General features: G+C 38.4%; 1 protein-coding gene across 1 annotated transcript; it reads right to left on the reverse strand.

The window, feature by feature from the left end:
• Positions 1-17,374: 17,374 nt before the first annotated feature.
• Positions 17,375-54,017, reverse strand: mettl22 (methyltransferase 22, Kin17 lysine). The gene is made up of 11 exons (XM_059979436.1): positions 53,223-54,017; positions 49,532-49,679; positions 46,233-46,559; positions 41,894-41,934; positions 41,667-41,811; positions 35,664-35,735; positions 31,538-31,591; positions 30,317-30,394; positions 23,849-23,951; positions 21,463-21,631; positions 17,375-18,344 (listed from the first exon to the last, which is right to left on the reverse strand). Exons 2-11 carry the CDS (start codon positions 49,635-49,637, stop codon positions 18,297-18,299), a joined length of 1,143 nt encoding a protein of 380 aa, XP_059835419.1. The 5' UTR covers positions 49,638-49,679; positions 53,223-54,017; the 3' UTR covers positions 17,375-18,296.
• Positions 54,018-64,629: the final 10,612 nt, after the last annotated feature.

Genomic DNA, 64,629 nt, shown 5'->3' on the forward strand with positions numbered 1-64,629 from the left:
GGTGAATACAAAGTGGAAATGAAGTAGATAATCCTGCTGAGAGGGATTCATTGTTGCCACACTCCAGAAGCTATTTGTTGCATCACAAAGAATAAAGATAATCCAAACCGTGCATGCTTTTAAAATGGTTCACCAGCTTTTGGTACTCGCTCTGATAAGTAACTTTATTTATTAATAATTTGCTATTCCAATGATTACTAACTCTGATTAAATTTTTTATGTTAGTTGAAGCATTTATGCAATAAACATTTAATGTTCAAAGAACAAAGTAAATTTATTATCAAAGTACATGTATGTCACCAAATACAACTCTGAGCTTCACCTTCTTGCAGACCTACACAGTAAATCCAAGAAACACAATGGAGTCAATGAACCACCCATTCGATTCTGGTTCCAAAATGGCAGTCCATGACCTCCTCTTGTGCTACAATGAGACCACCCTCAGGATCGAAGAACAGCATCTTACATTCCATCTGGGTAGCCTCCAACCTGATAGCATGAATAGTGTTTTCTCCTTCTGGTAAAAAAAAGTCTTTTCCTCCCCCTCGCCTCCTTCCTGCTCTAGCCTCTTACCTTTTCCCACCTGTCTATCGCCTCCCCCTTCCCTTTCTCCTATGGTCCACTCTCCTCTCCTATCAGACTCCTTCCTCTCCATCTCTTTACCTTTTCTACCCACCCACCTTCATCCATCACCTTCCAGCTATCCCCCTTCCTTTCCTTCCACCTTTTTATCCTGGTGTCTTCTCCCTTCCTTTCCAATTCTGAAGAAGGTCTTGCCCTGAAACCTCAAATGTTTATTCCATAGATGCTACATGACCTGCTGAGTTCCTCCAGCATTTTGTGTGTTCTGCTTTGGATTTCCAGAGTCTACAGAATTTTTCTTCCTTAGAATCAATGAAAGACAGCATCCAACAGGACAACCTACTAATGTGCAAAAGACAACATGCTTTGCAAATACAAAATTAAAAAAATTATTAATAATAATAATGATAATAGGGATTAAAAATCATGATCATGAGATGAAGAGTTCTTAAAAGTGAGTTCATAGGTAGTGGGAACAGTTCAGTGATAGGGTAAATGAAGTTATCTCCACTAGTTCAAGAGCCTGACAGTTGAGGAGTAAAGATTGTTCCTGAACCAGGTGGTGTGGGTCCTGAAGTTCCTGTACTTTCTTCCTGATGGCAGCAGCGAGAAGAGAGCACAGCCTGGATGGTGGATTTCCTTTATGATGGAAGCTGCCTGGGACAGCACTCCTTCACCTTGTTATGAGCTTCAATAAACACTCTTTACCACATGACTTGTAGTTTATTGTGATGATTTAACAAGAAAAAGCTAGTTTCTTGGTTAACAGCTTCAGGGTCGCCAAAACAAGGGGTCAAAAAATTAAATTTAATATAATCAGTAATGATTAAGTTAAGAAGTTTTGGCAGTTTAGGTAAGGCATTTCTCATCCATAGATCTATGCTGGGAGATAAAACCTTTGATTCTCTTGAAAATATTAATAAGGTAGGTTCTAATTAAAACTTGTTTAGGTTCTCAGCATATACTGTATTGCTTCAATGCTGAAATCAAACTTTTTTTATACACCTAATGCATCTGTTCCCATGCAATCCAAAGATTCCCACATTTATAATGCTTCTTTTAGAATACTTAAGCAGTTGTTTTCAAGCTAAGGTTTTGCTTTTAGTAGTGGAATTATTGACAAAGTTGTAAACAACTGTCAATTTGCGCACATGATCCTATTTATAGGAATATGATCATGACTAGCAAAACTGTTCTAGAAATGTTGATTGGGGGAGAAGTTTGACAACACATCTGCTCTTCTTCAGTAAAGTACCACACGATCTCTTCTATCCACCTCAACAGAGCAGTCGAGCTTGAATGCCCCATCTGAAAAGTTACGTTTCTGATAGTGCAGTACAGCATGAACATTGCTGCATCAGCCAATTTCTCTTGTGCACAAATCCAATTAAGGACAGGAATGTGGGATATTAGAGGTCAAGCTGGAGTCTGTCTATGCTCTTCATTCAACACAGATGGGGGGGGCATTCATGGCTGGTTTCAGACCGGGGTTTAGCAGAATTGGTGAGAGATCCATAACCATGAACTGATGAAGCACAAATCCGTGAATCCTCATTTTATTTTTAAGTTGACAAGTTCTAAGATTCCTCTGCTTCCACTCTACTCGTGGTCTTTTGCCTCTCAACGAGCTGGTCCAGAACTTGTTTTATTTAGACATACAGCATGGCAACAGGCTCTTCTAGACCAACAAGCTTGTGCCACCTAATTACACCCATGTGACCAATTAGCCTACTATCCTGCATACTTTGGAAAGCAGGAGGAAATCAGAGTACCTGGAAGAAACCCACGCAGTTGTGGGAGAGCGTACAAGCTCCCTACAGGTAGCAGTGGAAATGAACCATGGTCACTAGTGCTCGAATAGCATTACGTTAATTGCTACACTAGCAGGTAGTCAGCCTCCTTTCAATGGTTTGTGTTAGTGGCACTTCATATGTAACAATAGATGGAAATGTTGAAGATATCTCTAGCTCTGGCCTGGACAGAGTCCGCTACATAAAAGTTCAAGGTCACGAGACATGGAGAATGGTTTCCATCCTTCACTGTGGTTAGATTTGAGACTACAGTAAGCCCACATTTCAGTGGGAATACCCTTGTAAAACACAGATGTCTCACACATTACTCCTCAGTGAGGTTTGTATTGTAGAGCTATGCCCCGAACAAACTAGCTGGATATGGCATTGTGTTGAGAATACTTCTCCTTGCACCTGACAATTAACCCAATACCATGTGCTCTTCTCCTCCCTCTTTTAGCACAATACCCTGATCTACATGTCTTTTATTTATATCTCCAATTATCCAGAAGTAGCAAGACAATGGCGATGAATTAATGTACTCATATTTGTAAGCAGCTGTTTATGCAAAATATTTGAAATCAGGACAAAGTAATTTAGTACCTACTATGCTTTAAGATAAAACTGTGGACTTTAACAACTATTATAATCTCTAGAAAGCAACAACTCTAGAAAGTACAAATTAATTTATAATTAACCTTATGATGATTCATTTTTAGCATGTTCAGCTGTGAGTGGTTAAGAACGAGGCTGCTGAGCTCCAAAATGACTGCAAATCGGCAGTACTTTTTACAATGACTGATAACACAATATACTTGCCCTTCACACTCCTAGTGGACTTTAGTCACATAAAGGCTAACAACCTCATTGTTATGCCACTCACGATTTCTGCCATCATTTGCTTGTGCTATTTTTGAATCAATTTAACAACCAGAACATTTAAAATGCATAGTATAGTGCTAAATATTTTGTCCCTGGGTTTTTGATCTTATAAGAAGTTGTGCATTTTTTAATACCCTGTAAGAATTTTAATACTATTTAAGACTTCTACACCTGGGTTTCTGTATCTCCTTCTGCAGTTGGATCCTCACCTTCCTCATTGGGAGACCACAGTCAGTACGGATTGGTAATAACATCTACTCATTGATAATCAACACGGGCATACCTGAAAGATGTGTGGGTATTCCACTGCTCTACTTCCTATCAGTGTGGCTAAGCATAGCTCAAGTGCCATCATCTAACTCACAGATGACTCCACTGTTATTGAGGTTGTGTCAGATGGTAATGAGGCATACAGGAGTGAGACAATTTGGTTGGCTGAGAGTCGTTGCAACACCAGTCATGCACTTAATGCTAGCAAAACCAGGGAATTGATTGTGGATTTTCGGAAGGGGAAGTCGAGAGAATTTGCACTAGCACTCTGTCTCTGAGCCCAGCACATTGATACAATCATGAAGAAGGCATGCTGGCAGCTTGACAGCATTAGGGGTTTGATGAGAATTGGTATGTCACCAAAGAACATTCTGACTGGTTGCATGATTGTCTGGTATGGACACTCCAATGCACATGAATGAAAGAAAAGAGGCTACAGACAGTTGTAGAAACTGCCAGCTCCATCACAGACAGAACCCTTCCACCATTAAGGACATCATCTTAAGGCAGTGCCTCAGGAAGGTGGCATTCATCATTAAAGGCCCTCACCATCCAGGACATGCCTTCTCCTCATTACTATCCTCATGGAGGAGGTACAGGAGACTGAACCCCCCCCCCCCCACTCAATGATTTACGAACAGCTTCTTCCTGTGATCAGATATCTGAACAGTTCATGACTTTTGCACACAGTGCAGTATTTGTCAATGCAGAGCTGCAGAACAGAGAGCAAGTTGTAAGTCTGGTGGGAGCAAAGGATGCTGGGAATAGTGAAGATGGAGTGCCGTGGGAAGGGTGTGGGACAGGTGGCAGAGAAGCAGTGCCGGGGCAGGGGGGAAGGGTGGTGTGAGCGCAGACATATCCAAACCTGAGACATCAGGCAAGGTCATTTGGTTCCAAACAATTAGTTTACTGATCATTACAGAATGTCTCTCCAGTGCTTCCTGCTCCCTCCCATTTTCCTTCCCCCTTTCCCAACCATTATTCCCTTCTTCTTGCCCCCTTTGCACTCTCAATCTACAATAGAGACCCACATCAGAATTAGGTTTATCATCACTTACATATATATAGCAACAGTACTGTGCAATACAACAGCCTCTTACTTGATGTCAGCAAGACCAGGGAGCTAATTATTTTCTTAAGGAGAGAGAAACCAAAGATCCATGAGCCAGTCCTCATTGGAGGATCAGAGATGGAGAGTGTCAGCATCTTTAAATTCCTTGGTGTTATTATTTTTGGAGGACCTGCTATATTTGCTATATATTGCTGTATTTCTACACTATTCTTGGTTGGTGCAGCTGTAATGAAACCCAATTTTCCTCGGGATCAATAAAGTATGTCTGTCTGTCTGTCTGTCCTGGGCTCAGCACGTAAGTGCAAAAACAAAAAAAACATGGAAGCACCTCTACTTCTTCAGGAGTTTGAGAAGATTCAGCATAACATCTAAAACTTTGACAAACTTCTATAGATGTGTAATGGACAGTATGTTGACTGGCTGTATAAAAACCTGGTATGGGAACACCAATGCCCTTGAACGGAAAAATCCTAGAATAAGTAGTGGATATGGCCCAGTCCATCATGGGTAAAGTCCTCCCTCCCATTGAGCTGCAAGAAAGCAGCAACCATCATCAGGGACCTCCACTACTCAGGACATGCTCTCTTCTCACTACTCCTATCAGGGAGAAGGTTCAGGAACCTCAGGACCACCAGGCTCAGGAACAGTTATTACACCTTTATCATCATGATCTTGAACCAGTGGATAACGTCTCTCAACTTCACATATCCAATCACTGAACTGCTCCCAATACTAATGGACTCACTTTCAAGGACTCTTTATAGGCCAGAAGGGGTAGTGACAAGATTTAGAGTCATAGGTCAGATATGGAAGACGACACTGAAAATCAAATAATAGCTGATGCTGGGAAGTTGAAATGAAATCAAAAAGTCCTTACAATACTCAGTGTGTCAAGCAGCATTTCATGAAGAGAGAAACACAGTTAATGTTTCAGAACAGTGGCCTTTCCAAAACTGGAGGAATGATAAAATAAGAAAAACTATTTATTTGGGGGATGGGGGTGGGGTGGGGGGCAGTAGAGGATGGCGGTGGGATGGAGAGAGGAAAGGGAATCTCTGAGATAGGGTGGAGATCAGCATCATCTGAGTGATACAATTGACATCTAGTTAAAATGTGAATCAGATTGTTCAGACAGAGAATTTAAAAAATGGAAAAACATACTTGAAACATGAGAATCAAAATACAGAACATCTGAAACAAAAGAGGCTTAAGGAGATACCCAGAAAGCCAGTTAGCATCTATGGACAGGTGGGTGACTTTACAGCAGAACCAACCTATTCTGATAAAGTAATGAAAAGCTGGTTATCTGAAACGGTTGAATTTTAAGGGCGGTCACAGTCCTCTAACTTACAATGGGCTTGGTCCATCAGGATGGAAGTCAGAATGGGTGGGATGCAGAATTATGGTGACACGTTCCTGGTTCCCCCTCTGACTGAATGACAGCGTTATGCAAAGTGGTCCTCCACTCTGTTTGGTTTCCTTAATTCACAGATCTCATCACAAACCGTGAATTGAATACACCAATCTGGAAGAAATGCAAAAAATAAAATGCTGCTTCAACTGGAAAGGTTGTCTGGGTGCTGGGCTAAGGGAAAAGATGGAGGTAAAAGGGTAGGTAATGCATTTCCAGTAATTGCCTGGACAAGAGGTGTGGGGAGAGCAAACGGAACAGTTAATCAGGAAATCATGATGGGAAGTAGTCTCATTTAATATTGAAAGGGGAGAGGAAGTGAAGACATATTTGTTTGAAAAAATTGGACGTTATATATGGTAAAGAATTGCAGTGTATTTATATAATCATTTCAGCCCACAACTGTAAATTAAAAGGAAACATACAAAAGCTGCACTACACAACATAATCTGGCTTGCAATACACTTGTCATTTAAGGTAAGAAGCAACCACAACAATTGATTAACATTGTATCTGAGACAAACTGCTGTAAAATGTGAATCTTCTGATTTTGAGCAAGCATTGAAAACATATATCAGTGAAGGACGTACAGTACATCAAAACAACTTCACAGGGAAGCTAATTGAAAGGATAGCAAACTGCTCAAGATGCTTGAATTAGCAAAAACCTTTTCATTTTAGAGAATAGTGCAGCTGAGTTTCAAAATCATTTTTCTAAAGGAGCTCAGATCAAAAGACAAACACTTGAGCAGAGTTGCTTGCTCTAAACCATAAATAGAGAACAATAGTCAGAATTACGAGACAGGCAGAACTCAAAATCATGCTTTTGGTGTGGGGGCAGTTATTTTTACAAAGTAGAGTGCCCTGCCACTTACTGTGGTATAGCTCAAACATTTCATGGACACTTGTTACACAGTGTTTTAGAACTCATCAGATGACATAGTGAATACTGAAATCAATAGAAATATCTGCAACAATTCAAATCATCTTTAGTATAGATTTCTTACTTACTATATTTATCAGGATTCAGCTAAAGGAGTAAACATCTGTAAATCACTGGTTGATAAAGGTGCATTTGCCAACTGGACTTGTGATCAAACTTTCAATAAAATTCACTGTACCTTTATAGTGCAAAACTTCCTAGATAATTCCTTACAATGAGGTAAATACAATATCCTCATGGGAATTATTTTCATACACTTGATCGTCAAATCCAAGTGTTAATACAACTGTATAATTGCAAGTGATTGTAATATTCTATTGAGTTTTGATATAGCATCAGCTCTTCATATTACCAACACCCCACATACAATGCCTTCATCATACTAGATGTGAAGAAAAGGCCAGAGTAGCACTTTACTAATGTAAAATTAACTCTGCCCCAAAGCAATGACATTGTGGTGAACTACATATACCTGTCTGGACATGCCCCCTGCTGACTACTCCTGTGGCTCCTCCCACAGACCCCAGTATAAAGGCGATCGAGGCCTGGGGCCGGCCTCTCAGTCTCCAGGATGTAGTATGGTGGTCACTCACTGCTTGTTCCTTCTTCCAGTCAATAAAAGCTGATATCTCGCCTTACATCTCAGAGTGAGTTATTGATCATGCATCAGACATTAATGAAGCTGAAGCTTCAGCGAAGTAAGATGTTGTTCTGTCTCTATTCATGTGATGTAATCACACAAACGGAAATGGATCACCCTCTTGTGATGTCACAAATATAATATTTGTGAGTGTTTATACCTACCGTATAACTGCACCTACCTCTTAATCTGTGATACGAGGTAATTGCACTTTCATGTCAGTTGCTAATGGAATATATTAAGACAGAAAAATATAACCTGCTGGTGCAACACAGGAGGTCTTACAGCATTTACGGGGCAGGTGCAAGGAATTGTTGACATTTTGTGTGTAGGGTTTCAGCCCACCTTGATATTGTATGGTTAAGATTTGCTTTATTTGTCACGTGTATATTGAATCTCTGATACAGTGAAATGAACCATTTGTGTGAAAGAGTAACAGAACCTGAGGATAGTGCTGGGGACAGTCCACAAGTGTTGCCATGCTTCTGGCACAAACATAGCATGCCCACAACTCACTGGCCCAAGCCACATGTCCGGAATGTGGGAGGAAACCAAGGCACCTGGAGGAAACCTAAGCGGTCATGGAAAGAATGTATGAACATCTTTCATACAGCGGCAGGAATTGAACTACAACTGGTGATCAACGGCTCTGTAAAGCATTGCTACCACGCTATGCTACCACGGCGGATTCTTTCTCCCCCCCCCTCACCTCCCAGAGTCTGCTCCAACTGCTAAGCTTCTCCAGGAGATTGCTTGTTGCTCCAGATTCCAGCATCTGCTCTGAAAAAGCATTTGATAGAGTTGAATGGCCATATTTATTTACTACAATGCAACAATTTAATTTTAGTTCAAAATTTATATCATGGATTAAATTAATATACCATAAACCTTTAGCTTTGGTTTTTACCAATAATCAAAGATCCCCTTTTTTCAGCTATTTCGTGGTACAAGGCAAGGTTGCCCTTTAAGACCTTTACTATTTGACATCGCTTTAGAACCGTTGGCTATAGCTATACGTGAATCACCTAATATTCTGGGTATTACCCGTGGGGAGAGGACGTATAAAGTATCATTATATGCTGATGATTTGTTATTATATATATCTGACCCTGAAAGATCTGTCCCTGCTATTTCGTCTTTGCTTGCTCAATTTAGTAATTTTTCTGGTTATAAATTGAATTTTAACAAGAGTGAACTATTTCCATTAAATATGCAAGTTCCAATTTATAAACATTTACCATATAAAATTGCTACAGATTATTTTACTTACCTAGATATTAAAATTACTAAAAAACATAAAGATTTATTTAAGGTTAACTTTTTACCTTTAATTGATCAAATTAAGCAACGTGCTATTAGGTGGTCTCCACTATCTTTGTCATTGGTTGGTAGAGTTAATGCTATTAAGATGATGATGCTACCTAAATTCTTATACTTATTTCAAGCATTACCAACTTTTATTACTAAAGCTTTTTTTGATACTATTGACTCTAAAATATCTTCTTACTTGTGGCAGAACAAAAATCCTAGATTGGGCAAAAAATATTTACAGAAGCCTAAGAAGGAGGGCGGCTTGGCTTTACCAAACTTAAGATTTTACTATTGAGCAGTTAATATATGGTATTTAATATTCTGGACACAAGAATTGACTATAGCTACTTGCCCACAATGGGTAAATTTGGAATGTAAATCTGTGCAAGATTTTTCACTGATTTCAATCTTAGGATCTTCACTTCCTTTCTCTTTATTCAAATTGAATAAACAGATAACTAATCCTATAGTCAGATATACATTACGAACGGTTTCAATTTTGTAAATTTTTTGGTTTGAATAAATTTATTTTATCATGTCCTATAATATCTAATAATTTTTTCAGCCTTCATCTATGGATCAAGCTTTTCTTTTATGGAAAACAAAAGGTATAACATGTTTTCATGATCTGTTTCTGGATGATAACATTATGTCCTTTGAACAGCTATCTAATAAATATAATTTACCTAAAACCTATTTTTTTTTGATGTTTGCAAGTTAGAAATTTTTTGTATAATGAGTTACAGTCTTTTTCGAAAGAATGTCCATTGGACATTACAGAAAGAATTTTAGTCCTTAATCCTTATCAAAAGGGTTTATAAGATGATCATGAATTTACAGTCAGATGTATCAGAAAAAAATAAGAAGGAATGGCAAGAAGAGTTACATTGTCCTATATCTACTGAGCAATGGGATAAAATTTTATTATTGGTAAATTCGTCCTCTATTTGTGCTAAACATGCCCTAATACAATTTAAGGTTGTACATAGAGCTCATATGTCTAAGGATAAACTGGCTCGATTTTATTCTCATCTTAATTCAACCTGCGATAGATGTCATTCTGATGTTGCTTCATTGACTCATATGTTCTGGTCTTGTTCTTGTTTACAAAATTATTGGAAAGATATTTTCAGTATTATTTCAAGAGTTTTAACCTCATCCTCTTACTGCAATTTTCGGTTTACGGATAATAACCGTTTATCCACTTCTTCTCAACGAATGATTGCATTTGTTACATTAATGGCTAGAAGATCTATTTTATTGAATTGGAAAGAAATTAATCCTCCAACTGTATTTCAGTGGTTTTCTCAAACTATTTCTTGTTTGAGTTTAGAAAAAATTAGAAGTGTGGTTTTTGATCCTTCAGTTAAATTTGAAGAAACTTGGAGACCTTTTATTCAACATTTTCACATGAGTTGAATTGTCTTTTCCTAAACCTTACTTATATTATCCTTAATTATTTGGATGGAGGTTCTGAGTTATTGGCACTACTGTATGTATTTAATATTATTCAATGGCCCATGTTGGTTAGTGTTTTTTTGTTTTTTTCTCTCTTTTTTTTGGGGTTTTTCTTTTTTTTCTCTTTTTATTTCTTTGTTCATTAATGTTCTGAGTTTGAGAGGTTATATATTTTTATTATTATACATCTGAATGTCTATTTAAACTATTAATTATGTACTCTCAAACACTTTGTATTCATGTTTCATTTATGTTTGTTTAAAACTAATAAAAAGATTTAAAAAGAAAAAAAAAGATTCCAGCATCTGCAGATTCATGTCTCCATATTATAAACATTGTTCGCTAAGGTAATCAAGGATTCATAAAAACTAGCAATTGTTAAGGAGAAGAAACTGTTCCAGGAATAAACTATTTGAATGAATACAAATTCAACAAATACAGAATACCAGTAAGATCAAAAGAATGCAGAGAAAATTTACAAGAATGTTGCCGGGATTTGAGTTACAAGAAAAGGTTTAAAAGGTTAACATTTTATTCCCTGGAGCATAAGAGAATGAGGGAAGGTTTGGTAGAGATACACAAAATAATGAAGGAATACAGATAGAGTAAATGCAAACAGGCTATTTCACTGTGGTTGGGTGAGACAAAAACCAGAGGTCATAGGTTAAAGGTGAAAGATAAAATATTTAAGGGGAATATAATTCTCGCCTATGTCCTCTGGTCTATGGTGTAACTTCTTCACTCAGGGAGTGATAAGACTGTGGAATGAGCTGCCAGCGGAAGTGGTGGATGTGCATTTGATTATAACATTGAAGAGTAATTTGGGTACGTACATGGATGGGATTGGTATGGAGTGTTATGGTCCAGGTGCAGGTTTATAGGACGAGACAGAATAGTAGTTTGGCATGAACTAAGTAGGCTGAAAGGCCTGTTTCTGTATGGTACTATTCAGTGACTCTGTCTAGTGTGTTAAACAAACACAATGCCATCAGTCAATCAATCAATATGCATGTGAGAGTAATCAAAGGTCCATGGATTAAAATTACTGCTGATTCTGCAGATTTGCACTCCGTTGATCATTTGCTTTTCATTAACACAAGTGGTTCTACAGATGCTGTATATTCAGAGTAGCACACACAAACTGCTAGAGGAACTCAGCAGGTCAGGCAGCATCTTTGGAAATGAATTAAAAATCGATGCTTCAGGCCGAGACGCTTCTTCAGGACTGGAGAAGAAGGGGTAAAATGCCAGAATAAAAAGGTGGGGGAAAAGGGATAAAGGACTAACCAGGAGGTGATAGGTGAAGCCTGGTGGTGGGAAAGATAAAGGGTTGAAGAAGAAGGAATCTGATAGAAGAGGCGAGTGAACCATGGGAGAAAGGGAAGATTGAGGGGCACTGGGGGAGGTGATAGGCAAGTAAGGAGAACAGGGGGAGAGGGAAGAGGAAGGGAAAAATATTTTCTGGAAGGAGAAATCAGTGTTCACGTCATCAGGTTGTAGGTTACCTGGGCAGAATATGAGCTGTTGCTCCTCCGACCTGCAAAGGGACTGAGAAAAGCGAATAGCATTTTTACAAGAGACAGGATGGGAAGAGGTGGGAGGTTTGGCAGCAAAATGCTTTAGCTTGGTTTGCCCAATTCACACTGTGAGAGATCTCTGCCGACAACACCACATATTTCTATGTGGTAGCATTGCTCAGTAACTCTACGACTGTGAAAGTGGTGAGTCTATTTGAACACCTGCCTAAACACAATAAATACTGATCGCTGAAAACTCAGCTTTTACAGATGTTTGAACTATTGGCATCTGAGTTCACCAAACAGTTAGGCTCCTTGCCTGGCTTCAGTGATGCTAAGCCATTGGAGCTATGGATGACATGCTGCTTTTCCTGGGAAATCACCATCCTTGTTTTATTGTTAAAGGACTTTGCATGCAGCAAATGCCTGATCAAGTTTGCCCAGTTCTTTCTAATGCAGCCGTGAAGGACTATAGGGAGCTTGCTAAAATGCCTGATAGTCTACACTCAGCTAAGCAGTGGTGCATCATTCTTCCTCCTTTCTCTATCTTAATAAGGCGGGACAGCAAGGCCCCCAACAGAAGGTCGGCCACAACTGCGGAACAGACAATGCTGGGTCTGTGTTTTTACAACACTCACTTCGGTACCAATGATATAACCGCCTTGCAGCTTCGACAGTGCTAACACATCAGGATATCAGAGGTTTGTGAGCACCCTGGGTTCTAGCTGCTAGGGTCATCAAATGCTCATGACAGCTCTTTTTGGGGCGACACTTCCTGTTACACACGTGTTTGAGCATGCTGCCAAAATCGGTTATTGAAACAAAGGCAAAGAGTGATGAAACCTCACTAGAGGCCTCCAGTGGCAGCAGGATCAGACTTACAGGACACAACGGGTGATGCTTTGCTTCAGTGGGTGATGTTATACATGGGACTTCGTCCTGGCTAAAGTGGCTACACCTCTGCTCGGTTCAGATTTCCTGTGCGCCCAAAGACCATTAATCGATGTTAGGAACTGCCTGCTTTTGGATATCAAGGACTTTGGGTCGTTACCCTACTCCCCCAGTAAGCACATGCCCAACAGCATGAGAGTTTACTCAACTGCTGGGCGAATTCCCAGACACCACCAAGCCCACATTCTCCACAACAGCCACAAAATATGGGGTCAAGCACTATGTTCATGCTCACTGCTGTAATCAGGACCCAGAAAATCTAGCAATTGCAAAGGCTGAGTCTGCCAACATGTAAAGACTTGGCATTGTATACCTATTGAAGAGCCCCTGGGCTTTGCCCCTCCATAACGTCCTTAAGTCTGAAGGTGGTTGGTGCCAATGTGGCTGTTACCAACACCTTAATGAGGCCACCACCCCCAAATGGTACTCAGTCCCACACACACCCAAGATTTTTCTGCACACTTAGACAGAAACTTAAATTTTCCAAAGTTGTTCTACTTAGGGGCTACCATCAGGTGCCTGTGTGCTCAATGGACATTTCCAAAATGGCTGTGATAACTCCATTTGGCCTCTGAGTTTCTGTGCATGCCATTTGGGACTTTCCAATGGTTGATGGATTCTGCATTAAAAGACTTGGATTGTCTTTTTTGTTTACCTGGATGACATACTTGTCATTAGTGCATCTAAATCCGAACACGTATCAGAATCAGAATCCGGTTTATTATCACCGGCATGTGACATGAAAGTTGTTAACTTAGCAGCAACAGTTCAATGCAATACATAATATAGATGAGAAAAAAAAATAAAATTAAAAAAAAAAGAAACAAGTATATCAATTACAGTCTATGTATTTTGAATAGATTTTAAAAAACATGCAAAAATAGAAATGCTGTATATTAAAAAAAAACATCTCTGCACACTTTTCAAGCACTTAAGCCAATACATGTTAACTATTTACCCTTCTAAATGCCAGCTTGGGTTGTCAACCATAGAGTTTCTAGGCCATTGCATCTCTGCAGAAGATACCTCCCATCAAAAGTAACCACTATTATGGATTTCCCATCACCCAGCATAAGTTTTTAGGCTTGGTGAATTTCTATCACTTCATTCCTGTGAGCTGCTGAACATATGCTTCCCCTGTATAGTCTGCTAAAAGGCAAAACTTGACTGCTCAATGGACATGGCCTAGACGTTTGATGATACCAGACAAGCTCTTTTCAACACGACCCTAATGGCACACTTGCTCCCCAATGCACCGATAGCCTTTACTACTGGCACTTCAGAGTACGGTGTGGGTGCTGTGCATGAAGTTGGTTGGAGGTTTGTGGTAGATGCTCACCTTCTTCAGTCTGCAGCTTCGTCCCCCCCAAAGAACATACAGCATGTTTGACCGTGAGCTTCTTGGTCTCTATCTGGCTGTCCGCCATTTTCATTTTCTTCTTGAGGTTCACCATTTCACAGCGTTAGTTGACCACACACAATAGCCAAAATATCAGACCCTTGGTCTGCATAGCAGCAATACCACCTGGCCTATTTATCAGAATTCACGACTGATATGTCAGGGGGAAAAATAATGCCATGGCTGACTGCCTCTCATGGCCAGCCATTGAGCCATACACATAGGGGTTGACTATGCTGGCATGGGAGCCAACCAAACTACTGACCCAGAGGTCCAGACTTACCGAACAGCAGTCATGGACCTGTGTTGGGCTGACATTTAGTTTGGAGAAACTGGGTTTTCCTCTCCTGTGCAGTCTCAATTGGTCCCCCTTGTCCCATAGCACCTGCAAACTGGAGACAGACTGTTTACGACTCCATAAATGACCTCACGCATCTGGGCTGGAAGCCTTCAAAGAAACTGGTTGCACTATAGTTTGTGTAGCATGGCCTTAGAAAGGATACGTGTGATTAGACTGCAGCCTTTGTAGAGTGCCAGTGGGCAAAAATTAATTAACATGTCCAGGAACCATTTGCACCTTTTGAGGTCCCCATGTGTCAGTTTGACCATGTCAATGTGGATGTTGCTGGTCCTCTAACCTCCCTCCTTTGCACCTCCTTACCATGGTGGACCGTACCACCAGGTGGCCAGAGGTTGTCCCTCTAGCATAAACAATGACCGCAGACGTGGGTCAAACATTCATCAGCACCCGGGCTACTCGGTTTGGCATGCCATCTGATAGTTCCTCTGACAGTGGCCTCCAATTCATATCAGACCTCTGGGCTCTGATGCCCTCACAGCAGTCTTTAAGGAGTGGTGAAACTGCTAGCATAGGCCAATGGACTGTGAGAGATATGCCGTGGTGTGATGTAGCCTAACACTAGGAAAGATTCATGTGAATGTTAAGAAAAATCATTTGTATTAATCAAACTGAACGGAAGTCATGGAAAGCAAACCTTTTAGAGGCTTCAACACATGAGTATCACTAGTTAGGCTTATTTCTGAACAACCTTAAAGTGAACAACTTATAGCAAAAGCTTGTGAAGCAGGTGATCAACATCTACAAAACCAAGGAAGCTAATGTAGAGAAACACAAAAAATTGAGATTACAGTCTGAGGATATAGCTTTGATGAAATGTGTTGACTATCAACACTAGCAAGTAAATCCATATGACTGACAGCCATTTGAACTAACTGCTACAAAAGGATTCCATGACCATAGTGTTGCACAGTTCTCAAAGCATCATGCAATGCACTCAAATCTGTTGGTCAATCAAAAATGAAAAATTTCAATAGTGGAATAAAGACTGAGTAGACTAGAATGATCCTTTAATTAACAAAAGGATTATTCTAGTGGATACTGGCAGTAGAGTTAACTTTGCCCTATGTATCCTCTTTAAGAAAATGTACAGTTCTGAGCATGCCCAGTATCTTGATATTGTAATTTAAAAAGTAGCCATCGTTCTATTTAGTGCAACTGTGAGTTTGACTAATTAGTCACATACATTTCAGACATACCAGCTGCTGTTTACAATGAGCATTAGTGACTGCACACCGTGACTCAAGTTTTTGCAAGATGGTTAGAGGGATCTGATACGGGGGATCCTTGAGAATGAACCCGAAAAACATTAATTTGTCTAATATATATATTCATAAATGTCTAGTGTTGCAGTGTTAGACTTTGGCCACATGTATCGCCTACTGCTGTGGCCAAGAAGTTCCACTTTAGTCTCATCCAACCACAAGACCTTCTTCCACATCTTCACAGTATCTTATAAGTGACGTTTTGCAAAATCTTTACAGGCAAGGATATGCTTTTTTTTAGTGGTATGTGTGACATAAATCTAATAGTACACATCAGCCAGGTAACACCATCCCTACAGTAAAGTACGGTGGAGGTAGTATCATTCCATAGGCATGCTTTTCAGCAGCAGGGACTGGAAATCTGATCAGGATTGATGGGAAGATGAATATTGATAAATATTGAGAACCTGGATAAAAAACTTGCTAGCCTCTGTCAGAAAGCTTAAACTGGGAAGGAAATTCATCTTTCTGCAGGACAACGATCCAAAGCACACTGCCAAAGTAACCATAGAGTGGCTTCAAGTGAAGAAAATTGATGACCTTGAGTGGTCAAGTCAGTCTTGACTCTAACCCAATCAAAGATTTCTGGCAACATCAAATTTGGTGACCACTGCTGCTCCCATACAAACCTGGCACACCATGAGCAATTTTGCAAGGAGTGGGCAAATCTTGCTCTATCACGTTCTGAAAAGCTAATAGAGACTTATCCAAAAAAGACTACGGGCTGTAATAGCTGCAAGAATTGGTTCAACCAAGTAATGAGCAAAGGGGGACTAATACTTTTCAACTGTTGACATTTCAGGTTTTGAATTTTTAGTTTATCATGCTTTACAATGTTTCCTGTTATTTGAACTTGTGATTCACAGATAAAAATTCTTAGTAAATTGATCAAAATCCATGGTTGTCATACTTATTAATGTAAACAAAGGGTTAAGGGCTTAATATTGTTTCAAGGCACTGTATCATAATCCCTACACCCATTTTCAAAGTGGTAACGTTTTGGTTAAATTTAAAGTGCAATTTCAACAGATAACACCAATTCTAACAGTGTAATTGTTCTGACTAAAATGATTTCTGCTCCAGTAATTCAGTGAAATCAAGGAAAAACAACATATTGAACATAGAACAGTGCAGCACAGGAACTGGCTTTCTCCCATGATATCTATGCAAAAAAATGATGCCAAGTTAAACTACATACTTCCATCTACCTGCACATGATCCAGATACCTCCATTTACAGCATGTTCATGAGTGTGTCTAAATGCCTATTAAATGTCACTACTGTATCTGCTTCTATTAGCTCATCCTCAACCTCCAGCACCACGCCTCACACGTCTTTAAACTTTCCCCTGCTCACCTTAAAACTATGCCCTTTGACATTTTTACTTGGAAAAATGATTCAACCCACTCTACATATGCATTCCATAATTTAATAAACTTCTGTCAGATCTCCGCTCAGTCTCCAATGCTTCAGAGAGGAAAATATGACAGAAAACAGACAAATATAACAGAACCAAACTGTTGCTTTTAATCCTTTATTACCAAAATAGATTCATAAATATATCTGTATAAAGTACAGACCAGTTTCACAATAAATTACACTTAGCTTGCAAACAATAGTAAAATGCTTAACTGCAGCTGAAGTAGTACATTGAGGTTTTGGAGAGGGTGGAGATAAAATTTTCTAGAAATATACCAAAGGTGAGAAATGATAGCTATATGAGTTGACTGGAGAAACAAGGGTTATTTTCTTCAGAGCAGAGAAAGGAGTTAAACAAGAATTGTATATAAACTTGAAACAGCACCATAGGTAAAATTCAGCAATGAAGGAATAAAGAAACAGCTCCTTCAAAGTGATCAGAAAGGCACAAATGGGTTTAAAGGCTGCCTTCTGTGGAATAAGATTCTAAGATTACTCTGAATCAATATGATAACTTACTAGCAATTGAAATTCATTTCGTCTGATAAAATCATTTATTACTTTTTAGGGAACATACTTCTATTTAGGTTTGTATATTTTAGGCTGGGAACTGAGAATTTACTATTGAAACATTATTTTAATGTCACTCTTTTGTCATATTATTAAATTTTAGAAACAGCATTTATCTTATACTAACAAAATAACTTAAATTATTAGGGAAAAATTGTATGTAATGCTTTGTACTTTTAAATTATAAAGTTCTTACTATTATTTTAATGAGGTATTGACTTATTCATTGCAAAATTCACTGAGTATTTAATTCAAAGACAATGCAATTCAAACAAAAACTTGATAGTATATGCTATAATTCATATGCTGCAGTTATAAATATAATATTGAATAATGTAAACAAGTTACAGTGGCTTACTATTTAAAATTAACTTCATTTCTTTCTTCTGTTAAAGTGTTAACAAAACAACAGCAATAAGCAGCACTGAATGCAGGCATTTTCAAATTAGTATAGCCTCTTCACTGCTGTGTGCTGCTAAGTGGTTCAACAATTATTTTCCACAATTCCTGTAAGAAGAAAAAACACAAAAAGTTATTTCTCTATTGTAATGAAAATAAAAATAAAGCTTTTAAACTAAACCAATGAAAGAATTAATAGTGTTAAATTCCATTAAGAATAAGCAATATTATTTTCTTGCAAGCAATGAATAATAATATGAACGTACTGAGTGCTCTAAATATATATTGAAGCACTGATAATATACTACCACCAGGTGGCAATCATAATTCAGCAAGTAATGAGAGTTACGTTTGTTAGCTGTTATCTTGTTAGTTGTTATCTTAGCTGTTGAATACAATTTCAAACGTGGCCATTCTTCGTTATACACATTTATTTTGTTGGTTCTTAGTGGAGTCATTATCATTCTTACCCTGGTGACAATGCCATGCCATAAATTAGATTATTTTTTCCTTCAGTTGGTGCATTCATAGAAAATGAAAACTATGAAAACTATCTTCCACTCCCTGTACAACTTATATCCAGTTTTATAGAAACACAGTAACAGGAGATAAGCAGGAAATCAGATGCTTGCGTGCATTGGACTTTCTGCTTTACCACTGGGTTTACTATTGAGTGCAATGGTGAACACAAAATACTGAAGACAGATATTTGCTTATTTTACATTAATATCTGTAATTAATTTATTACTTTAAATGTTTAGCAACTTTAATAAATTTTAAACAAAATTATGCAAATCTATATACATTATTTTTATATGTCTTAATCAGAGATTTTAAATCACTTCAAGGGTTTTTAACAGTGGTGAACTATCAAGGTACTGTAGAGGCAGGGTCTTAGATTAAATCACCAGAAGTCCATCATTATTTGCTACATGGTTCACTTCATCAGGCACCTCTCACATACAAATAGGTGCTCAGGTAGCCTTCCACAGCTCTTCAGTGTTGGGCTGCATTCATAGAAAAGTGGGCTCAGTATATTCGATCAAATTTTTGAAAATAGCGAACTAGATTTATGATTAATTAAAAAAAACTTACAAAGAATTTTCTAATATTTAAATTTGTTTCCATTGAACATGCAGATGAGTTCACTAACATTCAGTCCTCTAGTGGACTGATGGTCACATTTCAAATTACAACGTTTAAAGTTCAAAACGGTGAATTTATTATCAAGATTATGTATATGTTACTATATACTACCTTGAAATTTATCTTCTTGCAGGCATTGACAAGAAGAAAAGAAATACAACAGAATTTATGAAAAATTATATACAACTAGTTACAATTAAGATATAATTCTCTTAAACTGGACGATGTGACCATACATTCAGACCTATCCACTCCATATGTCATTTAACTTCTCTTTGTTCAATTACTTGTTTATTTATTTTTTAAAATATATTATTTGACTTTCAATATTGGTGTGATATGATATTTCATTCATGAATAACTACTTCGTTTGTTGCTCAGATAATTTTAAATTTACAGGTATGTCTTTTAATTATATATTTGTTTAGCTGATTAAAAAACTTTGTTGTATGCACGTCCCAATTAGCAACATTGACTGCACTTAAAACACAATTGATTATGAAACATTTTGATATAGCTAATATATATCACAACATGGAGGGCTGAAGGGCCCGTACAGTGCTGTAATGTTCTATGATTCTATGTATAATATCAGCACTTGTTTTCCCATCTACTAGAAGAGCTCCCATTCTGGTTAACTTTATCAGTAAACTTAAGTTTTAGCATTTTTAATATCTCAGCTCTTTCAGTCTACTTTGTTTTAGTTAAAAGGGGTTCCAGTTTAGATACAGAGAAACTATATTCTTTGATTGGGACTTTCAAAGAACGTGGTCTAAATTTAAGGCCAGTCTTTCAGGAATTTCATTATGAAACATCTCTAAATGCAAAGGGTAACAGATGGCTGTAATTATCACAAATGGTAGTTTAGGCTGAGATAATTGTTAAACTTAAATTAGAGATCAACAGTTTTTAAGCAAATATAATAAAGGATGAGGGAAAGGGTCCAAGATCAGCTAAGACCTCAAATAAATGATGGGATAAGCTAAAAGAACTAAATACCATCTTTGTGTAACTATGTAGCCTGCAGGTGAAGTTCTATGCCATTTATGTATAAGTAACATACCATGAGTGCATTTTATCAGTCCATTTTATTTTGATAGAAATCTTGACAATTCTGTCATTCATTCTTTGCAATTACACACGTGATCTTTTGCAGCCCTACCCCATGAAAAATATGATTGTACCCATGAAAAATATGATAAAAAACATTATTTTTATTTATTTTGTTTTGCTAACATTCTCAAATGTTCACTTTCATTCTTTTAAAGCTCTTATTGTTTTCCTGTATCCCTTGCAGTGTTGCTAACTTCTTTGTCATCTTTCTTGTAAATGCTAAATTCATCATTTTGTTTGGTCTATATCTCAGTTTGCAATATTAGATCCTTTTTTTCCACCCCCAATAAAAATACAAATTTCAGAAAATACTCAGTATGATAGTAAACATTTTTACTGAACAGTCAAAAGCACAGCACAGGAACACGCCGATTGTAATGTCCGTCCAAACTAATCTCATTTGCCTGCAAATGGTCCGTATCCCTGTACTCTCTGCCTGCTCACATACTTGTTTAAATGCTTTTTAAAAACATTGCTATTGCATCTGTATCCACTATTTCCCCAGGCAACTTGTTCCAGGTCTCTACTGTCCTGTGTAAAAATAGAGTCAACAATCTTTACGTTAACACTTTCCCATTGCTGTAGATAATGCCTATATTTTCAACATTTTGTTTTTATTTCAGTTTAGGTAACTTGGTTGACACGGAAAAGTTTTCTGAAGGGTCTGTTTCCAACATATGTTGGACTTTGTGTTTAACTTTTTAAAAAAGCATTTCCTGGAACTTGTTTGACAATTTAATATTCATAGCTGTATTATGACACTATGTGTTATATTTTTTTCCATTTTATTTCTGCAAGATACCTTTTACTCTCACAATATTTTTTGAAGTTTACCCTTCAGAGTATATTCTGTTTCTAGAGTCCACTAATCCAAAATGGTAGGCTGAAACACATGTTTATATTTCTGAATTATTCACCAACCACTAACTCTTTCCCTTAGGTGTGCTCCAAACTTAAAAGTACTTACCAATTGTTCCACTCGCTCATAAAAAAGAAGTTGCGGAAAAATTAGATTGACCGGTTCTACAGCAAATTTAGTTTTTCCATCACTCAAGTTCTCCAATTCAGCCAAACAGAATCGGAAATGATCATAAGCATCACATGTAACATCCATTTTTCTCAATGTAAAGTTTAGTCTGAAAGAAATTATGATTTTATTTTAATAAATTCTTACACTATTAAGCTACTGTTAATATTTTTACAGGTGTGTTAAAATACATTGAAATGGTGAGAAAATATGTGGAGAATAATTGGTTAATTTCACACTTTAATAAGATATGCATTTGCCTATCCTGTAAGGATGTGATGATCTTAAATCATGTGTCTTCACAGAAGACTGGAATCTCATATCGTGATGGCATATTTGGAAAAACACCTTTATGAACTGGAGGTAATGTTCCGAGTTTAACACACTGCCTGGGAGCACTTTGCTTGCTGCATTCACTGCTCATCATGTGGCTCCTTCTTTATTGAGGAAATCAATCACAGATTGAGAAAATGTTTTATAACCCACCTCGGATGAATTTGCATATATGAACTACCATAGGACCTCTCTATTTCTGGGATTTCCAACATTTCAATTATTTGCCATCTTATGCTGTTTGTGAACAAGGATTCTATGAAGCGCAAATTCAATTGGTCTCATCCACCATTTCAACGCTTAAAGGAAACATTCTTATTTGCAAATTATATTGGCTAATTCTAAATATATTTCAGTTATTTTACAAAAATGTCTATTTAACAGACCAATAAATTCACTGTTAGTATAAGCTCTTAAATGGCTACAGGAATTAATCCAATTGTAACTTGATCATGAAGCTCTTTGAACTGGGAACCTTTCAAAAGAAAATTGAGATTTGCATTCCGTAAAATGTGATATCCTAAAACAACAATAGTGCAAAACATAAAACTGGAAAACTGAAAAAAATTATCAGAAAATTCTGACAACTCTGGAACAGCACTATGATGTAATTATTATGAACATTAATTTGATTTTGGTTTGTCACAATCACAAGTCTTCAAAATACCCAATACTTTAATAATAGTGGTCAAATCTTTGAAGATTTTCTCTCAGTTCTTGTTAAAATTGTTGCAAGCAATTTGGTATTTATGCAATGGCATATTAGGAAATTGAAGCTGGTGGTTGCATTAAAAGCAGTGGATGAAGTTTCATGGCTTCAGCAACTTTGGAACCCCTGACCATTGAATTGCCTGAGTTTTGGCTGTTATTGATAAGCTGCTGCATTTGTCAAAATAATGTTAATGATCTTCTTACCCAAGTCTATTTTGATCACTTTTCTTATTTCTTAAATTTACAAAGACATCAATGACCACTTCACTGATCTGCCACTCTCTAGCAGAGTGGGAGGAAACAAATAGCCTGGATTGATAGAAACTAATCTGTAATCCCCTACCAGCTGTGGCTGATTTACAATTTACAGACCTTTTTGACCCCAGTCAACTTCACTGGTATTCTTTTTTTATACACAAATGGTCCATAGAAGACAGCAATAAATATAAGCAGAAAAATAAGAAAAAGAGTCATAATACCAACAAAAACATAAAGTGATGTCGAAAAGAGAAAAAACCCCATAGAAAAGCAGTGTCAGGTGATATGGGGAGCGAGTATGAAACTGGGCTTAGGTCCAGGGTTCAATCAGCCATTGCCTTATTGAATGGCAGGACAGGCCTGAGGGTTGATGGTAGTACTTCTGATGTTACTCATGTTCTCATTTTGGAGTAAAGGAAATAAAGTAACATAAATGGAAAAAGCTCTGGGCACCAAAGGGCGAAAAGAGGCCACATTTTTCTCAATAGTTCATGACATATGAAGGGTTCCGGCAAAGTTATTTGTTACCTATACATAATCTCCCCTGAACTAAGTGATTCATTAGGTCTTTCTAAGGGTAGATAAGAATAAAGCACATGGCTATTTATGTGGTTAATAAACACATAAATGGCACCACATACAAGCCCTATAGTAAAGTTGTCAAGAGTTTCATATCCAAGTTATAGCACAGGTTCTCCATCATACTGATATGGATCACTTACGGACACTTTTATAACAGCCCAGTCAGTTATTTTGAAAGGTTATCTTAGTTGTTTATATGGCAGTGTTCACAAATGAATTATCCTCAGCAGGAAACCAGTCCCCACCTTGATGTAATAACTTTTTTATGACTTGCATTAATTAAAAAGTCAACTGCCGATCTAGACTAAACTTTAATGCACAATATATAACATTATACATAGGTTTCTGGTGCATTTCCTCTAAGATTTTCACTCCAAACTGCAAAATGTAGATACTGCAGTACCTGCAAGTTGTGTCTTGTAAATTTCTTTTCTGAACTTACCTTTTCTCTACAGAGAGATATAATGTGCTTCGATTTCTCAAATTGCTCAAAATTCTGTAGATTGTCTGAAAAAATGCATCTGTCAAATCATCATCATAGAATACTGTAATACAAGGAGGGAATGAATACAATTACTTAAATGTACATAGTATTTAATGGGATGCTTTACAAACAAACTTAATATTAAAATGAGCCCAAAATGATTCGGCTAATTTGGGATAAAGACACCATGGCAATCTCAAAGAGCACTCAAGTCCAATGGGGAAAAAAGCTCCAATTCAACAATAAGGAATAACAGGAAATTGTTGGAAATCATTTGCTTAGTCTCATCATTAATTCCGGGATGAATTTGGTTGGGATTATTTATTGGATTTATTGTAATTTATGTTCACGTTATTAGAGCTGTAACACACTAGTGAACCAATTGTGGTATAGCTCAAGTTTGGGGTTAACTATTTCAGAATAATAGAAACATTTTCTGATATAAGCCTCAAAGCATATTACTGCTAAAATTGTATACAATGGACAGTACTAATGTTCTTTCTTTGTTAAGTGACTGCTGGCAATATTCAAATGCAAATAATGGTGTTTAGAACTCACAGTCCAAATCTGTGAACAGTTTCTTCTGAAAGCCCAAGGACAGTCAAACTTAGAAATCAGGAAGACATAATGTGAATTGCCTTGCTCTTCCAGAAGCTTTGATGTAATAGTAACTGTGCATCTGTGTTGTATTTTCAAGATTTAAATCCATTAGACAGAGGAAGAAAAAGCTAGGGCAGATGTGTTTCACTTATTTCTCTTTATTTTAGTTTCAGAATATGATTCAGAACCCAATATCTAATTCTGTTATATAATTTTATGAAAGCAACACTGAAAATTGCAGGATATTTGCCTTTTTTTGTAGCATTTACTCAAATATTCAGGTTTTTCTCATACATTATTCCTGATCAGTTACTATAACATGATTCCACTGTGCATAAATTTTCTTTAATAACTCACACTGTGGCACAGTAATAAAATACAAGCTATTTTTATTTTCCTTACTGCTACTGCATATAGCTTATGTCAGTTTGAAGTCTGCAGTGTGTGATCAAGTGACTATGATCCTGATTGCAACAAACAATCTGCTGGAGAAACTCAATAGGTTAAGCAGTACTGTGGGTAAAGGAAATGTTGACATGTCTTGTGTCTCCAAACGTATGGGCTAGAATGGCCATCTTCCTTCCTGATGCATAAATATCTTTAATTGAACTATTCAATATTTTAAATATTTATCATAGTTCCCTTACCAGTGACAATGAATTAAAAATTATTCTTTTCATATATATAAAAAGCTGGTAGCCAATGATAGTCATGCCACTTATGGCTATATTTCTAATAATTTCTAGAATTTTCTATGAATATCCATTTATTCACCACAAGGGTTACATTGCCAATTATTTTCATGATATTATTAAAAATACACTGTACTAAATAATGCAAGGTAAGCAATAAGAAAGACATTTAATTAAATGTAAACTTGGAAAGCGGCTTTATGGGTCAATCATACAAAAGGCCAAATTATATGAAAACTTCCAATACAGTGTAATCAGATAAAAGCAAGATGATAGCATTTGTTCTGATTGTTCTTGCTACAGCTGTTAGTAGGCAATACTGCTTTGACAGTAATACAACCATTTTTGGAATTCAGCATTCCATTTAGCACCCTCCTAAATATACATCATGCAGAAAAGAATCACTTCTGCTACCACTTAAAAGGATTAATCATTATTTTTAGTTCAGATATAGCTGAATTCACTTCCCTATTTCTAAATCATGCAAATGTTTTCTGGACTTATAGAATCATTGCATCATACAGCATAGAAATAGGCTCTTTGGCCCAACTGATTGGTATCACCCAAGATTACCATCCAAGCTGGTCCCATTTGTCAACATTTGGCCTATAACCTTCAAAATCTTTCCAATCCATGTAGCTGTCCAACTGTCTTTTAGAAGATGTCATTTCAACCACTGGATTCCACATTGATGGCACATTTTGTGTAAAAAAAGTTGCACTTTCAATTCCTCTTAAATCTTTCCCCTCTCATCTTAAACTAATGCTATTAGTTCTTGTTATTCCAAATGTGGAAAGAAGCCTGTGTGCATTCAATCTATCTAGGTCCCTTCTGATTTTATACACCTCTATAAGTTCACCTCTCGATCTTCTATGCCCCAAGGATTAAAGTCCTTGACTGTCCAACTTTTCGTTATAACTCAGTCCCTCAAGACCTGGCAGCATCCTTGTTAATCTCTCCTGCACACTTTCCAGTTTAATAACATCTTTCCTATGAGCAACCAGATCTGAACACAGTACACCAAGTACAGCCTCACCAATGACCTGTGCAACTGCACCATGAGCTCCCAGATTTATACTGACTGCCCTGACTTATGAAGCTCAGCATGCCAAAAGCCTTCGATACCAGCCAGCCTACCTGTGACTCCACTTTCAGTGAACAATGTGCATGTTCATCTTCTGTTCTACAACATTCCTCAAGGCCCTGTTGTTCACTGTGAAAGACCTACTTGAATTTGACTATCCAAAATGCAACAGCTCACACTTACCTGAATTAAACTTAATTTGTCATTCCTTAGCCCACTTTATCAGCTGATGAAGACTCCCTGTAATTTTTGATAACATTCTTCATTGTTCACTATAGAACTTATCTAAGTGCAATCTGAAAACTTAATAACTATGCCTTGCATATTCTTACTGAAATCATTGATTCAGATGACAAACAATAATGGGCTCAGCACTGACCCCTGAGGTACACGGGTTGTCAAGAAAGGCAATACTCAGTAATTTATCTGTGTCATCTCTAGCCATGGGCACGGTCCCAGAGGACCAGTAAGTAACTAATGTTGTTCTAATAGTATAGATGGGAAATAAGGATAATCCTGGAAACTATAGACCCAAGTCTCATATCAGTGGCAGGGAAGTTACTGGAGAGGATTCTTAAAGGTAGGATTTATGAGCAAATAGAAAATCATGGTCTAATTAGGACAGTCACCATGACTTTGTGCAAGGCAAATCATCTGTAACTAACTTGATTGAGTTATCAAAGGTGTTTTTAAAGGTAGAACTATGGATGCTGTCAACATGGATTTAAGTAGGGCCATTAACAAGGCCCTCATGGGAGACTCATCTGAAAGATTAAGATCCATGGTGAACTGGCCATTTAGATTGAGAATTGACTTACCTACAAAAGCCAGCAAGTAGTGGTTGATGGAACTTATTCTGGCTGGAGTTCTATGACTAATTGTGTTCCAAAGGGATTGATACTGGAACCTCTGCTGTTTGTGACAAATAACCCGGATGAAAACATAGAGGGGTGAGTTAGTAAATCTACAGACAATACAATTGATGGTGCTGTTGAAAGTGTAGAAGACAGGCAAAGGATATAGTGGGATATAGGTTAGTTGCAGTTACGGGCCAAGAAATGGCAGAAGGATCTACACATTGCCAAATGTTAAGTTTTGCACTTTGGGAGATCAAAGAGCAAAAGCCCTTTAACATTGTTGATGTACAGTGGGATCATAGGGTCTAAGTTCATAGTTCCCTGAAAGTGGCTACAAATGTTGATAGGATGGTAAAGACGGTATAAGGCATGCTTGCTTTTATGAGTTGAGGAACTGAATTCAAGAGTCAGGAAGTTATTTTGCGATTTTATAAAACTCTATGTAGGCAGAATTAGGAGTATTGTATTTGTTTTTGGTTTATAGGAAAGATTTTGAGGCTTCAGACAGGGTGCAGTAGTGGTTTACCAAGATGCCGCCTGTCACGTGACAGAGGGAGAGGCTGGAAAAAGTTTGGTTGTTTTCTTTGGAATATCGTAATAGAGATTTATAAGATTATGAGAGGGATTGATTACAGGATTATGGGAGCTAGTAATTTTTTCCCAGGGTTACAATGTCTAATACCAGAAGGCACGCATTTATGGTAAGAGGGGTTAAGTTCAAAGTAGATGTGAGGGGGAAGTTCTTTATAGATAAATAGTGATGGGTGCCTGGAATGTGCTGCCTGGGATGGTGGTAGAGGCAAATACAAAAGAAATAACAAAGAGAATCTTAGATAGGCACATGAATATGCAGGAAATGTAAAGATATGGAGGAAGATTTTAATTTAATTGGACATTTGATCACTACTGTGTGCCATGTTCATACCCTTTAAGAGATCAACAGTTCCTCTACTGTAAAGTGTACTATCCCCATGACCTCCCCATTTACCTTTCCTAGTTCGGAAGTGTTTCTCCATGGTAAAAACAGAAATATTTATTAGGATATTACCCATCTCCTGCAGCGTCACATAAAGGACTCTCCTTTGGTCATTATAATCTCTTTCTAGTTACTCTTATTTCCTTAATATATTTATAAAATCTTTTTGAATTTTCCTTAAAAGTTTTCCGCCTATGTTATCTTGGTTTAATTTGCAGTGATCTACAAGAAGTTTAAGCAGAGGACCTTAATTCATAAAAGAAGATGGATTGGAAGAAGATGGATTGTGAGGACAGAACAATCTCAGGATTCCAGTGATGGATTGTATCCATTCCTCCACACGGTTATGAGACATTGCTGCATCTGTCCCTTCTGTATATTTGCGTTCATGTTTGATTGTATTCTGCCTTATCCTAACAAACCTTTATACCTTCGTACCTTTATATCAAATAGACTAGGTTACTGCAACACACTTTTTACTGGTCTTCCAAAGCATTCTATTGACAACCTTCAATCCATGCAGAATGCTGCCGCTAGACTTTTAACTAAATCCAGGATGAGGGAGCGTATCACGCCCATCCTAGCTACTCAGCTTTGGCTTCTTGTATCTTTTAGAATTAACTTTAAAGTTCTCTTATTTGTTCTTAAAGCTCTTAATAGTCTGGGACTGGAGTACATTGCAAAATCACTTTTGTTTAATGATCCTGCTCTAGCTCTCGGGTCTTCTTCCGCCAGTCTCTTAAGTTTAAACAATCTTGCTCAAAGAGTATTGGCAGGTCTGTTTTTTTTTAAACTATGCTTCTAAACTGTGGAATCAATAACTATAAGGGATGCGGTTTCAGTTGACACTTTTAAATGCTAGCTCAAAACCTATTAATTTAACTTTGCTTTTAACTGACATCTTTTTCTCTTTCATTTTCCTGTTTGCACTTTATCTGATTGTAAAGCACTTTAAACAACGTTGTCTATATGAAAAATGCTCTGTAAATAAGTTGAAATAAGTTCTTGTTTTCATTATTATTATTATCCTGCATGGGAGAGGTGTGTGACATTGAGTAATAAGGCTATCATGATTGCAGATGACACAGTGTGCAAGCTATGATGACAGTGAGACTTGAGTATTGCTAAGTATGGGAAAGTGATGTGGAGCACGCTAATACTGGGCACGAGTCCTGACTGAAAGTGATCGGTATTGGATGAGTAATGGAATGACCAGAAGTTATTAATGGATGAGTTTACTTGACTAATCCCAGGACATTTGAAGCTATTACCAAACCTTGACACTTGCATCAGATCACTGAACGTCTTGTGACACTATATTCTACATGATTTCTTGAACTTGCTGTACTGCAAATAATGGACTCAGTGGGTCAAAAGGCCAGATCCCATGTTGTTTGATTCTCTGACTCAAGTCTCAGGAGAGGATCCCAACCTTTGCTTCTTCGTTTAGGCTTTTTGTACATCTGAACATTTCTGAACTTGCTTTCTCTTACATAATGTTACTTTTCATTTTTCCAAGTTAGCCTCAGTTGCTAAAATAAGGACAGCCACAATTTGATATGAAGCTAGTTTCAAGCAGTGATAGCTAACTTCATTTGCTAGATATTGGTCTCCTGCTGAAAAACATAGTCAGTACACAAACAATTACAACTGGATGAATGCTGTAATCATTATAATTAGTAAACTGCATTAAATTGGCGTGGTGTACACTACAGGAGCCAGGTAACATGATTATTTTTTGGAGACAGTAAAACTTAGCTCCATAAGCTATTAAAAAAGTACCAACGGAGGGAAAAGTAGTGAAATATGATCATGAAATTTCAGAATGGAAGGCCTAAATTTATTTAACTTAATCAGATACATGATAACTGCTGAAATATTACCATTATGTAAGAAGAATAGTTCTTCAAGAAAGAATATTAAGAGCTCTGGATGATGCATGGCCCTTACTTCCTACAGCATTATTGCCAAAAACAGAAGTCTATTATACTTAGTATATTGACTAATTGCACTCAGAAAGTAGATTGTTTTCTGCATCTTTTAAAGACAGTGAAACTTTAGGTATATGGATAAGGAAATGATCACAAAATAAACCACCATCCATGAGGTGTATTCCAAGGTTTTCAAGAAAGCATTACATTTTAAAAGATAAAAACAGTTCTGCAGTATTTATATTTTAATTCAAAGCATTGTAAATACAGAACAGGACCCTCTTACCATCAGCAGCAAGAAGCACATCAGTCTGATCATACAATTGAGCTATTTCTTCTTCCGACCAACAGTATGGGCTTTTACCTGCAGTTAAAAGATAATTTAAAGCATAGCACATTATTTTAAGAGATTGCATTTGTAACTCCTATTTTAAAAATAAATGATATTTATGATTCTGAATCCAATTTTACTTTGGAAACAGAAACCTAAAATTGAAAGGAAAATCAACAAGAGTTTAACAATTATTACTGGCAACTTTAGTGCATAAATTATTTAACTTTTAATACATAAATTATTTCTAGGATATGTTTAACATAAACAATGGTATTAATTTCATGAACTAGTAACCAAACAAAAAACAGAACAAGTCAAATAGATATCAAGACTGAAAGGTTAGAAATGAACTCCAGGAAGTTAAAAGAATAAAATCCAGTGGCACCATGCAAAAAGAGGAAGATACCTCAACAACAACCTGTGTTTATAAAATGTCATCATGGAAAAAGATCTCAAGGCACGAGTCAAAATTGGACAAACATCCAAAGGGACAATGATCAGGAGATGTTTGGTCAGTAAGGTTGATTCCATGCTATGATGGATTAAAGGAATGTTCAGGAAAGGGCAAGAGTTTTAGGGAAGAATTCAGTGAATGCATCACTTCATTGTAAAGGATACAGCTGTGAATAGTTAAGCAATAATAGAATTAGGACATATGGAATTATAATCAGAATAAGAACTTAGTGGGTGCAGAATTATCAGTCTGAATGTCATTTGGATAAAGAGAAACACGCTCAAGAAAACATAAGGCGTTGGTTAAGAGCTAACAAAGACTGAAGGATTGGATGTGTACACCAGAGGTTAGAACTGGTTGAGATGTATGGAGAATGATTGATGAAAATTATGGTGCTTAGAGATGCAAAATATATACGATTTCAGAATTAGATGAGTTGAAGTAGCAAAAGAGGCAGTTATATTATAGGGCTGGGGAGAATGGGATCTTTGTGCACTGAAAGAAAAGTTAAAAGGAGAAGATGCTAACTGGGGTATAGATGTAAGAGCACAGAAATAGAGTGAAGCAAGTTGACACCTTGAACTCAAATGACGAAGTCAATGAACACTGTTGGGTTTCCCAGTCTGCAGGGAAAAGCTCAGAATATAAATTTTTAATGTAATACAGAGAAATTTTCACTTGTATGGTGATATAAAAATCCAATTAAATAGAATTCTTACCTTTGCAAAATTCACTTTTCAGCCAGTCTAGTTCTTTCACTTTTATTTCACTTCCTATTATATAATACATAGTACAAAATGTCTCAATTAGGAAGTATATAAATAATATACATAATATAAATGATGTCAGAGAAGAGCAAGTTTTTATGCGTAACTCCTCAATTCAGGATCAGCTCCTTCATCTGAACAGTCCATGAACCCATAAGCACTACTTCATTATTCCTTTATAGCATTATTTATCTATTTTTAATTTATAGTAATTTTATGGGTTTGCATTGTGCAGCAAATACAAAAAAAAACTGTGTCATATAGGACAGCGGCAATAAAACATGATCCTGAATCTGAATAACACAAGTGCTATTTGGCAAAAAAAGAAATCAAATCCTTAGAAAGGAGTGACAAAGGATCTGGTGTTGCAGAATGCTTATGGGTAGTTAAGAAACTGCAAGGGTAAAAGACTGTGAATGGAGTTACATACGGGCCTCCGAACAGTAGTCACAATGTGGAGTACAAATACAACAGGAGATAGAAAAGGCATATAATAAGGGAAATGTTATATTGGTCATTTTGGATTTCAAGATGCATGCAGATTTGGAAAATCTGACTGGTGCTGAATCCCAAGAGAAGGAATTTGACAATGTGTACAAGATGGCTTTCTGGAGCAACTTATGGTTGAGCCCACTAAGGCAAAGACAATTCTGAATTGGGTGTTGTGCAATAAACCATATTTGATTAGAGACCCTAAGTTAAAAGAACCCTTAGGGAGAAGTGATCATAACATGATAGAATTCACCCTGCACTTTCAGAGAGAGGAGTAAAATTTAGATGTTTTAGTATTACAGTTGTGTAAGGGTAACTGCAGAGGCATGAGAAAGAAGCTGACCAAAGTTGATTGGAATGGGAACACTAGTAGGGATGACAGTAGAGCAGCATTGGCTGGAGTTTCTGGGTGCAATTTGGAAGACACAGGCCACTAATAATGTGCCACACATAAGCCTGCTGAACTAGAGTCTATGGTTTTACAGGAAAGATAATAGCATGGACAGGAAGATTGGCAGACTGGAAGAAGGCAAACAGTGGGAATAAACAGAGCCTTCTCTGGTTGACTGCTACTCAGTAGTGGTGTTCTGCAGGTGTTGGTTGTTGAATCCACTACTGCTCATGTTATATGTAAATGATCCGGATGAAGGATTTGATGGCTTTGCGGCCACGTTTACAGATGATGCTAAGATAGGTGGAAGGACAGGTAGTGTTGAGGAATCAGAAAGTCTGTAGACTTGCTGAAGTGGCAGATGGAATACAAAGTAAGGAAATATATGGTCCTGCACTTTGGCAGAAGGAATAAAGGCATAAATAATTTTCTAAAAGGAGAATGGATTCAGAAATCAGAGGCGCAAACGGACTTGGGAGTCCTAGTACAGGATTTCCTCAAAGTTATCTTGCAAGTTGAATTGGTAGTAAGGGAGGCATATGCAATATTGACACTCATTTCTAGAGGACCAGAATATAAAGCAAGAATGTAATGCTAAGGCTTTTTAAGACATTGGTCAGACTGCATTTGGAGTAATGTATGCAGTTTTGGGCCCCGTATGTAAGAAAGGTTGTGCTGCCATTATAAGAATGATCCTGGGAATGAAAGGGTTAACGTCTGAGCAGCATTTGTTAGGACTCCTGAGAGAATCATCAGGGTCTCTCTCCCCCACATTCAAGACACACACCAGAAGTGCTGTTTAAGGACCCCTCCCATCTGTTCCACAATCTCATTGATCTCCTACTGTCACACGGAAGGCTCTGCAGTAGAAGAATAAGGTCTGTGAGTCTGGCTAACAGTTTCTTTCCCTCAGGCTGTGAGACTGCTGAACACCCTGCTATCACTCAGTACATTTTATTTATGACAGTGCCAGTAGCAGTAATAGTGTTGTATATTTAACTATATGTCACATTGGTACTTTATGTCAACTTGTGCATCTACAGAATAGCTTTTCATCCGTTAATATAACTGTGTTAATGTTATTTTATGTGCTGCATATGACATATGCACTGCGTTTTGCACCTTGTTTTTCTGGGGAATGTTGTTTCCTTTAGCTTTACACATAGAATAAAGAACAGTACAGCACAGGAACAGGCTCTTCGGCCCACAATATTATGCCAAACCAATTAAATTAGTAGTGAAATGGCTAACTAATCTCATCTGCCTACACAACGTCCACATCCTTCCATTTCCAACACATACATGTACCTATCTAAATGTCTCTTAAAAATCTCTAATGTATCTACTACCACCCCAGGCAGTGCATTCCAGACACCCACCACTCTGTGTAAAAGTCATGCCCCTCACATCTTCTTTCAAATTACCCTCTCACCTTAAATGCATGCCCTCTGGTATTAGACATTTCAACCCTTAGAAAAAGATCGATTTATGCCTCTCATAATCTTATAAATCTCAATGGGTGCCATGATAGCATAGTGGTTAGCCCTACGCATTGGAGTTCCGATTCAGTCCTGACATCCTCTGGAAGAAAGCTTGTACATTCTTCCTGTGCACATGGGTTTCCTCTGGGTGTTCCAGCTTCCCCCCACAGTCCAAAGACGTCCCTATTTGTGGGTTAATTGGTCATTATAAATTGCCCTGTAATAAGGTAGATTTAAAAAGGTGGGTTGTGGGGTAGTACAACTCAAAAGGCCAGAAGGTCCTGTTTCACGCTGTATCTCTATATTTTAAAAATCAGGATCTCTCCTCAGTCCCTGCCACTTGTTATAGATCTACCTGACTTCCTGTCAGTTCACCGGCAGGTGGTAAGAGTGGGCTCCCTCACCTCTGCCCCTTAACACAGGTGCCCCTCAAGTCTGTGTCCTAAGTCCCCTCCTTTACTCTCTGTATACCCATGACTGTGTGACCAGCCATAGCTCCAGTTTGCTAATTAAAATCACTGATGATACTACATTGATTGGTGTAATCTCAAATATTAACGAGGCAGCCTACAAAGAAGTTATCATCATTCTGCATCCTCTCCGAAGTCTCAATATCCTTTTTATAACATGGTAAACAGAACTGTATGCAATACTCCAGATATGGCATAACTATATTTATAAAGCTGTAATATAAATTTCTGAGTTTTGAACTCAATGCCTTAACTAATAAGGCAAACATGCCATATACCTTCATAACCATCCCATCAATCTGTGTAGCCACTTTTGGGGAACTATGAACTTAGACCCAAAGATCTTTCTGCTCTTTAACACTGTAAAGGACCTCGCCTTTAACTGTACCATCTTTCTCTTTGCATTTGACCTACCAAGGTGTACACTTCAAGTGGCCAAGTTAAACCCCATCTGCCATTTCTCTGCCCATATCTGCAATTTATCTTTATCCTATTCTTCTGCCAGTCTTCTATGCTACCCATAACACCATCAATCTTCGTATCATCTGCAAATCTACTAACTGCCCCCCCATCCACATTTTCATCCAGGTCATTTATAAACATGACAAACAGCAGAGGTCCTAGTACAGACCCTGCTGAACACCACTAATCACAAACCTCCAGGCAGAATAGGTCCCTTTGATTACTACCCTTCCTTTTCTATGGGCAAACCAGTTCTTGATCTAAACTGCCAATTCACCACAGATCCCATATATCTTAATGTGCAAGGTTGAATGACAATAAACTTGAACTTGACCTTGAAGATACAAAGTTAAAAACTACAAATGGCTAGATCACAATTGAGAAGCACAGAAATTATTATAGCTCCTTCACTAATTTAATTATTTTCAGATCTATTTTCTCTAAAACTCCTTTTTACATTCTTCTCCAGTAATTATTCTTATAACATTTTCCACAAAGCTTATGTTATGACAAATATTCAAAAATTGGTACTTTATTAGTATTATACAGCACTTGGACACAACTACAGTATTTGTAAAGTTCTAAAAACTCAGACTGTCTCATTGGCTCAAAATTTCCTTGCAGCAGTCTGCCACCTTCAGAAACAATATTTCAAATTTTCTGTAGCAAGTGAGTTAACACTCTTAGCTTAATTATTAACCATTTAGAAGCAAATCATCACAATATGATCATGTAAAATATATGATTATATTTCTTTCAAAGATTTACTAACCTTAACTTACCTGTTGTCCTATAAATATGTTTGTTTGCAATTATATTTCGTTCGCACATATTCAGCAGATCTTCACCAACATCTGGAAATGTAAAATGTAAATTTAAGTCCATGTGCTTAAGACCATAAGACATAAGAGAATTAAGGCATTCAGCCCGTCAAATCTATACCACCATTCCATCATGGCTGATCCCAAATCCCACTCAAGCCATATGTCTGCCTTCTCGCCATATCCTTTAATGCCTGGACTGATCAGGAAATGATCAACTTCTGCCTTAAATATATGCACGGCTTTGGCCTCCACTGCAATCTGTAGCACAGCATTCCACAGATTTACTACTCTCTGGCTAAAAAAAAATTCCTCCTTACCTGTTCTAAAATGTCACCCCTCAATTTTGAGGATGTGCCCTGTAGTTCTGGACCCTCGCCCCCCCCAATAGGAAACATCCTCTCCACATCCACCCTATCTAGTCCTTTCAACATTCGGTAGGTTTCATTCTTTTAAATTCCAGTGAGTACAGGCCCAAAGTTGCCAAATGCTCCTCATATATTAATCCCTTCATTCTCAGAATCATCCTGGTGAACCTCCTCTGGGCTCTCTCCAATGACAACACATCCTTTCTGAGATATGGGGCCAAAAACCATTGACAATGTTCTAAGTACGGCCTGACTAGTTCTTAGAAAGGTTCACCATTATCTCTTTACTTTTATATTCTATTCCCCTTGGAGAATTTATCTTTAAATTATAATTGTTTAATGCTAAATAAGTATAATTTAAATAAGCATTTGCTGCTTATGGAATGTCAACACAGTCATTGAGTCCAAGCTATTGTGAGGCCTGTACATTAATACTTTGTTTATCTGATGCCAAGAGTGTACTTTCTCTGGGAATTCACCTCACATACCCAAAGGCCAAAGTATTCCAACTGATATATATGTATATATTTAACTGTGCTTCAGCCACTTAAAAGTTTAAACATAATGAGAGAGTTAGCCAGTAAGAATGTACTTTATGACCCTCACATGACTCTAATCCTGTGACTGCAAAAAATAATAAACAATTGCAGCCAAAGATGTGTATTCTACAAATCTGGAAAGGGGCTTTAATCAAAAGTTTTCATTAGCAATCTTACTATTCAGTTAGTAAATGGAACACAACTTTTTGGACCCAAGTTTCCATCTATTCGTGCAGGTGAAATCAGTGCTGCTTTGTTCTACATGGATTCAACTCTTTCATTGTAGACACATTGAAAGAGGAACAGAACAGCAGACATGTTAATGAAACACAGTGGTGGGAGCTCAGCTATAAGCTACACTTCCTCAAGCAGAATGTGTAGAACAGAAACCTTTTCAAGTATAGACTAGTGAACTATGCATGCACAGATCACACTTCAGTAAGGAAGCAGACATCCCTCAGTTCAAGATTGTTTATTGATGAACCACAGTTTCAATGTAACACCTGCAAAGCCTTTACAGTGGCTATTAACTAGTCTTCACTTTTTTTATTGGATATGCTTCCATCCAGCCAGGCATCAGACATAATTAGCAAAGAAGCCATGATGGCTTGAATTGAACAGGACAGGAATAGAAAATTTCAGTTTTCTTCAAATATAATTTCTCCTGCACAACAAACTGAGATTCTTAAGAGTTTGTATGCTTATTGGTTTCTGAAGTGGTTATTTCATCAGTTTACTGCTTTCCTCAGTGGGTATTTTGGAGGAAGCCACAGTTGCACTGACCAAAGAGTTCAAGAAGGATAATGATCATGCAACTAAAGTTTCATCAACAAAGGTAATGTGAATCAGGAATGGAATCCATCACAAGCTCTCCTCAGTGACGTGATTGTTTAACATTAAATCTTAAACAATCAAACTTTTACACAGTGCAACAAAGTAGATAAATAAAATCAGAGTAAAATCCACTGTGAACACAAAATAGCTTGATTCCCATCAAAGAAACAACAAAAACAGTGAATCAGTTGCAGGGTTTTGTTAATCTAGCGAATTCCAGACAATGTTTCTGTACCAAACCCTGTGATCTAAGAACCAAAAGAGATTTGATAAAACTATTTATTGTGTTTAATTGAAACATCATTTTTGAAGTAATACAATAATTTTCCTCTACCATCAACTTAAATATAAAATTTCTCTGAGTATTAAATGAAAAAACAAATCTCAACCAATTTCTGATAAAGTGATTACTTAAATCGTAGTTATAACTAACTAGAACAACAACACTGACTAAATCTAGATATAAAAATACATTTTAAGCATGATTCCATCTCTAGGGTTCTTCAGTCCTTAGCAGCAGCTTTCCCTATGGGGAGAAAACAGAAAGTAAATTATTTGGAACCAGAAAACCAATGGACTATTTCACACTATCTGGTTACTGCAAGAAAAGTAAAAAGAGAAAAGAAACAACTTCAAAAACTGTATTAAGTACTGAACTGAAGCACAAGAAATGCATACCTTGCCTTCCCTGTCAGGTGTCTGTATTTTTTATTTGTACAGTTCAGCAGTTCTTGAGACAGACAAATGTTGAAGAACTCCATCACCTCAGCAAATTAGCAGGAAAATTAGTCATCACAGTTCCTCCAGTTGTTGATCCACCTTATCAGATCCTCATTCACTAATTCTCTTCAGTTCTCTTGGTTTTCTCTTGTAGAATTTAGGTAGAAAGATTCAAGGCACTGAATTATTTTTCAACATGTTTTTAACAACATTATAAAAATTTTATTTCAATGTTATTAATTGAAAGTTGATTTTAGGTAAATTTTAGAAGTTGCTCACCACCTTTCTTCTAGTATATCATATTTATCTGAATTACAGGAGCTGCTTGCAACATTTTATACTTTTGCTGATCACAGATTCCTGATTTATCAAGTATTTCTCCATAACGTTGATAGATCAATGCTCCACAGTCAAGAACAAAAGTGTAATTTATATTTTATTGTCCAATTTCTGCAATTTTTAAGCACATTTTTCCAGGAATCTTGTATAATTCAATTATCACGAGTCTTTGTTCTTCAATATAAATATTCAAAGTTATGTTGCTGTCCAACGATAAATTCAAAGCTACCCATGGCTTTATTTGTTTTAACCACTGACATGCTGTGTTCATGGATCCAACATCAATCCAAGAAGACCATCAGATTTTACTCCTTCAGATGAATATTGCTTATCAATGTTTGTGCTGTCACCATCCCCTTTTTATATTAACCTGAAATGATATACCATTTGTCAGCCAGCTAATTTCTGTCTAAAACAAATTTAAACTCAAACTATTTGTTCTATATCATCTTCATCTTTCTATAAGCTTACTATCACCAAATTAACCTTAAAATACTGTTTCAATTCCTGAATCATTTGTGTTACTTCTAAATTTCAAAATAAGGAAAGCAGCCAAACTTTTAGTTATATCTCTCCATAACAGAGAGTAATAACAGAGAGTGAACAATTCATTTTATTGTCCATGTGTGACCCTTTCCAAGAAAACAATCAAATTAGTGCTGGTCATGTCTTAGGAAAGTTGTCCTTTTTAACTGTATTTCTTTCAGATAGTGGCCAGGTCAAATGAGAACTTGCAAACAATATTTGGAACAGAATGCAGCTCTGGCAGTACCTCCAGACGAACTGGACAGATCAGTATAAAAGGTTAAACAAAGAATGAGAGAAACAATGAAAACATATCGGCTCCATGCATCTTATTGGCCATACAAATCTATAATACTGGTATCAGTCTTAGAAACACAAGTTCCTTTATGCCCTGTGGCACCATTTAACAAGATTATAGCTGATCCTTACAACTTCAATCATATGTCTTAGTTCTACAATCTTTTAAATACCCTGTTTAAATAGCTGAAATTTGAACTGAGAAGAATAGTATTGATTTTCTCACCTTGCATAGAGAAATGATTCCTGACATTACCCTTGGATAATTTAGCTCTAATTTAAAGTTATGCCTCTTTTCTACATTGATAGAAGAAATAGTTTATTTGTATGGACACTTTTAATCCTTTAATCATATTAAAGTATTTGAACTTTATTACCTACCAATCTACTGTACTTGAAGAAATACAACAAGGCAGAAGAGATTAGTTTAACTGGTCATTTGATTACTAAGTTAATTAGTTAATCACAATGTTCTGAGCCAAAGAGCCTGTTCTTGAACTGTACTGTTCGATGTTCTAACCACTTCCCCTCTCCCAGCTATTTATTCTTGAAATTAATGAAAGATTACACGATGGAGAATATTTTCTTAAAATCTTCTTACCTCAACACAAATTATCATCACACTACTGACTTGTGTCATGTGGATGATGGAGAGGCCTTGGTCAGAATGTATGTCTTCCACTGTGGGAAACCTAGTCAGCGAGCCACTGTCCATTTGTGGCCATGGATTTTATATTTCTGGTGCTGCTGAGTTTCAATGACGATTCCCCAAGATGTTGGGGGGTGGGGGTGGGGTGCATGGTGGTTATTGATAATTGTATAATATCATGGGATGTCAAGTATAATAACTAATTTTTATCTTTGGAGATGCTAATTGCTTGCACTTGTGTAGCGCTAACTTATTTGGCCACTTTACCAGTCCATGCCTCAATGTTGTGCAAATCTTGTGTACATGTCCATTTCATTTGCTGAGAATGAAATCAAAATTTGTGCAATCATCAGTGAACCACTCTACTTCAGACTTTATGATGGAAGCATGGTCATTGATGAAGTAACTGAGATAGAGACCTGAGGATTTTTTGCATATACACTCAGTGATCATTTTATTATAATTTGCTTGCTAATGCAGACAGTTAATTAGCCAAACATGTAGCAGCAACTCAATGCACAAAAGCATACATACATGATAAAAGGTTCTGATGTTGTTCAGACCAAACATCAGAATAGGGAAGAAATGTGATCTCAGTGACTTTGACTGCGGAATGACTGTTTGTGCTGGATGGGGTGGTTTGGATATCTCAGAAACTGCTGATCTCCTAGGAATTTTACATACAATAATCTCTGGAGTTTACAGAGAATGGTGTGAAAATAAAAAAAAACATCAATTAAGTGGCTCTTCAGTGGGCAAAAATGCCTTATTAATTAAGAGCAGTCAGAGAGAATGGCTAGACTGGTTCAAGCTGACAGGAAGGCAACAGTAACTCATAGGTTACAATAGAGGTGTGCAGATGAGCATCTCTGAATGCACACATCAAACCTTGCAATGGATGGACTACAGCATCAGGCAACCAAGAGCATGAACTAAGTGATCACTATATTAAGTACAGGAGATACTTCCTGTTATTTTCTCCGTGAGGATGTCATCTAATTACGTCAGGCTGTGGTGCCTGGTATTCTCATCATTCCACTAAGCCTTGCCAATCCTCTCAAGGTCCACCATTGTTGTCAACTATCCTTTCTAGGCATCCAGGCAGCGATTTCATTAACTGCTTCCCATGCAACTCTATTTAGTGATACAGTGCTGAGTAGATCCTTCCAGCCCTTTGAGCCACGCTGTCCAGCAATTCCCGACAAACCTGAGTAAGCTTAACATAACCACAGGGCAATTTACAATAACTGGTTAACGTACCCAGTACATCTTTGGACCGTGAGAGGAAACTGGACCACCTGGAGGAAACACATGTGCACACAGGAAGAATGTACAAGCTTTCCTACAGAGGACACCAGAATTAAGCTCAGAACTCCAATGCCGTGAGCTTTAATAAGTGTCGTGCCAGCCATTACACTACTGTGGCATCCATGCCTCGTACTAATGCCATTATTGGATTTTATATACACAGATTCATCACAACACAATTAAAAATAAATTGCAATGTAGGACAAATTAGAAAACATTTGTTCTCAAACCACTCAACTCACCCCCATGATATGACCATTTTAGGAACAGTAAGTCCTTACGCAGCTATAGTTGGTACAATTTCAAAACTTTCATTAATCATGGGTAACCAATACCAAACAAAAATCAGTGTGAATTAATCATCCAAGCATGCTTTTTGTCTTACCTGTGCAATAAATGGTCTTTGCAACAGTTGCCATGACGATGCTGGTCATGCCTGTGCCTGCTCCTAACTCTAGAACTGTGTGGTCTTTGAATAGGTAGGTATTGTTTAAAATGTAATCAGCTAGAAGGAAAGCACCACGCCACACCTACAGTTGAAAAGATTGCAATCAAAAAATACTTCTTAAAATACATATTTTATTTACATTTTGTAAGATATATGTACAATACCTGCTTTCCAACATCCTCCAGTACAGTACCCATTGTGTGTTCTGCGAAAAAGTAAAATAGATTGTACTTGATAAGGCAAATTTTATGTACTATTCAAGATAAGCAAAACATTTATACTGCTCCTTTAAGGTGAACATAAATCTATAACTAACCTCACGTTACATATGGAGATGTTGCAAGTGACTAAAAACTTGGTCTAAGAAGTCACTTTAAGGAGTGTTTTAAAGCGAGGCAGAAAGGTTTTGAGGCAATTCCAGAGTGAGCTTTTGCAAATGAAAGCATGACAGTAGAACAATTCTAAAGTTCTCAACGATAGGGAATAGTAGCTCAGACTGGCTGGTGGGGTGGAGATACAGCTCTATCAAAGGAGGTGTAAAACGCTTCTTTTCTCTGCTAGCCTGCAGCACCTGCCTAGCCCCCCACCACCCCGATCAGGGTCATGCAAAACTATGGGAGCAAGTGGTAATCGGTCATATAAGCAGTTGGTACATATCGTAAGTCATGGATTACATGACCATAGACTGCAGGCAATCTCTGAAGAGTCAGGCAATCCCAGAAGAATGCAATGGCAAACCACTTCTGAGGAAAAATTTGTCAAGAACAATTATGGTCATAGTTGGAGAAGGAAGACCATGATTGCTTATGTCATATGACATGGCACATAATGATGAGGATGATGACGATATCTCAGAGAATTATATGGTTGAAGGAGATCATGGACATAAGATTATGGTTTTTTACATTATGATTTTTCACCTTATTTCCTATCTGCACTGCACTATGTCTGTAGACGCTGCACTTTATTTTGCATTTTATTACTGTTCTACATTGTACTACCTCAATGCACTTTGTCATCATTCCATTTATATGAACAGTATGCAAGACAAGTACATTCACTGTACATGTTATAATAAAATATAAATTTCAAATCATCCTTAGCAACATGACAGCATTTAGTCCTGTGTCTTCTATCCTCAGCTATATTAACGTCAATTAGCATTTGTGTCCTTCCAAGAGATTTTGGCACCTCCCAAACACAACACATCACCACCTCTATTTCTGAAAAATATACTTCCTACCATTAATCTCACCCACAAAGTGATTCTGTCGTCAGTTTTGTGTCTACCACACTTTAAAAGATCGCCATAGATCTCTGATGTGAATCACTGTATTCTACTTGAAATGACAATAAGTAAAGTCTCCAAGTACACAAAATTATAGGTACTTTTAATGATGCAAACATGAGGAAATCTGTAGATGCTGGAAATTCAAGCAACACACACAAAATGCTGGTGGAACGCAGCAGGCATCTATAGGAAGAAGTACAGTCAACGTTTCAGGCCGAGACCCTTCGTCAGTCCTGAAATATTAGTAAGAATTTTTAAAAATCTGTTTATCAGGCTCTTGTTAATCCCTGCCAGAACCGATGAGGCCCATATAAAGCAAGGAATAACAAGGGTAGGCTTACCATAGTTTATGTTAGTATCAGATACATATACAATGGATGCATTATTCATCAATTGAGCAATTTTGCTCAATAGGGAAATGCATCGCAGAACAGTTAAAGGGGAAATAGCTGCAGATGGATATATTAATATGACAATTTTTTACAAATCTTTTGTTTCAATTCATCACTCTACTCAAAGGTTGACAAATAAATTATGCAGCATTTGGCTACCAGTCATTATCTCTTCCTGATCTGGGCCATCACCTTTTATCGGCACTGTAAACGGTACAATCACGAAGACGGCACACCAACAGTTCTACTTTGTTAGGAATCTGAGGAGATATGTTAAGTCACCAAAGACACTTGCACATTTCTACAGATGTATAGTGGAGAGCATTCTGATTGGTTGCATCACTGCCTCATATGGAGGGTCCAAGAGGCTGCAGAGGGTTGAATACACAACAAAATCCATCATGGCACAATTCTTTTCAGCATCAAAGACATCCTCAAGAATTCCACTTTATTATTCCTTTCTTTGCACTGTTTTTAAATTTTGTAATTTCGAGTAAATTTATGTCTTTACACTGAACTGCTGGCACAAAACAGCAAGTTTCACATCATGTAGGAGTGATGACAAACCTGATTCTGGTTCCCTTTAGTTTGTCAAAATTCATAAGCAATCCTTTAAATTGGCTCAGCTTGAATTGAAATTGCACCAATAATTTACACTGCATGCTTTGACAAGAACTTCTGACTATCCAAAAGAATCATCTCTGATTTAACTCAGGCCTTTTAATTACCCTTAGCAGGTCCCCTGTGACAGGCACACAGCTAACCAGACAAGATACAAATGGCAATAAATAACTGAACCATATACAGTATTCAGATGTACTTCAGTCTACACTTTAATTTTTAAACATATTTGATCCTTTAATTGAACTACCTATGTCACATTTCAGACTTCCTGTCACTACGCCACCTCAACATGCCTACACTAGGATATTATTAATTTCTATGCTTACACATAATTCTCAGCATTAATTGGATATAAAAATTTACAATAGAAAGTGATGACAGTAAGTCCATAAGCATTCAAGTAGAGTCAAATACTGTATATATGCACATTTTGCATTACATAATTGATAAAGAAAAGTAAGTCTGACCCAAATATCCATTCCAAAATAATAACATTACACATTCAGACCAACATAAAGGTAATGAATACACATTGCAAAATAAGTGTTTGATAAAACACAGGAAATTAAAGAGGCGTACATCACTAGACCCTTCAAGCCTGTCCCACTATTTAATATGATCATGCCTGATCTATGTTGATTTCACATTTTTTTCTGTGTCATTTCTCTTAAATCCTCATTATTCTCACACACACTTCATATTCCTCCTGCATATTCGCCAAGCCAACAAAATGAAAACACTGAATTTTCCAATTTCAGGTAAACTACTACTCTCTGTCCCTATTCCCTCTCCTCCTGATCTACCTAGTTCCTCCTACATTCACCCAAGATCCCCATTAATCTGCTTCTTCCACTGGTTTCTCCTTTACCCAATGTCCATTCTACCTCCACATGCCTATTATTTAATTAGATTAGATTCAACTTTATTGTCATTGTGCCGAGCCAAATGAAACACAGTTAGCATCTAACCAGAAATGCAAAGAATAGTTCCATGTTCAATCTTCCTCTCCTATCAGATTCCAGATCTGCAGCCTTTTGCTATCTCCATCTTGTCACCTCCCTCGTGATTTCCACTCTCCCTTCCTTGACCAGACTGTTATCCCTCTTCACCTGGATTCATCCAGCACTTACTCTGCCCCTTCACTTCGCCTTTTTTATACTGGCTAACTCCTTTCTATTCTTCAGTACTGATGAAGGGGCACAATTCAAGACAAACTGTCCATTTCTCTCCACAGTGCTGCTTGACACACTCAGCTCCTCCAACATCATTTTTCTATAACTTCCTATTTTAAAATTCCAACCTCTTTGCAATGAAGGCCAAATTATTTGCCTTCCAAACAATTTGTTGTACCCATCTCCTGTCTTTTGTAACTGATGCAGCAGAACACCTTGAATCTCTATACAATACTTCTCTCTTGCAGACTCTTTATACGTATATAATAATTTGATCTATTATACTTGAGAGCCTGGCTTCATACTTTCCTAAGTCAAATTCCATTTTTGTGATGTTTTCTTCCTTATTAATGATTACTTTAATCATCACACATTATTACTTTTACTTTCTTTTACATAATTTCCAATGTTTTTTCCTGCTCCCTTTCATATCATTACATGGTTTTGTATGGCTTCATTATGAAAGATTTTGTCTTTTTAATACTTTTTAAATTGAAGAAATTGAGATCTATTGCTTCTAAAGTAGAGTTTTAACACTAATTTAAAATATTTTTAAATGTGGTTAATTTTATCATGTGTGTTTATAAAGAAAATCCATGTTCTAGGTTCCTCATTTATTGTGATTTCAATACAGTGGTTTACATTAGATATTTATAATAGTTATCCAAAGTATACTAGATAATTTGCAAACTTTAATGTCATTGCCCCAGAAGGGCTGCAGATTTATCATTCAAATAATTTAACATAATTGTACAATTATAAAAGCAATACTGCAACCAAGTTTAAATAACAAAGCCAAAGGGCAAAGAAACCAGTGAACGGTCTTTCTGCAACAAATATTAATAAGGCTAGCTATTCTACAACAAACACTTTACTCCTGCATTAACTACATAAAAATATATTTTAGCTAGCTTCGCATAAAATACAGGGTCCTCCTGTATTCAAATATAACACAACTAAAAATTCAAATACGTTATTTATCTCATCATGTAATATCCTCATATCATGCAAAATATCGACTTACCTATTCTGATCTCATTGCAAACAGAACAATCTTCCTCATACTCCTCACTGAAAATTTCTTCCCCTTTACTTATTATTGTGGGATATACTATCTCTCGCCATTGATAATTTTCGTCAGAATGAAGAACACCATCAGATCTTCTAATTACATCCAGATCTCCATCATCATCCAGCAGAACATTAGTGTTCTCCATTCTTGTGTCAACTTTCTTCTCACTATCAGCGTTGCTAATTAAATCACTTCTGGTTTCTTCATTGCTCAGGTGTTCCAAATCACCTTTGCTGTAGGTATTAACATTATGTAGGATTTTGAACTTTGACACGAAAACTGCAAATTTTAAAAAAAGGAAGTTAAGAGTACTTTTAGTAATGTTAACAACCAACATTTTACCATTTTAAAAGCAGTAAAATACAACCTTTCAATATCAATATTTTATTTGGATTGCTTGTGAATTGCAAACATTTAAAATGTCTTACACTTTAAGATTTAGAAAATATTTCAATATTATATGAGATTGTAATAGAAATTGAGCACAGTGAATTAGACATACTGTTGTAATATTCAAAGGGCTTCCTATAAATTATAAACATTTTTCTTACTAATCTAGAATTGAAAGCAACATCAGAACAATGTATAATCTCAAACAGTAATCCATTTTGACACATCCTTTTCAGAAGAATAAACTGCATTTCTGTAACTTAGAGAAACATTTTAAGTTTTCGGTCCTGAATTTTCAAATTAACAGATATGAATGTTCAATTTTTATTACAATCACATCACTTGAAAACTTGAAGTGCTGACTGTTAATTCCCCTCCACAGATGTTGCCTGACTTGCTGAGTTCCTCAAGCATTTTGTGTGTGTTGCTCTTGAAAACTTTAGTTAAACTGCCAGACTGAAAGGGGGCACTACAGCAAGTGGGCATCATAGAATGGAAAAGTTTGATTTTTGATAAAGCATCTAATTAGTCTCGCTCTTCTGCTAGTTTTCCATTGCACTTAAAATAAGTCCTTTTTATGTATAACTAACCTTTTATGAATAAATATTCAATTTGCCTCCACCAATCACACAGCTTTCCAAATCATGAAAAACAATCTGGATGATAATATGTTAAACAAGATTAGCAAATTTATGTATGACACCAAGATTTCGGGTGTAGTAGACAGCAAGGAAGGCTATCAAAGCTTGAAATGGGATCTGGAAAAATAGGCTGCAAATTGGCAGATGGGATTTAATGTAAACAAGTGTGAGATGTTGCACATTGGAAGGACAAACCGGGGGGGGGGGGGGGGGGGGATTTACACAGTGAACAGTAGAGCAATGAGGAGTGCAGAAGAATAGAGGGATTAGGGAATACAAATCCATAATCCCTTGGTGTCAAAGGTAGAGGGTGTCATAAAGTAAGCTTTTGGCATATTGGACTTCATAAATCTAAGTATTGAATATAGGAGTTGGGATGTTATGTTGAAGCTGTATAAGACATTGGTGAAGCCAAGTATGGAGTATTGTATGCAGTTCTAGTCACCTACTACAGGAAAAATATCAATAAAATTGGAAGAGTACAGAGAAAATTTACAAGGATGTTGCTGGGACTTGAGGACCTGAGTTATAGGGTAAGGTTGAATTGGTTAGCACTTTATTCTGCGGAGTGTAGGAGAATGAGGGGAGATTTGATAGAGGTATACAAACTTATGAGGGGTATAGATATGGTTAATGCATGCAGCCTTTTTTCCACTGAAGTTGGTTGAGAATTGGGTTAAAATATTTAAGGGGAACATGAAGGACACTTTCTTAACTCAGAGGGTGGTGCAAGCGTGGAACGAGTTGGCTGTGGAAGTGGTGTATGCAAGTTCGACCACAACATTTAAGAGAATTTTGTATAAGCACATTGGATGGAAGGGATATGGAGAGGTGTGGTCCCCAACTCCGAGCCGCAAAGCAAGCAGGGGTGCCGGGGTACAGCAGTAGGCGGAACACACCCAGCACTTCTTTAAGAAAAAAAGCCGTAATTATTAGCTTGCTTATTTCGGATTTTTTCTTAAAGATGTGCTGGGTGCATTCCACCTACTGCTGCACCCCTCTTGTTTTGTGGCCCGGAGATTGGGGACCACTGGCCTAGGTGCAGGTTGATCGGACTATGCAGAACAGTTAAGCACAGACTAGATGGGCCAAAGGGTCTGTTTCTGTACTGTAATATTCTAGGACTTTATGAGAGAGATTTAGTAGGAATGAGGGGAATTGTTTTACCCCATAGGGTGGCAGTATAAGAAATGTGCTGCAAAAGTAGTATTCGGTAAAAGCAGTTGGGCCAAAGGGCCTGTTTCTGCTGTGTGCCTCTACTTCCACTACTGTAACATCAGTTAGCCATATAAAAACACAAGAAAATACGAGCAGAATTAAGCCACTTCATCCCTCAAGCTTATCCTGCCATTTAATATAACCATGGCTGATCTGCTCCAGGCCTCAACTCCATTTGGATTCCAGTTCGACATAATCTGCAATTCCCTAACCTTTCAAATATTTAAATACCTCCTCTTTAAATATATCCAATGACTTACCCTTCACAACCTTTAGAGATTCACTACCCTCTGCGAGAAGAAATTCCTAATTCAGCCTTAAAATGACTATTCCTTTATCTTGTAACAACTGACTTCATTTGTGGCTCGACCACTTGTGAGAATATTCAATATCTACCCAATCATGACCTTTAGATTCTTGTATGGTTAAATATGATCATTTCACACCCTTCTAAACTCATCTTGAATGCTTTTTACATGGAGTAAGGGTCACAGTCACTCCTTACATTCCAAGCCTTAGGTCAATTCCAGTCTACAGATCTCTGTAACATATAAATGGTCTGAATGCTTGCTGCTGCATTAAGGAGGTTACACAAACCCCACATTCAAGTAGTCGATATCTAGCTTTCCTTCAGCTCAATGGGCAGATAGATAGTTGGCACAGGCATTAGATTGAACTGCAGGCTTCCCCAAAGTATAGTTACTACAGATTGCATTCATGTTTTTCATGGAATATCCTGCTAAAAGCACCTGGCTTTGGCCCTGGATGTGAACGTGCCTCATGTGGGCATTATTCTGCACTATCCTATCTTTTTCTGACTCATGCCCAATTTTCATATTTTAGTTTGATGATACTACTTGAGACTCCTTGATTAAGTCCCTCAAGACCCTAGAGAAACAATATACACATGTTGTTTTGTTGTTTCATCTGCCACAGTAAAATCCCACAAGTCAAATGTGAGTGTAATGAAAAATAAGATGTAACATTACTCTCAGACAGTACCTGGTTGTCCATCTCCATTTAGTCTTACCATCAAGTGACTAGAGTTTGGGGTGTATATATGGACATCGGAAAGCACTATGTCACTCCTGAATGTAATTGAATCCATGCATTCCTTATGTCTGATCCAGCATTACAGGATGTCAAATCACTATAAACACAGAAACGTTATAGCAAACTGGTATCTGACAGGATGACAAAACAAAACTGAACAAAACATCCATTCTATATTAAAGGATTTAGTTTTTCTCAAAATTAATCTATAATTGCATTTTAATTTTCAAGCTAATGAGCAATTTAAACAGATTCAGAAGTTATGTTTAAAGGTGTGATAAATATCAGATCAATTCTTAATTACTTGGCATACTAATCAAACAGTCAACTTTGTCATAACTTGTACTTGTGATAAATAAAGCTTTAATAATGAAGTGAAGCATTACAAAGCGGAATTGTTATTTGTAAAACAAATTAAATACAACTTTTCTGTTTTGTACTTTATATCTTGCACTTAAAAAGCAAAATGACTTCATTATTGAAGAAACGACAGAGAAGATGGGGAGCTATCAGCCTCTGAGTCTAACATCATTAGTGGGGAAAATTCTGGAATCTACTATGAAGAATAACACAGAATCCTGAAAAAAATGGGAGGATTAAGCTGAGACAGCATAGATTTATGAAAAGGAACACATTTTAGAATTTTCTAGTTTGTTGAGAATAATTAATAGATCAAATATGGTTGAACTAATTGTGTACTTGAAATTTCAGATTTTAGGTTACATACAGCAGGTTGGCCAATCAAGTTAAGATGCTGGAAAGCAAAAAGCAAAGAGTGAGGATTAATGGATCTTTCTCAGCTCGCAAGGCTGTGACTAATGGGGTACAGAACTTCATTTCCAGCTGCATTGCCTTGAAAAGGTATTCAGCTCCCAACCCTTTGTTCATTTAAATGAGTATTATAACTAGGGATTTTGATCAATTTAACTGAGAATTTTTATTTGTTAATCACATTCTTCTTTTTTCACAGTAGGGCCCAAAAACAGGGAAAATTGTAAAGCAAGAAAAACCAAGAATTCAAAAACTGTAATGTCAGCAATTTATTCATCCTCATGCACCCCCCCCCCCCCCCCACTCAGTACCTAGTTGAACCATGTCTCGTAGCTACTACAGCCAGTAGTCTTATTGGATATGTCACTATTAGCTTTGCACAACGTGATGAAGCATGATTTGTCCATTCCTCTGTGCAAAATTGCTCAAGCTGTGCCAGGTTAGTTAGAGAGCGGCAGTGGATAACAATCTTGAGGTCTTGCCAGGGAAGTTCGATTGGGTTAAGATCAGGACTCTGACTGGGCCACTCAAGGACAATTATTTTCTTAATTTCTCTGTCTTCAGCAGCATTCATCTCTCTTGAATCCTGACCAGATTTCCAGCCATTGCTGCTGAAAAGCATCCCCATAGCATGATGTTACCGCCTTCATACTTTACAGTAGGGATGGTGTACCTGGCTGGCATTCCGATCTACGCCAACAATGCCACTAAAAAAAAAGCATATCCTTGATCGTAAAGACCTTGCAAAGGTACTGTATAGATGTGGAAGAAGGTCTTGTAGTTGGATCAGACTAAAGTAGAACTTCTTCGTCTGAACACTAGGCAATATATGTGGCGTAAATCAAATACTGTGCATCTGCCAGACAACAGCATCCCTACTGTAAAGCATGGTGGAGGTAGCACCATGCACTGGGGATGCCGTTCAACAGTAGGGACTGGAAATCTGATCAGGATTGATGGGAAGATATGAATGCTGCTAAATACAGAGCAATCCTAGGTAAAAACCTGCTATCTTCTGCCAGAAAATGTAAACTAGGGCAGAAGTTCACCTCTCAGCAGGATAATGATCCAAAGCACAGTCCTAGAGCAAACATGGTGTGGCTTCAAATGAAGAAAATTGATGTCCTTAAGTGGCCCAGTCAGAGTCCTGACCTTAATCTGATCAAACATTGCTGCCAAGACCTCAAGATTGCTGTCCACTGCTGTGCCCCAACTAATCTGGCACAGCTTGAGCAATTTTGCAAGGAGGAATGGGCAAATGTTGCTCCACCACATTGGTGAGACTTATCCAAGAAGACTACTGGCTGTAATAGCTGTGAGAGTTGGTTTAACTAAGTACTGAGCGAGGGCGAATAATTTAATTTGCCAACATTTCAGTTTCTGAATTTTTGGTTTTTCATGTTTTACAATTTTCTATGTTTTTGGGGCTCTACTGTGGAAAAAAAGGAGCATGTGATTCACAAATAAAAATTCTGTTAAGTTGATCAAAATCCCTGGTTGTAATACTCATTTATGTGAAAAAAGGGTTGGGGCTGAATACTTTTCCCAAGGCACTGTATTTATTAACTACATCAAAGTGGTTCTGAGGGGATGAAGGGAACAAATATTATATTTCTAAGTTTGCTAATGACAAAATTAAATGGGATTGTGAGGATAAAATAAACAGGCTTCAATGGGATATAGATACACTCAGGGAGCAGACAAGAATAGATGTGAAGGTACCTGCTTGGTACAAAATAACTGATAAAGAGGGTACTTTAAAAAAAGTGATAGATTTGAATAAAGTTAATTGTCCAAAAGCTCTTTCTTGTACACTAAGTCATTGAAAGCTAGCAAAAAAAAAGCATGTTGGCTTTTATAGCAAGAAGATGTGAACACTGAAGTAAAGATATACTGCAATTATAGGGGGCCCTTGTAAGATTATTTGAGTATTGAGTTGTGTTCTGATCTTTTGGTGATTTCTAGCCTTCTTAATTAATTCAGATTTCCACCATTGCTGTGTACTCCCTCTTAGTTCCACCGTACTCTTTTTTTCTTAATTCTGTGTCTAATGCCGACTTCAACTGTACTGGAAAGATGGCACCAAAAGCCTTATACCACTTAGGACACCATTGGGCTTCATCCTCATACAGTGACTGTTCACTTTACAAGTTAAAACACCTCTTTTTCAATTCCCCATTTCTGATGAAGCGTTAACTTTAAACTTCTGTGTCTCCCCGATGTATTGCTAGCTGACCTGTCGCACATTCCCAGGACTTCCTTTTTTTCCCCCAATTTCAAACCATTCCTTCAAGTTCCAGATTTAAGTCCGGTTTGGGACGACACGCCTCGAGCCAGTCAACTCCTTGGATTTCCAGTCTTATCGGCATGGTATAGTGAGTCGTATTTGGGATAAGTCTCTAGTCCGGTCCCGATCCCTTCTGGACTCCACGATTTCAGTCCATCTTTGGAGAACGCAACCCGGGTTCGGTCCTGTCCACAAGTCCAGTTCGCTCTGAGCTTCGGGAACACCTGTTCTGTCCATTCCGGGCCCGGAGATCTCTGGTCCAGTATAGTTCTAAGGTCATGTTACCTCCTGTCACCACAAGGCCCAAACCCGTTCCTCCCCTGTGGCTATTGGTACGACTGTCAATGTTAGGTCAGAATCTAACTGACAGCCGTTATATTGTCGGGAAATGAACATGTGTGTGTTTCACGGGGGAGTCTTCTCCACCCCCTGCTCTTCGCACGACCACCCGGCGCTGTCGCCAAGCCTCGGGGTGATCACCGGTCATCCCCCCCCTCCCCCACCACCCCCCGTGGAAGGCACCGCAAAGAATTCGACAAAGCTCCAACCCGACACCTCGCAAGGGCCAAGTCCGTGCCTCACCGCTCCTCACGGACGCCAAGACCAGCGGTCCCGTTCCTCCGTCTGTCCCGTCTGTCTGCGGCTTCCTCCCTGCAACCGGCGCCGCGCACTAGAGTTCCGAGTCACCGCACAAACACACAAACAGAGGCGTGGATTGCCGTTCCGGTTTAGGTATCAGAGTCGAGGATGACCTTTTTCCAGTATCGTTTTAAAACGTGCCAGTCAGCGCCCATGTAAGACTCGTAAGCTGGTATCGGTGGGGCAGGAGGTACTTGACGAACCAGATGGGCAGCTGAGAAGAAATTCAAGGTTCTCAATGTCACTCCTAATGATATTTTATCTTGCTGAATATTGTGATTCAGGCACTGCTACAAGTCAGTGGAGATGTTTAAAGACAAGAGATTCAGCAGGTCCTGGAAATCCAGAGCAACACACACACACAAAATGCTGGAGGAACTCAGCAGATAAGGCATCATGTGTGGGAATGAATAAACAGTTGACATTTAGGGCTGACACCCTTCATCAGGAATCAGTGGAAATGTTGCTGTTTTCCTGATGGCCTTAAGAAATCCTCAAATTCCTGCATTTGTCCAAGATTTGCAACCTCTTACTGTGATGGAGTTGAGAACTGAGAGAATGTTTCCAGAATTTGGTGTCTGACATGCAGCAGAACCCATTGAGTGTAACTAGGGCCTTAGTGCCAGGGTTATTGGTGGAGCTGAGGGCACTGACATTGGCTTGTTTATCTTGCCTGAAGAAATTGTAGACACAGATGCATCTCCTAGGTGCTTTGAGATATCTGCTATGTTAAGCCATGATTCAGAAGTAAAGAGGAAAGCAGTGGGCAGTAGCTATGAGCTTGTTTTGTATGAGGTATTGCTTGTTAACTATTCTTTGACTCAGAAATTTAAAGGTTATGCTTCGGCACTGAAAGCAATGACAAATTTCATTTTTATTGTTTGTCCTCGCTGAGAGGTGGTTCTTCAGTATGATGGTACAGCCGCGTTTTACCTCATATATCTGACAAAATTTTGCACAACCTTTTAAATATCCTCTTAAACTTTGTTTTGTGTAGATCCCTTACTCTATATATGCACCTGAATTTCCTTATCTCTGAAACCATTCGTTTGGGAAATTTTCTTTTATCTACTGAGATCTAGGAGATAAGTAGAGGTAGAATATGGCAGAACTGTATAGATGATTAATTGGGCTACAGATAGAATATTATGTACAGGTCTGTAACCTCTTTTGTGGTTAGAGTGTATTAGTTTGTTTCCTTTGGGGAAAGCTTAAGCAAGTTTTAATTGAGCTGCATAAAACTTGGATGGAATGGATAGGAAAGACCCACTTTCCTTGGCAGTGAGACCAAAAATCAATATACATAAATTTAGAGCAACTATGAGTTGAGAGATCTGTGAGTGATAAGGGCCAAGAATTCACAATCTGATAAATCCACCTTATATCTAAAAGAATTTTTACATTCCAATAAAAAGTTTGTGGATTCAGCTTGTTCAGGCAGAAATCACAAACTCTGTACTTAAACTGTACTTAAAACTACATCTATTAGGACAGAACAGAGCACGTATTAAAATGCTTAACTGGGTATGCATGCACCCCTCTCACTGCAGCACACCTCTCAGTCTGTCAATCCATGGCACCATTCATGACCAGCGCATCGGTGAGGGCTCAAAGAATTACTCTCTTGAGTCCCCAACCACTCTACTTGTATACCCTTTCCATTGATATGAAATGCTGCAGTAAATGGTCCAAACCACTGAACCAGAACCTGTCATCATTTGCCATCACTCTTAACACGTCCCACCCCTGCATTCATCTAACTTTCATGTTCCCACAGCTGCATTCCCACAATATAATCATTCAGCAGATCTTTTACATTCAAGGTCACCGTGGAGAGATATTTGAGAAGTGCAAAGATTAATCCATTACAAGACATTTCTCCCCTGAAATGTTGCAACTCCATTACATCCAACCTGCAGGCTTTAAGTCAACCCTTGAGGACACCCTCTATATTACAAACTCATTGCAAAACTAGTACACAAAAAAGTGTAACCCTCTTACTAGGCTCTTATACAAACACGGCTCATTAGCTAACTCTGCTAACAGCCTCATGACTCACTGGTGAGAAGGCCACCTTTCATAAATGATATATGTCTGGAGTTGGGTATGATTTGGGGTTCAACTAAACAGAACGTCAATATGTTCCAATTAAAGGAACCTTGATTCGAGCAAAGGCTGTGTAAATGCTGTCCATACACAATTATTGGTCAGCAAGAAACAACAGATTGTGCACCACATAAAATGATAAAGTACATTTACCAATTTCAGCTTTACCAAACAGTTAATAGGAAAAAGAAAAGGGCTCATTACTGTCAAACCATTTCAATGTGCACATAATGTTGGAGGTCATACTAGAGTCGTCTTTACTCACGCGCTGGCCCCAGTCAGCGTGAGAGCACCAGCCACATTCCAAACTTCCCTCAAAGTTCATCTTGAACAAACCCTCAGGAGTATTGGCTCTTCCTCCTTGGAGCTATTCATCTGCACAAAGCACTTCTTGCAACAAGGACTCTCCTTCCAATGGCATTCTGCGGCATTTTCCCTTGCGTCCCTCTCCACAGCTTCCGACAAAAGACCCCAAACCAGACTACTGTCCATCACAATCTCTCTCTGCCCTGCTCTCTCTAGAACCTTCTCCTGATCCAACCATCCCGAATGACTGGCACAACATTCCTAAGCTGAACAACGTGGCCCCTTATCTTTAGCCGAAACCAAAACGTGCTACCAGCAGGATACATTGCTTTTGCAGAAAACTGTTAAAACGAAATACCTACCATGTAGCAACAGAGATATTAACCAGAGCATTACGTTCCCTGTCCACCAAAAACAGTCATGTCCTCATGACTTGGGAACTTATTAAACCATTATTAATAGCATAGTATTCAAATGAATTTTGTGATTTTAGGACCCCCAATCCATTTGTAAATGGAAGTAGCATATCTCATTGTGGGAATGGAATAACACTGTTTCCCTGGTACATCCTCTGTCAGCCTAGTTTGGGGTTTCCTGAATCTCTGATACCTTCTTATCTCACCTTCAGCTTCTCTAGCTTCAGCCATTCCTTGTGATATTTCCTAGCAACTAGAGGATGCCTCCCCCTGTCTATCACTCATACTTTCTGGAGGCTAAGGTTCCCCTGCCCCATGACTGAACTTAGCTTCCTTCAGTTTAAGCAGGTGCAGCTGAACATCTTCATCCTCTGTTGGCGCTAACCGGTGAGACCGCTCTGGCTGTCTATGAAGCAGGATGACAGATATGGAATGCTGATTGCCCCTCTTTTTCCTGTGATGGTAGTGTCTAGTTTTCCAGGGGAAACAAAGAGAAGTAGAATCCTGAATCGGTCATTCAACTTCAGTGACACACTGATACCTGAGGATTGGAAAAGGAGGTTAACTGAGAAGATGTTGGATCGCAAAGATGTCTATTCTACTGACGAGTCTAATGTTGGTTGCTCCAAGAGTACATGCCACCCTATTAGAGTGACCAAGAGCGGTCTCACCTGTGGTCCTTTTCAGTACCACTACTCTGCTTCGTAAGTCCTACAGGTGGGTCGAATTTCCCAATGGAAATGTTAACAGACATCCATTAAGTCAGCTCAGCTGTAAAGTTTTTCACCTCATCCCTCAGAAACTCTATTTTTGTCACATCAGGGGTCACTTTAATAGCAAAGGCTGCCACTGAAGACCGCACAGCTTTTGGAAATGTTCTGCTTCTCCATCATGTTTTTCTCCTCTCATACTTCTCTGAGTACCTCGGTAAAAGATGAAGGAGGGCGCATCTTGCAAATCATTCGAGTGTGTAGGGCTATCAAGTCATGTGACAGCAGGCCTTTCACAACTTGCTCCATCCTCAAGCAATTCCTCTCAGACAGTTGAATGCCCCCTTTGTAGCACAAACAATGCAGCAATTTCTCCAACCTGAAAAGGTGAGCAGATAGTTCTTCTTCCTCTTGCAATGTGTGCCTAAACTGCATTCTAAGATTGGCTGCACTTTCAGCAATGCCTAAAGCATCTTCCAGAACTTGCAAGTAATTAGTTGTCTTGGCTAATGCTTATTCTCCCTTTAGGAACCTCACTATATCCGCTGCTGGACACTTTAAACTCTCTACCAATCTCCATTTTTCCATATTGTCTAAGTACTGCCATTCATCCAGTAACTGAGATGTCTGCTCATCCCAAGCCTCAGGTTCTTCTTCCCCACATTGGGTTTGGGCGTAACTCCACAGAACACTTCCAGCCTACAATAATGTTGGCTATCTGCAGATATACTTTGGCATTTATCAACCAGTGATGTAATAGCTGAAGCAAGCTCAGAATTTAAATCAACCATTTAAGGATCCATTAAACCTTTCACATCAGACAACTCCTTTCCCTCACATTTCAGAAACAAGAACAACTTGTCTTTAAAGCCTTTTTCCTCAGCTACCTTCCCCACCCCACTAAAAATATGGACTGCCCACGGCCTCTCCAGGGTCTCTGAATGTTTCAGGCAATGCGATTTCAGTCACACCACTGCTATTCTGGACTAACATGATATCCTTACTAACTGATTGGTCAAAATACTGTTCAATCAGTGTAACTTTTCCCCACACTTTTACAGAACTCATTGGGACTTCGAATATCTACCCTGCTTAGAATACAGCCACTATTTGTGGATAACCACTTTGAATCACATCAAACCTTTACCTCTGTGGTATCAACAATGAAGTACCTTAATCACTTTCTACAAAAGTAGCCTAACTACTGGCTTAACTGCACAAACCGGTTAATCAATCCTAAAACAGCAGTCATACAGCATCTGAAATTCCGGACGAGCCCCCACAAATGTAAAACTCTTACTGGGCTCATATACAAACTCAGCTCATTAGCTAACTCTGCTAACAGCCAAGTGATTCAGCGGTGAGGAGGCCACCTTCCATCAATGATATACACCTAGGATCAGTGTGATTTGGGGTTCAACCGAACAGGAATGTTGTGATATTCTGATTTAAGGGACCTGAATTTGAGCAAATGCTGTGTAAACACATGCCATAGACAATTATTGGTCATCAAGAAATAACAGATTATGCACCGCATAAAATTCTAAAGGAAGTATATTTAACAATTTCAGTTTTATCAGACAGTCATTGGAAAAACAGAAAGAAAATAAAGGAAAGGGTCCATTACAGTTAAACCAGTCCAATGTGCACATAATATTGGAGCTCATACTGGAGTCGTTTTTACTCATGTGCTGGCTCACTGTCCACATGAAAACACCCACCACATTCTGAACTTCCCCCAAAGTCCATGTTGAACAAACTGGCTCTCTCTCAAGAGTATTGGCTATTCCTCTGTGGAACCATTCATCTGCACAAATCACTTGCAATGGATATTTTCCTTCCAACAGCATTCTGTAGCTCCTGCCAAAAGACCCAAACCAGACTACTGTCCATCACAATTCTCTCTCCACCTCACCCTCTCTAGAATCTTCTCCCAATCTCACCATCCTGATTGGCTGACACAACATTCCTAAGATGAACAACATGGCCCCTTATCTTTAGCTGAAACTGTCAATACCTCCAGTTGATCTGTGTTTTTGTGTGTTTCCCAGTAGCTGTCAGTCTGTGGTTTTGTATCATCATGTGCTTCTGTCCCCACTCCTGCTCTACTCCAGCCCCTGTATCACTGAGTACTCTGTCTCTCTTCTGCTTCCCATTATTACCTGTATTGCTGCCACCTGTGTCTCCTTGTGCTCCACCTATCATCTGCCTCTGTTTATTGCTCAGTGTATTCCAGTCCTGTGTTTTCAGCTGTTTGTTGCCAGATTGTGCCAGTGAATTTACTGAGTCTTTCCAGCATTTGTATCTATACACTGTCTGAATATCAACTCTGCCTGTTCTCCGATTCTGGTTTTTGGATTTCTCTGGATGTTCTGATCTCTGCCTGAGCTTTCACACTGACTTTGTTTGCACCTTTAAATTTGTTACTTAATTAATATCACTGTGTGCACAGTACTGGGTCTGCGATTGGATCCCTGCTCCAGCATCCTGACAGAAACCAAAACATTCTACCAGCAGGACACACTGCTTTTGCAGGAAACTGCTAAAATGGATTACCTACCATGTAGCAATAGGAATATTAACCAGGGCATTACAAAAACAAAGGAAAATCTGCAGATGCTGGAAATCAAAGCAACACACACAGAAGCTGGAGGAACTCCACATATCAGGCAGCATTTATGGAAATTAGTAAACAATTGACATTTCAGGTGAGACCTTTCATGAAACATAAAAGCAAAATATCTATAGTAAACCCCAGTGCACTGCAGAAGCCCACTATCCTCCTGGCACTTCAAAGGGCCACCAACTCCCTGCTGGGGTATAATAGTTATGGAACTGACATCCTACATTATGTATCTCATCTACTGACTGTTGTATATTGTCAGCCAAGTCTATCATATTTTCTAGTATAATAGATATCAGCAGGGCTGTATATAGTATATAACATTCCTGGCCTATTATGGCACAGGTACCTCCTTCCTTTGCTAGGATATAATCCAACTCTATTCTATCTGACGGAGGCCATTAGGACTGACCTTATGGCCTAATGTCCTATGGTACGTGGAGGAAAAGCTGTCATCCAGAACTGCTCGGCCTCCATGACACCACTTATCTGACATTTCAACTTGTGGTTCAGGAGATCGGCCAGATTGTGTGGTACACACAACACAACGGACCCTCGGTGACAGCAGCCAGCTCAACCTGTGGACAGCCAAGAGCAGGCCTGGGAGCTGCACACCCAGTATGTGCCAATCAGTGTGGGAAATAATCCTACCCCTAAACAGTATATTTCCACCGTAGTAGTGCCACACTGTGCTGTACCATTAAGGTGCATAGAGGTTCATAAGCTAATCTCTATCAGAACCTGCCCATTGTAACGGCAATAGCCATTATTCTCAGATCATGGTATTGCATTCAATGTTCAAGTTTGTTTTTTTTTTCAAATTTTACTTCAAGAAATTTTTCCGCAAACCCTCGAGTCAGTGTTAAAGTTATGTAAACCATAGCTCACAAAATGTAAAATTATTCATAAAATAATAACAGCAGAAATAAATATCAATGTAAAAACCAAGTGTGTCTATTTGACCTCTAATAAAAGAAAAGACTTTCATTCAACAATATGCTTCACCACTACATTCACCACTATTTCCCTCCAGGAAATCTAAATATTTGCCCCATTTTTGTGTATAGATGCCCAATGTATCAAACTGTTTTGTAAGACATGTGGACAAAAGCTGCCACTTTGGCTATTTCAATGTTCAAGTTTAAGTTTATCTTTTATGTTGTCTGTCTGTACATATACACAACCAAATGAAACAACGTTCCTCCGGACCACAGACCACCTGCGAAACATATATCACACACAGCACATAAAACAAAATATTACCACAAATAAGATAATAAAATACAATTCAAGGTGCATGTAGCGGAATGGCATCTGTTAGTCTCACGAGACCATGGATCTGTGCCTGGAAAGTCTTGCTTCAGTCTGTGTTGTTAGAGCAGCATCTGTTGTGGCTGTAGAGGCCCACAGAGGAGTGACAATCTCAGCTGCAGCGACTGCACTTGAAGGTGCTGTCCTCCGGTGTTGGTGTCTTCGTGCCGATTTTTTGGCGAGTGTGCTTTTCTTCAGCAGCATAGCACAGGTAAACAGTAAACAAAAAAGTAAACAGGAAACAGCTCGCTGTCCTAGTGATGAGACCTCGGTGGAGAGGTGGCAGGGTATTCATTAGTCTCACAGCCTGAGGGAAGAAGCTGTTTCCCAGTCTGGCAGTTCTAGTCCTGATGCTCCTGGTCCTCCTTGCTGACGGTAGTGGTTCAAAGAGAACGTGGGATGGATCCTCAACAATACTTTGAGCCCTTGTGTACTGTGATCCTGGTGAATGTCACAAATGGCGGGGCAGGGAGAGGCAGACCTCAGACATCCTCTTGGCAGTTTTTACTATCCTCTGTAGGGTCTTGCGGTCTGATGATTTGCAGCTTCCATACCACACAATGATGCAGCCAGAAAGGACACTCTCGATGGTGTTCCTGTAGAAATTTGTTAGAATGGTGAAGGGGAGCCTTGTATGCCTCAAGCTCCTCAGAAAACATGAAATGCCACTCTACCCTCCTTGACAAATGAAGAGCTGTTGAAGGTCCAAGTTAGGTTGTACATTATGTGCACACCAAGGAACTTTGTGCTCTTCGCTCTCTCTACTGCAGAGCCATTGATGTGGAATGGAGAGTGGTCAACCTGCCTTTCCTGAAGTGCAGAATCACCTCTTTTGTCTTGAACTTCATGATGCAGTCTGAGCTGGACCCGGTAGTGGATTCATGGTTGTCTTGGACACATTGAGACTCAGGTTGTAGTTCCCACACCATTGGACAAGCCTCTCTACCTGCTCTCTGTATGCCGACTTGTCATTGTTACTGACGAGGCCAACCACTGTTGTTTCATGAGAGAATTAGCCCTTTAGGTCATATTTTGCTACCAGTCCTTGGCCAACCAGCAGGCAATGTTGACACCCTTTACCCCCATCTTCCCATCCCAAGTCTGCTCAGTCCGGGCAACTTCTGCCATGATTGTGCAACGCTGATTCAATACCTCCACCTTATGGTTCCCTTGTTCCATCTCTTTCCAAGAGATTGTCTTGTGTTGACATTTGATAATGGCTGCTAGCAGCCAAAGGGCCTCTTTCTGGCTCCTTCTCTTGATCAGGAACCCAAGCCCCTTTTGTATGAACACAGAATTACTTCTTGGGTGTCCACCTTGTCTAGCCAATCCATTGTGCACTGTTGTCCAACAGCAAATTGGCAAAGCTACCAGGGCTCACAGAGTTAGTGGTCCACCCTGGGATTTGGTATTCTTTGGAGGGAGAGACTTCCTTCTTGCTCTTCTAAACATTTTTGCAAACACTTTTGATTTTTATCACACCCGCCAGATCCTTTTCTAACTGGGCCAAAATGTTACAGAGCAGAGCAAGCATTTAAATGCTTATCTAGGTATGCACAAGCCCCTCTCATTGCAGTACACCTTCCATTCTGTTGGCTGATCCATAGCACCATTCATAACAAACCCACTGGTGAGGCTGTGAGGAACTACTCTCAGCCACTCTACTTTTATCTTCCTTCCACTGATGTAAAATGCTGGAACCAAAACAAATCATCACTTGTCACCGCTTTTCACGAATCCCACCCCTGTATTCGCCTAAATGTAATGTTCCCACAGTGTTATCAAGGTTCCTGCAGCCAGTCCTGTACAAAGGCACAGCGATGAGATATTTAGCAAGCATAAAGATTAGCCCTTTACAAAGCAAGGATCTTGTATGTGAAGTGACAATCAAAAAACAGAGTTTGGAATTCTAAAATCAAAAAAAATCTTGAAATACTGAAGAAACTTTGGCTCTGTTTTTCCTTTCATATTTGAAGTGTATTTTTGTGTTGCAACTTGTAAACTATGGATCAAGAGCTGGAATGTGAGATTGTGCCAGATAAGTCAGTTGGCATACATTAGGGTGAATGGCCATTCCTTTATCATAATCTTCTTGGATTGAGAGCATCTTGACTGGCTGCATCACTGCCTGGTATACGAACTGTACTTCCCTCAATCGCAAGACTCTGCAGAGCGTGGTGCCAACAGCCCAGTGCATCTGTAGGTGTGAACTTCCCACTATTCAGGGCATTTGCAAAGATAGGTGTGTAAAAAGGGCCCGACAGATCATTGGGGACCTGAGTCACCCCAACGACTGTGGTGAACTATGTGCCTGTCGGGACATGCCCCTGCTGACTGCTCCTGTGGCTCCTCCCACAGGCCCCTGTATAAAGGAGATCTGCGGCCTGACGCTCGGCCTCAGTCTCCAAGACCTTGTATGATAGACACTCACTCCTGGTTCCTTCTTCCAGTCAATAAAAGCCGATATCTCGCCTACGTCTCAGTGTGAGTTATTGATGGTGCATCAACGACAAACCGTTCCAGCTGCTACCATCTGGGAAACAGTACCGCAGCATAAAAGCCAGGACCAACAGGCTCTGGGATAGCTTCTTCCACTAGGCTATCAGACTGATTAATTCATGCTGATACAATTGCTATATTGGCTGAACTGTCGTACATACTACTTATTACAAATTACTATAAATTGCTCATTGCACATTTAGTCAGAGATGTAACATAAAGACTTTTACTCATATATGTGAAGGATTAAAGAAATAAGTTCAATTCAATTCAAAGTCAATTCAATCTATTTATTTATTGCTACACGCAGAGTAAGCCCGTCCAGTCCTTTGAACCACTCTGCCCCAGCAACTGCACGACCCTGATTAACCCTAACTTAACCACGGGACAATTTACAATGGCCATTTCACCTCGCTGGTCCATCCTTGGACTGTGGGATGAAAACGGAGCAGCTGGGGAAAACCCATGCACTCCATGTGGAAAATGTTAGTGGCTCCTTCCAGAACAGTGCTGGAACTGAATTCCAGAACACCCTGAGCTGTAGCAGCTAACTGCTACACTAATGTGGCGCACGTCACACGTACATCAAAATATGCAGTAATTTGCGTCAAATCACAGCAGCGAGGATTGTGCTGGGCTGCCTGTAAGTGTCGCCATGCCTCCACTACCAGCACAGCCTGCCTACAACTTGCCACCCCTAACTGTACGTCTTTAGAATGTACCAGAGAACCAGAGCACCCATAAGAAATCCATACAGTCATGGGGAGAATGTACAAACTCCTTATAGGCAGCGTTGGGAAAAATGGAAGGGTCAGACGTCAATGAAAATAAATGGAACAGGAAATGAACCCATCTAGATCACACTCATATCTTTTCATAGATTTGGGAATAATAGATTTGGTAGCCACCCCAAACATGAGGTGTGGATTGGTTACTTAAATGTTAGAATCACATAACTGGTTGTTATCTATAGGTAGAATAGTTTCTAATTCTCTGCTATGGTTTATGAAATATTATGACATGCTATCTTCCTAGAAGTACTACCATTTGGGACAAAATTTATTGTTTTACTCTCTAGAGAAAAAGAATATACTGTATACTCAAGGATCAACTTTATTCACCCTACACAGTACATTTACATGCATGTATTAGTAATTTGCTGTGATGTGTTGGTCAGCGTGTGACATGCAATATCTAACAACAACATTCAACAATTATAAAGAGTAATGAATCATATAAAAAGAAAGTTAGAGGTTAAAGGAAGGATATGGAATAGAATGTGCCCAAATACATAAATACCAATATGTTATTTGGAATGTAAATAGCATTATAAAAAGTGGTTTAAAGTAACTACAATGCAGTGTAGTGACAAGGTAATA

This window comes from Hypanus sabinus, chromosome 9, assembly GCF_030144855.1.
Source record: "Hypanus sabinus isolate sHypSab1 chromosome 9, sHypSab1.hap1, whole genome shotgun sequence".
Classification (NCBI taxonomy): Eukaryota; Metazoa; Chordata; class Chondrichthyes; order Myliobatiformes; family Dasyatidae; genus Hypanus; species Hypanus sabinus.

What these genes read in the sequence shown, in the direction of transcription:
- mettl22 (XM_059979436.1), bottom strand. Translation starts at nt 49,637, where the DNA reads ATGGATTCAATTACATTCAGGAGTGACATAGTGCTTTCCGATGTCCAT. An exon ending in AAATGGAGATGGACAACCAG is followed by an intron (nt 46,560 to 49,531) that starts GTACTGTCTGAG and finishes TAAAATTTGCAG; the next exon opens with TTTTCGTGTCAAAGTTCAAA. An exon ending in TATCTCTCTGTAGAGAAAAG is followed by an intron (nt 21,632 to 23,848) that starts GTAAGTTCAGAA and finishes AATTTCTTTCAG; the next exon opens with ACTAAACTTTACATTGAGAA.